This window comes from Apodemus sylvaticus, chromosome 5 (assembly GCF_947179515.1).
Source record: "Apodemus sylvaticus chromosome 5, mApoSyl1.1, whole genome shotgun sequence".
NCBI classification, from domain to species: Eukaryota; Metazoa; Chordata; class Mammalia; order Rodentia; family Muridae; genus Apodemus; species Apodemus sylvaticus.
Window position 1 is genome coordinate 3251129 of NC_067476.1, and position 69920 is coordinate 3321048.

The 69920-nt window shown below is 43.0% G+C and overlaps 2 protein-coding genes across 4 annotated transcripts; both read left to right on the forward strand.

Annotated features, from left to right (window-relative positions):
* Positions 1–10394: 10394 nt before the first annotated feature.
* Positions 10395–12946, forward strand: Il1f10 (interleukin 1 family member 10). The gene is made up of 4 exons (XM_052181029.1): positions 10395–10426; positions 11934–12019; positions 12347–12474; positions 12734–12946. The coding sequence occupies exons 1-4, from the start codon at positions 10395–10397 to the stop codon at positions 12944–12946; spliced, it is 459 nt and encodes a 152-aa protein (XP_052036989.1).
* Positions 12947–43595: 30649 nt separating this feature from the next.
* Positions 43596–59693, forward strand: Il1rn (interleukin 1 receptor antagonist). Of its 3 annotated transcripts, none has more exons than XM_052181762.1 (5): positions 43596–43899; positions 54006–54057; positions 55707–55795; positions 56877–56989; positions 58179–59693. In XM_052181762.1, exons 1-5 carry the CDS (start codon positions 43890–43892, stop codon positions 58392–58394), a joined length of 480 nt encoding a protein of 159 aa, XP_052037722.1. In that variant the 5' UTR covers positions 43596–43889; the 3' UTR covers positions 58395–59693. The 3 variants fall into 3 exon arrangements, with proteins under 3 accessions (XP_052037722.1, XP_052037721.1, XP_052037720.1); XM_052181761.1 differs by lacking the exon at positions 43596–43899 and adding an exon at positions 53771–53852; XM_052181760.1 differs by lacking the exon at positions 43596–43899 and having other exon boundaries at positions 53791–54057.
* The last annotated feature ends 10227 nt before the right edge of the window (positions 59694–69920 follow it).

A 69920-nucleotide genomic window follows, 5' to 3' on the forward strand; every position in this document is an offset into this window, starting at 1 on the left:
CCCAGGTGGGGGCAAGAGAGGTGACCTTTCTTTTTATTTGTGTCTATAACCTTTTCTATTATAGAGATGGGTTTTTTGCATAATAAAAAGGAATCAATATGGAGGGAAGTGAAGCCGACACAGTTTCTGATCATCTTCACCATCTGCTGGAGTAAAATCCAAACTGAGCTCATCTGCTCTAAGTAGCAGGAGCAGGGAGCGAGAGGCAGACCCCAGAAAAGCCAGGAAGAGGTGAAGAGTTTATGTTAGAATCTCCTGGGTAAAGGATTTACAGAAGAAATATAGAAAAGAAGGAAGGAGTAGAGGGAGAGAAGGAAGAAAGTGATAGAGTAGAGGAGTAGAGTGATGAGGGAGCAAGAATGAAGGGAGGGAAGGGGAGGGGAAAGGCTATCCTTGCTTTAACCTGAGATGGTGACAACCCCTGGGATTCCAAGGAGTCACAGCCAACTTCTGAGGGGGCTACTGTGCTGGTTTGAAAGTCTCCTCCTCAAATTCATGTCCCTCCCAAATCTACTATGATCTTACCTAGGCAGAGTCTTTACAGGTAAAGTGCTGGACTAAAAATCTCACTTGACCGACATCCTTTGAAAATGAGGATATAGACCCAGAAAGAGGCACAGGGGACAGGCCCCCCACGTGAGACTGAGGCAAAGGTTGAAGTGACTCAGCTGCCACCAGCCACAGAAGGCCACAGACTATATGGACCACCAGAAGCAAGAAAGAGGGGAGGAAAGGTTCCTTCCTAGGGCTTCTGAGGGAGTTCTGCCTTGGTGGCATCTTGGTCTCAACCTTCTGGTCCTCTGCACTGTCACAGAATACATTTCCACTGTTTAAGTTACTAAGTGTGCAGTAATTGGTGCTAGCAGCTGAGGGGCTGAATGGAGCCGCTGGTGGTCTCTTCTTCCTCATGTCCAGTCCCCCTGATGCTCTACCAGGTTTACCTCTGGATGAGTGACGATGGCAGAGGCGATAGCAGGCTGCTACAGAGAGTGAATTATAAAAGACACTGTAGTGACTTTGAGAAACCTGCTCTTTGTCTTTACACTGGGGCAAGCCAGTTTCTATGCTGCAAGCAGCCTCTTAGAGAGATCATAGGAGGGAAGCCAGTCTCTCAGGGACAACAGCTGAATGTATGCACTCAGGAGCATGGCATGCCCCCAGAGCCACTGCAAGCCAGATGCTGTCTTGATTGCAGCCTCATAGGAAACTGACATAGAACTGCCCCACCAAGCCGCTCCACGTCCCTGCGCCACAGAAACCCTGTAAACTAACCATGCTGCTTTTAGACTCTGCAGTAAGTTGATAAGCTGCAGTCAATAATATTCAATGGAAGAGAAATGTGCAGTTACTTTATTATGATCAAAACTTTATTTCTTGACTCTTTCCATTTTCCATCTCAGAATTGATAATTAGTCTTTCACTAACCCACATAGCCAATTTAAATGCTGATCACACTTCACTTGTTAACTGTTACCTGTTCCCATAGGTCCGATTCCTTTTCGACCATAGCTGCATCTCCCACCTGCACACCAAGATGTTTCTCATATTCCTACCTAAAACATTGAGGACTAAGGGTAAAAGCAAAACATAGGGGCCCATATCAGAACCCCAGGTATAACTGTAAAACTCACTTGTCAGGCCAGCTTGACACAGTCACAGTTTGTACAAGGACCAGGACAGGACAGAAGAAGCAACCTCCACTTGTCCTAGAACGCATCAGTCCAGATGCGGCTAAGTTTCCTGAGCAACAGGCAGCACCGTTTCTACCACAGGTCTCTCAGAGATACTGACGATGCAGCCCCGGGGCACGGACCTCAGTTACCAGGCCCTTCACGCTGCCTGTCTGTGAGTTAGGCTCACAGTGCATTCCTACTTTAGGACACTGTACCCATCCCCTCCACCTACAGAAATCACTTCTCAATGTCACCTCCTATAAGAAGTATTTGAAAAGATGAGAGTCATGGTCATTTGCTATGGTAATATTTTGTGCTTATCTATCTGTAAAAAGTTGGCTTGGAGTCTTTGGTATTAACCTCACCTTAAGGATGGATCTGCACCAATATGTTTTTAAGTACCTAGCATAATGCTTTGCAAATTTTAGGAACATGATTTGTACGGAATGTGGACACTCACAATTCTGGGGCATCCATTCACTTTCCTCCACCCACACACACCCTTGTAAAAGAGTAAGTAGTTTGAATCTCAACTTATTCTTGAAGGTCATCTTTTGTAGGGTGACAGAATTTAAAAATACTTTAGCCCAGGTAAGCTCACGCTTCCAAATCCAGAGTGAAAGGAGAAATAGAAATACACTGGTGGTGGTGGAAGTGATGGTGGTGGTAGTGGTGGTGGTGGTGGTGGTGGTGGTGGTGGTGGAAGTGGTGGTGATGGTGGTGGTGGAAGTGGTGGTGGTGGTGGTGGAAGTGGTGGTTGGTGGTGGTGGTGATGGTGGTGGTGGTGGTGGTGATGGTGGTGGTGGAAGTGGTGGTGGTGGTGGTGGTGATGGTGGTGGTTGTGGTGGTGGTGGTGGTGGTGGTGGTGGTGGTGGTGATGGTGGTGGTGGAAGTGATGGTGGTGGTGGTGGTGATGATGGTGGTAATGGTGGTGGTGGTGGTGGTGGTGGTAGTGTCATTGTAATGATCACAGTAAAGGGATGCATCATGGCCTGAGAGAATCTGGCATCATGGATGTTCACGTGAAAACTACCTACTGCTGGTTTTAGATTTCTATAATTTTAGTAGCAGCCACAGGCCTGGGCCTATATTTTCAGAGAGGAAATGCCCACAGTAGGTGGGATCTTGTCAATCGCAGACACTGAAGATCAGAGATGTTTCACAATCAGATCACAAGAGAAGAGGTAAAGGATCCAATGGCCTTATCCTAAAAAAGCAAAATATAGCCCACTCCATGCTTAAAGCATCCAAAGGTCTACAGGCGGAAGAATACATTTTGCTTTTTATTATTATAAATTACCTGGAGAATACTTTTGCCTGAATTATCTCCCAAATCTTAACCATAAAAGTATGAATTCCATTTGTGCTTCTCCCAGGGGCTATAAAGCCCCTGATCTTGGAGTTGTTGGGGCAAACCTGACCTTTGAAGTAGTGACCTTTGAAGATGCCATACCATACATTTGGCCACTTGGAGAGAGAGGCTGATGTCACTTCTAAAAGTCACTCTAATGCTCTTGTGTCCCACATGCCCTTGACTTACAGCTAAGTATGGCCCCAGCTAAACTATAAAGTTCCTAGGCAACAGAAATGGCGCCCTATGTGTCTTCGACGCAGCGATATAAATGCTTAGTGAGCATTACTGATTGCCTGACTGGACACCTCATACTTTGGTACTTTCAACAGAGGGATACAAACTTGTGAAAACAATGAAGAATGAATATTGGCAATAAAGGCAAAAATTGGTCAACCCAGTTCTAGTTCTGAAATCATTTTCAGGGGGTGGAAAGTCTTTTTGTTTTATTTATTCATTCATTCCTATTGCTGTCCTCCCTCCCAGTTCTCCCATCACCACAGTCCTTCTCCCCTTCTCCTCTAAGAAAATGGAGGTCCTTCCTAGATATTCTCCCATCATGACACATCAAGTCTCTGCAGGGCTAGACACTTCTCCCACTGAGGCCAGTCAGGGCAGCCCAGCTAGTGAAAAATCATATTCCACAGACAGGCAACAGCTTTTGGAATAGCCCCGTTCCAATTGTTTAGGACCCACATGAAGGCCAAGCTGCACATCTGCTACATATGAATGAGCAGGCCTAGGTCCAGCCTGTGTATGTTCTTTGGTTGGTGGTTCAGACTCTGAGAGGCCCACGGGTACAGGTTAGTTGACTCTCTTGGTCTTCCTGTGGAGTCCCTGTCCCCTTTCAGCCTGCAATCCTTCCCCCAACTCTTCCATAAGAATGTGAGGAGTCTTTAAAAACATTCAGCATTTTATCTCCCCAGGACAACACATGGAAGTGAAAGATTGTGAAACATAATTCAAAGAAAAAGAAAAAAATTAACAAAGAATAAGAATTTTGTTTCTCTGAAAATGCTTAAGCGTGTGGAAAACATAAACGGGATTCTAATAGAATGCAATTGGATTGTAATGAAAACCTATCAACGTTCTGAAATAGCTTTCACTACCTTCCACGAAATAAATATCTCTTGACATATGTGTTGTTGGCCAATTTTGTTGTTAGTTTAAAACACAACAATAACAACAAAATAGCAAAAACTGGGTCTCAGTCCCATCTATCTTTTCTCATCTCTTGTTCTGTGGTCATCTAGGTCTTGAGCTGACACCTCAACTGATTCCTCATCAAGCCCTCTGTGGAAATTTGCAAATGTTCCAAAAAGGAGAATTACTATAAGACAGTTAATCTCCAGAGAACATTCTATCCAATTCTTTATCTCCAGTGATGAATGAGTAAAGGATGTATAACAGATGGATAAATGGATTGATGTACAGATAAGTGAAGAAATATGTAGATGGTTAGGTAGATAGATAACTTACTCAACAGATGAATGGAAGGATGAGGAAATAGATGAACAGATGGACAGAGGCTTGTAAAGCCAACTGGAGAACTGAGTCTCTTGACCCTGCACTGTCCATCTCCTGTACCATTCCCATGCAAATCTAAGGCTAATACATTCTATAGCTGAGTTTCCTTAGATGCTGTGTCTTACTAAGTTTGTATCAACTAATTAAATCTGAAAAGCAAAGAGTTCCTTCTGATCTTCCCAAACAGAACCACACTCATGATGAAGTGAACCCCTGCTTCATAGTGGTTCTCTAGATGCATCTGGTTCCCATCAGCAGTAATCTTTCTATTCTTGGTCCTTCTGAACTCTTTAGGTCTCAGATAGAACCTCATGGAGCATCAAAGGTGTTTGACCCCGGCATTGTTTACCTAGCTGCAAAACCACTAATAACACAGTCAATGACAGTAGCTAGAGAGACAGCAGGTCAGTGTCTGGCCTCTGTCAAGGCTTTATGGGTGACTCTCTCCCCTTCCCGCAAATACTCATTAATCTCCCCACCTCCTTATTATTTGGACTGTGTTGAAGATATTATGAAATCTCTGGGCTCTTCTTCCTTGATCTAGAGCCAATTACAGATTGCTATAGGCTTGACCCACCCTGACCAGACATTATAAACACAGTGCTGATGCCCTGAAGAAAACAGTTGGAGACTGCAGGCATCAGAATCCAGGCACCAGGATCTACAGGTCAGTGGTAACAGTCGGACTTTCTGTGTATCTCTTACAAACACACAAATACATACACACAACATATAACACATACAACATACACACACACACACACACACACCACTTTTCTGTCAATGTCTGTAAAATGCTCAGGGTCTAGGGAACAAGAAATGCCTTTTAGAGAATGTGGTATGATGTTCTATAAGTCTAGGAACACTTGGTAGAATTTTAATGAGAAGTTAGATTAAGTCGAAGCAAGTGTATTAAATATTTGGGACAAGAGAGTTTTGAAAGTCATCTCAAAAGAAATTACCTAGGTGAGAAATATTCAAACAATGCTTTGTTTGTGATATATGGAAGCTACATGGATTCACATCAATTGACATACACACATACACACACACAACATACAACACAACACACATACACACATACACACACACACCATTTTCTGTCAATGACTCCAAAATGCTCAGGCTCTAGGGAACAAGAAATGCCTCTGCATAACCCTAATCCTAACCCCTAAACCCTAACTCTAACCCTAAACCCTAACCCTAACCCTAACGCTAACCCCTAACCCCTAACCCTAATCCTAACCCTAACGCTAACCCCTAACCCCTAATTCTAACCCTAATCGTAACCCCTAACCCCTAACCCCTAACCCTAACCCTAACCCCTAACCCTAATCCCTAATTCTAACCCTACCCTGATCCTAACCTGAACCCTTGCCTCCTATCCCTAACCCTAACCCTAACCCTAACCCTAACCCTAACCCTAACCCTAACCCTAACCCTAACCCTAACCCTAACCCTAACCCTAAGCCTAGGGATGCCACCAAGGTGCTATCTTCACACCCATCATCTATCATACATGCAAATGATTTATTTGAAAACAATCTCCTTTTGAAACTTAAAATAGCCTTGAAAATATAATAATCTTGCCCAACCTCTCATTTCAATGGGAATAGATCAAAGGCCTAGAGACCAAAACACACACACACACACACACACACACACACACACACACACACACACACACACAATAAATGAGTAGCCAAGTTACTTCTAGAATCCAGCCTTTCAGTCAAAGCCTGATCCATGCATATCTGTGTTCTGATCTTAAGGTGCTGTGTCTGTCAATTGTGTACTTGGATAGAGGTTCAGATGAGCGGTATACATCATACTTCAAGACTTCAGAATCTTTTCACTTTCATAAAGCAAAAAAATTGTCTTGATGTACACTAATGAACAATATAGCAAAGCTTGAAAAGAACTCAGAGTACTGTTACAAAAGGGAAGGGAAGAACTTTGTTATGATAGTAAAGGGGAGAATCAAATTTTGAGTCATGGAATCACACATAGTTTGACCTAGGAAGAACCTTGGCAATTGATAATCTAATGCATGAACCCGAGAACTGGCCACAGGAGGACTTGACCCTGTGTTTCTGAGCTCCCATTTTCAGCTGTTATGTAACTGAACAGACAAGATACTGAGCCCAAGTATAGCAAAGCCATGTCCAATGATCTTATTAGGAGAAACATGAATGGTTGGTGATGAAGACAGGTGGATTTTGAGCAGGAATACCAAAAGCAATGCTGAGTGTACCCTTGGAGAAGATTAGAACGAGAAATGAGATTGCTATTGCACAAGCAAACTAGGGCCAGATGGTGTCAAAATAGGTGGCCGTTGTGGATTTTAGAACCGGGCAGGAATGTGGTCAAAGAGGTACTTAAACATCGAATTCTGAAAGCTTTATTTACGTAGATTGGGTTTGATGGAAGGTTCAGCAACCAGGAGAGCTAGCATGTTCACAATGGCGACTAAAAGCAAACTCAAGGTTGTACTCTAAAGAAATAATCTCTGAATAGAATGGAGGTATATTTTCAGTACCGACAAGAGAAATATGAAAGGGAGAGCCATAGACTTGAAAAAGAGAAGTGGATTTGGGAGGAGCAGATACTTAACTTACCCTTACACACACTTGCAATGTGTGAGGACATAACACCCAAAGATGAAGGTGTGCTGTGGATTGCTGAAGTTCAGCCTGTGGCTGTGAAGCACAAAGCCAATTTGCTCATTGCAGCTATAGAAGATATTCCATAGCATATAAAAATGAAAGTACTTAGGATGTTCTCTTGTAACTCCCAGCCTTACGAATGACCATAAGGAAAAGAACTCTACGATGTGCCTGTGACATATAGAAGGGAAATATGACAATAATCAACCAGTCTCAAAGATTCCAAGAAGAGAGTAAGAATCGAAGAATAATTTTTAAATGCCTTTGGTTTTGGCTTTGTGAAAGTCAATATTGTTCTTGGGGATAGCAAGCAAGAGAATAAGGAGATTGTTGAAGAGTCACAACATTATCTGTTCATGACACTTGATCTAGGACAGGAGAGTGAGAGAAGTCTGAGGCAGCCAGAGTCCATGGCCTGAGATAAATTAGAGAAATAAAAGAAGGACATAGGCCCCATCTGAGCAAATGCTTATTTGGGGAGTTAACAAGGAAGGGGAAACTTCTAGAATCAAGTGTATGGACCACTGGAAAGAGCATCAGGACCCCAGGCTTTCTGTGTAGCCACAAACTAACACGAACTCTAGAGCTTGTGTTCTCTTGCAGTCTAGCTAGAGCCTACAGAGGCCCTATATTGGAATCTATAGGAAACTGGAAGTTTGGGCTATGCCAAGATGAGAGAGTTTCAAACCCCCAAGGATCCAACTTGACTAGACCAACACTGAATGGCTGTTGCCTGTTTGAGCTGACAATGACCAGGGTTGAAGTCATCAGCCTGGATATGCAATTTCCTGGCTGCTCATACTTCCTCTGTTCCAACCAGAAGAGCCTCGGGTATTTGGCTCAGAGGAAACATCATCAAATAGGCTTGCTTTGAGGATGTGCTGTTACTTGTCTACCTGGGATAGAGGAATTCATTATTCTCTTATACTCCAAGTGTGGTCTGGGGACCAGCAACATTATTAAAACCTCATTGCAGGTTTGAAATGCAGTCTCAGGCTTCATCCCAGTCCTATAGAACAACACTCACTATTTTAATGAGGATACAGGATCAAGAAAAACGCATTAGAGAGCAATTGGCTAAATGGGCAAATGTCATGCAAGCATAAAGATCTGAGTTTGAATCCCCAGAATACACACAGTACCAATTCAGTAGAACACATCGATAATCACAGTAGGTCTATGGTGAAATGAGAGGTGAATCAAGAGAATCTCTAGCAGCTAGGGGCTGGCTAGCCTGCCATGCACAGCAGTAAATAAGACAGGGACCAATACCTGAAGTTGTCCCATGACCTTCACATGTACACCATGGCATGTGTGTACTTGTACTCACACACAAACACATACACACATGCACACATATAAAACTCAGAGATGAAGGATAATTGACCTGACATATCAGTCTCCAAGCCTGGCTCATGGCTTGCGTCACTTCTAGCAGCATTGAGTAAGGATGGGAAGAGAACATTTACCAAATGGTTCAGAAGTGGGAGCATGCTTTGGAGCCTATGACTTTAACCAAATGCGTCATATTTTTAAATAATAGCACTTAGATTACAAAATAAATTTACTACAGGAAAAAGTTAAGAACTATCAACAACCATTGACAATCCTGTTGGCTTCCAGCCGTCCTCGCCCCCATGTGTGTATCTCTGCACAGCTATGAAGCTAATTGGGATTATCATGTGCACATTCTTTATGGCCTGAGTTTTCACTTCATGTATTTGAATTGTTTGTTCCACAAATGTCATCTTTAAGGAGCATATCCTTATTTCCTGGATTTATCATTCCCCTTCAGCCTATTATTGGACATTGAAAGCATTTCTAACTTTCACCCTTGTAAAAAATAACTAATTGAACTATTTTATAGGTAAGGATTTGTGCAATAGATTACTTATCCCTGGACAGGGACAACAGCACACGCAAGCACGTGATAGCCAGGATGCTGCTGTGTGATCCCTAGCCCTGGCATTTGTGCAGATTCCTCACGTGCAAGCACAGGGAAGCCAGGTGCTGCTGTCTGACCCAGCCCTGGCATTCAAGCAGAACCTCACTCTCATCCGTGCCATTAGCCTTCACTCTCAAGCCTTTTTCCCAATGACTTTTCAAGGCAACAGAATCATGTAGCCAGTAATGAAAGCTACTTGGTGTACAGCCATGTTTCTTATAACACCAGCCCATGGATCTCAATTCCAGCCATCATCATTAACCTTATTTTCCTTATGAGCCTCCCTCAGTATCACTTCATCCATCTCTCAGTCCTATTTCTTTCTTCCTGCAGTCTTCTTTTCTATCTAATTTTCTGCTTTCTTACACAATCATTTCTCTCTCCCAACCCCTTCTTGCTTGGCAGGAATCAGATCTACTCCGGAAGCCTCAGCCATGATCATCCAACATTTACTTTTACAAGCTGTTCTCCTGTTTTGTTCTGTTCTGAGTTTCTCATGTGCTGTTCTGAGTGATCATTTCAGGGAGGAGCTCTGGGATAGGACTGTGTTCCAGGAAGGAACACAATCCTGTGAAGTAAGCTTTGTGGCTCGGGGTTATCTAGGTCAGTCTCTACACTTCAGAGCACTCATTTTCTAAAGCTCAAGTCTCTGTATCTCAATCCTGTTCTGATTGTCACATTTTAAGAAGAGGAATGGGGGTGTTTGGACAGACTTGTCACATTTCTCAGTAATCCCAGTTCCCAGGAGTGGTACTTCCTAAACTCCAAACCCTGCCTATTCTCCCTAGCTAAGGTACTCTTCCCTATGTGCTGAGTGTTAAATATCTTTCTCCCTGCTAGATAAGGAGGGCAGACCAAGCTGACCTTCTTGCAGGCCAGGTTGGAGAATGGGACTGGATCTGTTCTGAGTTTATCCCAGGGCACCCACCCTAAGTCTGGAAAGTGAGCTTGTAGGCTATTTGGGTGAATCTGTTTTCTAGAGTCTGGGAACCAGTTTCAGCACACAAGGCAAAACCCTATCTAAAGACCAGGAATAAGGAAAAGACTGGATGCCTGCAACTTGGAGGGCTGGGAAAGCCTTTGTGGATTCTGTAATACCTAGGGGCGGGGATAGCTTGTGGCTGGGTAATTCTGAGCCCAGTGTGTCTGCCCCCCCCACCCAAATACACTGTTTTTCTGAAAGCCTTTTTCTTCTTTGCCTCAGTGAAGACCAGACACTCCCAACTGCAAGAATGTGCTCTCTTCCCATGGCAAGATACTACATGTAAGTAATCTTGGCAATCTCTCAGTCAAGGGGCCTGGAGATCACATGAGAAGGGAAAAGGCAGAGTCAAAGGAACAAAGTTCCCTCTAGCCACAGAAATCTCAAGCATTGAATAATTGGTCTTCATCTTTGTCAATCACAACAGCCCTCTTTCCTGGTGGCAGACTGAAACAACTGTAAGAGTGGTATTGATTAGTTCATTTTATAGACCTGGGAACTGAAGCACCACAAGGTTATACAATTTTCCTCATGCCATGAAACTACCCAAAATCAGATAGTGGGATCAGACTCCCTGTTCTCTGAACTTAATTAGCTAGTTCTTAGAAAACTCAGACAATCTTGAGTCCCAGAAACAGCACCTTTATGGTAACCTTGATTGATACCTGATCAACAACAACAACAAACAAGTCTCACTATATAGCCCCGGAGCTCTCACTATGTACAGTTAGTGACCACGACCTCACAGAGATCTGCTTCCCAAGCGCTAGGGTTAAAGTGTGTACCACCAAACTTGCATCTTTGACAATAACTGAGTGGTATCTAAATGTTTCCAGTGGGTCAACTGTTAAGTCCCAGTTCCCAAAGTCTGAGAAAAATGCCAGGTGGTGAGATCTGTGCAGACCTTTGTTCTTAATGCACAAGTGAGCCTGCTTTAAAAATAATACATGAGCTATTTTTTGCTATTGCCAACTGTTGCAGAGAGAGAAAAGACTCCCAGAAGCGGTGGCTTTGGTCCCGGGGTTCTTCTCTCAAATGCATTGTGAGCTCCCAGGGCCCTGAGTGCAACTGATGGGTATCTCTGAAACCAGCCGGGCAACTAGGTTAATACCAGGCATAATTTTAATGTTTCAAGTGCATGACAGTTTCTCCCCAGCTTCCCTGGTGCATACTTACCCTCCCAGGCAGGTCATTAGATCAATGGGTATTACCAGTGACTAATCAGGCCCTGATCTAGTTCTGGGTTGGCCTCCTATATGAATTCCACCCAGAGTGTACCTCATCATAGCCAGAATGGGCCCAGAGTCTAGGGACATAGACTTTTTTTATTTTCCAATTTCTGATTTGTGAATTTTCTACAAAACGTTTTTTTTTTAATTTTACAAAGCAAGTCACAGTTATTACATCTTCAGTACTTTCATTAATCAGTGTTACTATTTATTTAAAAAATTAAATCAAGCCCAGAAACCTCATCGATAGGGCTCATTGTATCTCCAGGATACCTGAGCTTCATAGCAACTACTCAGACAGTCATGAAAACCCCCTCAATTCCCTCATGAGAAGACACAACCTATTGTCACTTCCAGAGCCTCTGACAATCCTGAGCCTAGGAAGATTGCTCTTGCTTTGGGATGAAACTGTTTCTACCCTTATTGGAGCAGTGTCCCTCTCCTCTCTGGAAACAATTCGCCAAAGGCTCCATGTGGCGGTCCTGTGAGGTAGTACAGAGACTGAAGGGGACAATGATCCCTGAGGGCAGTGGGTCATTAACCTTGCCCTCCTATTTCAGAATCAAAGACGCTCATCAAAAGACTTTGTACACACGGAATGGCCAGCTCCTGGTGGGAGACCCTGATTCAGACAACTGTAGTCCAGGTGAGCTTCCAACGGCAGGGAGTGGGGAGATGGGTGTTGGACGGTAGCTCTCTTCCAGGACTTGTTCGGTGTCCATCTGCCACAGGCCCTTGATTCTTACCTTCGATTATATCTCTAGAAACATGAGAATATTGCCCCAGTGATAAGGAGACGAGGTAGGGGCAGTGTCTCCCTGTCCAAGTGAATTCCATTTTCCCTGCAGTCTCCACACAGAAATGAGCCAAATGGGGTCAGACCCAGCAGCTCCTAGCTGAGTCTTATCTTGATAAAAAACCTGCCCCCTGTGGTCCCCGCAGTGACTGAATTGCACTCTGTCTTACCTCCCAGAGAAGGTCTGTATCCTTCCTAACCGAGGCCTGGACCGCTCCAAGGTCCCCATCTTCCTGGGGATCCAGGGAGGAAGCTGCTGCCTGGCCTGTGTGAAGACAAGAGAGGGGCCTCTCCTGCAGCTGGAGGTGAGACACCCACCTCACTGCAGAGTCAGCCCTGCCACTGGGACGTAATGACATCTTTGTACCCCCATGTCCCCTCTCTTGTTTCCCATCTATCTCTCTTTGCCTCCATCTGAGGGACTCTTGCCTTTGGGGATCTACAAAAAGAACATCTCTGTGGAAAAACTCTTCCCTTTTGAGTCCTTCTTTGGCCAAGTCTCCGAGGCAGACATCCCAACCAGAGTACTCGTCTCATCTCACAGCTGTCTCCCTCTCCCCACAGGATGTGAACATCGAGGACCTGTACAAGGGAGGTGAACAAACCACCCGCTTCACCTTTTTCCAGAGAAGCTTGGGCTCTGCCTTCAGGCTTGAGGCTGCTGCCTGTCCTGGCTGGTTTCTCTGTGGCCCAGCTGAACCCCAGCAGCCAGTGCAGCTCACCAAAGAGAGTGAGCCCTCTACCCATACCGAATTCTACTTTGAGCAGAGTCGGTAAGGAGGCATGAGGCTGGGGTATAGCCTAGTGCCCCCAAACTGAGGTCTTCTTGCTCAGCCTCTCTGGAAAGCAGAATAAGGATTCACCAAAGATGTCTAGGTCTTAATCCCCAGAATCTGTGACTGTGTTACATTAAATGGCTACGGGGCTTTTCCTTTGTGGTCCATTTGGGCCCACTGGCCTCACGAGAAGGAAGGAGTCAGAGAGAGACTGGGACAAACTTTGGCACTAAATGTAAGAATGGGGATAAGGACCATAAACTGGTAACAATGGTTTCTAGAAACTGGAAATTGTGAGAGCTCTTCTGACACAGGTTCTGGATTTTTCTGGACTGCAGAATTGTAAAATATACACTTCCACTGTTTTAAGCCACTGAGTTTGAGATCTTTCATTGAAGCTGCTATAATAGAACCTGTGCTTCATTCACATACAACTCAATACTGGTAGGTACCCTAGAGATTTCTTGGAAAGACATCCACGGATTCTTCTGGATGTTGAGCTCAAAGTCCAGTGGAGTTCCCGAGTTGAAGGGATTTCACACCCAGACTATCAGGCTCCGCTCTTCTGAAAGTTTGTAGCTGCACCCCTTGCCTGAAAGCATCAGCAATTTTTATTGCAAAGGAAATCTGTGTCCCTGCTCCTACTAAAGCAGGGAGCCTGTTCTGTCCTCATTTAGTGAGGGGTGATCTGCTGGCCTTATGATCATTGCTGGACCAGCCTAGTTGCTACAGAGCCTACCTTCAGCCCTGTGTCCTCACCCTCAGCCAGTACCTTCAGAGGTCAACTTCAGTGCTCTGGTTCCATGGATGGCCTGACCCTGCTTCATCTTCTTGTATGAACTTAGGCACAAAAGCTTAGGCATCAGGAGAGCTCACTTGAGTGACTTATGAATCAGGCAGCACCAAACTACAAGTTGTTCGGGCTTTTACTGATTGGAGAAAAGGAATGAGGGTGGTTAGAATGCAATCAGGAAACAAGGGGAGGAAAAATTTGATTGCTTAAAGTGGAAAGTCCCAACTTAAATGTTAGTCAGTAGTTTCTAATTACTTGAGTCTCTAATTAGAGGTTAGTTGGCAGTTTCTGCTTAGTTAATCTAAGTTTCATTTTCTTAGACCATGACAATTCTCTGAGTCGCATGTTAGCAATGCAGTAGGAACTCAAGACCCATAATAGCCTGTTAATTATTTTAGCAATGATCACTTATTTCTGTTGCCTCCTATTGAGATCTGTTTCCATGGGCCGCCCAGGCACATCAGGCCTCCTAGCACCAACTAGCACCTCCTAGCATAGTAATGATTGCTGCACAGGCAAAATGTTTGTTTTTCAATATCTGGTATTTGGTGCATCTCCATTAGTGCTGGAGGGAAGCTACAAAGACCGTGAAGGCAAGGCCCCTGCCCTCTGCCCTCTTAGGACATACAGTGTAATAGAAGGAGACCTGCAATTATAAAGTGGGTCACCTTGTTTCAAACTGAGAAGAACTGGGGCTGAAGGGTCAGCTTAGTGGTACGTCACTTGCCAGACAAGTCCATTGCTAGGAAAAACACATTCTGGGTCTGGTTAGATGACTTAGAGGAAAAGGACATTCATTTGCTAAAAAGTCCAATGATCAAACTTTCAATTTCTGGAACCCATGTGGTGGAAGAGAGAACCAACTTCTGGCCATTTGGGCATGCCCCCTACCACCACCACAACACACCAAAATAAGTAAGTAAATAAACTAGAAAAATCAAGAAAAACTCATATTCCATAGAGCTCTGGTAGAATTAGCAGCAGGCTGTTATGGCACTTGGGATTTGAAACTCAAAAATGGAAGAAGCTATTTGTGTCAGTTCAAGACTCCAGGGATGCTTCTCTGCCACATCCCAAGACTCAGGCTTAAATTCCTTCTCCTCCCTAGAAGATCACACCATCTTCTCAACTAGGCCACATATGCTATAATTATGTAAATGTGTGAGAAAGGCACACTTTAGATCTTCACCACTGTTCTACATATCAGAATGACAGGTACTAGGACAGGACAAGCAAGTGGTACACAGTATGAAGGCCTCTAATATGGCACTCAGGAACTTAGTAAGTGAGGTAGGAAATGCATGTAGCCATGTGTGTATGGTGTACTGTGTGTGTGTGTGTGTGTGTGTGTGTGTGTGTGTGTGTGTGTGTACATGTGTGTATGGTGTAGTGTGTGTGTGTGTGTGTGTGTGTGTGTACGTGTGTGTATGTGTGTGTGTATGGTGTACTGTGTGTGTGTGTTTGTGTGTGTGTGTGTGTGTGTGTGTGTGTCCCCTGTTAATGCTATAGGACTTAGCATATAGGACTTAATGTGTTCAGCAGTTCATTTAGTGGGCTTTGTTTCAAGAGGATCTAGAACAACTTTATCCGAGATGACAGTGTGTTCAAAGCCTCCTAAGATCTGCATATCCTAAATCATCCAAACCAAGATTAAATTTTACATTGGCTGGCATTCTTCTTTGGACCATATTTTCCAGATACCAGCTTGAACATCACCATAGAGCCAATGAACGACTGCCCAAAGTATCACACACACACACACACACAGAGAGAGAGAGAGAGAGAGAGAGAGAGAGAGAGAGAGAGAGAGAGAGAGAGAGAGACATGACACCTGTTAGTTCAAGTGAAGGCAAGTCATGTCTAGGGAAGGAAAACTGTGTAAAGGAGAATGGATAAAACATTAATGGACATCATTTCTTCCTATTATCTGTCAGCAAAAATCAAAAAGCTAGTGAACTGGCACTTAGATTATTCAACCATATTTTAGGCTGAATTTCAATTTACATAACTAGTTTCTGTTATTCTCTCTGAACAAATAGTCTACCCCCTAGAAAAATTCCAGTCTCATTTATACCTAGCAAGGGGTAGATTCCAAACAAGTTTCTGGTGGGACCCTGGAAGCTTATTTCTGATAGGAAACTTGCAATGTACCATTTGGACTAAAGGTGGCGACAGAGTTCAACTTTTTGAGATTGTGAGCTCTGGAGCAAATTCATCAGATTTCATTTGAATGTGGCATATCACCTGTCCACCAGCCTTTGCACTGCATCTCTGCCTTACTTTCAAACAGAACGTGTAGCTCTGCATCGCTGAAGAGGCTCTACCTGTTTCTGCCATTAAGAAGTTTTACCTATGACAAAAAGACCATGGGCCCTGCTCTCTCAAAGCCTGGAGAGATTGTCCACATAGAAGCTGGGAGCTCAAATATGTCCTAGCTATGTATTTTCCAAGCTGGCTTTCGAGAATCTTGTGCTGAAGGCTCGTGCGTGCGTGGGGGGAAGTGGGTGATCTCTCGGCTTTTCTGCCTGCTCCTTTTTCTGTTCCACCCTGCTTCAATAACAATGGCTGTCTCACCGTTCTCCAAAGGCAAGTACGCTCAACACTATGCTATTACAGGTGCATATCTCAGTCTACAGGGCACTTGATGAGACTTCCAAGCTTTTATGCCATAGAATGAAGAGATGGAGTAGGGACCACACAGATACTGCTAGAAAAAGAAGCAGTTCATTAAGAAAACACACTCCTGAAAATGGAAGTGGGCAGGAGACCTGGAACAGAACCAAGACCTGAGAAGCCACAGCGCCCTAACCCTTTATGTGTCCTTGAACAGCATCCATTTTTCCCACACTCAGAATTCAAAGGGCTTTTTAAAAACACTCATTCAGGTTTGTTCCATTTGTCCCTTTAGGAGAGATTCCCAAGCTTCTGCTGCCAACTGGCTTCTTTGACAAATTAATCTTGATGCCTCTCTATAGCCTGATCTCCTGACACAACTCCACTCCAAGAGCTGTTATCCCAAGAATCCTTTTGAATTATGAGAACTGGCCTTCTATGTCTTCAATGCTGATGAGAGACATAGTTCCGACCTAAGAGCAGCTATAACTCTCTCTTAGTCTCTTGACTAGAAAGGAGGTTTGCACCACCTGTAACAGAAGTTGGCAGGATGTTTTACATCACAGAGAATTAGTGTGAAACTATCATACCCTGGAAGACATATATTCTAAAAGATTGATGGTATAAGGCCTATGTAAAGGTAACATAGTTATGCCAGCCACTGTCCCCAGAAAGGACAAGATCCAGAAAAGCCACAGCCATGCTTGTTCCAGAAAAGCTGTCTTGATTAAGTTATTCCTCAGGGCATGGTCCCTTCAACTGTTGATAAAATTCTAAGCAGTCTGAGCAGGTATCGATCGCTTCTTGTCTTCTCCTTACTGCTTCCCTTCCGTTTATTTACTTGATATGTGCATATGTGTGTGTGCATGTAATTGTGCCACAGACTTTCTCTCCACCTTGTGTCTGTGTGTCTCTTTGTGTCTCTGAGTGTAGGTCAGAGGACAACTGTGAGATTTGGTTCACTCATTCCACAATGTAGATCATAGAAATCAATCTCAGCTCATGCCTTTATCTTGCTGAGCCATCTCACTAGCCCCCATCTCAACTTAGTTTTAAAATGACCAGGCTGTTTTAGTTTTAAATTGGACATGAACTTCGCAACCCTGTTCTTTTGGTTTTGTTGTTGTTAGAAGAGGAAAACATGAGTAGACAGGCAATAGTTTGTATACCTCAATGTCACAACTACAAATTAGGCCTTATCTTAAAATATAAGATATTAGTTATTACTGTTTTCTTAAAGATGTAATAACTTTAATATTTATTGAATATAGAATAAGCTTACATAGATTCTAAATTTTATTGCTTATTGTGATTATATCACCTCAATTTTGATTGTGAAATGAAATTTAACATAAAAATCTCTTACAAATGTGTACATATAACTGTCATCTTACACATATTATAGTCTTCATAAAATATTGCATTTATCATTTGTATATTAAGAATATTCATGAAAAAGAAATCCATAGGAACTAGTCTACTAGGAGGATTTTAATGTACATTATTTGAAGGAATTTTGATTAACATAAAGTTTACGTATTTTATTTTCTCTTACTCTTGACTATTTACCCTAAACATTTTTCCAGAACCTCATTTGAAAGGAAATCCTTATTAAAAATCTCTGTCCAATGTTAAATTTCATAGCTTAATAACTCCATTGGATGTTATTTTTATAAACAAGTAGCATTTTATAAAGCATATAATAAATAAAAAAATTACCATTTTAGTAGACTAGAAAAGTGCTGAAGTTTCTAAGAAAGCCTTTTAAGATATTTTATAAGGCCTTTAAAATAGCCCAAACACACACACACACACACACACACACACACAACTTTTTTAAAATTAGACATGCCAAAATATCCTTAAGTCTACAATAAATACCAATTTTTAAAAATGAAATGACCGTGTGTTTTGTTACTCTATTAATCCTGGGAATTCTAGGAGCAGATTGATCTTTGTCCCATGTTGTTTTAACACAAATTTGACCTATAAAATTACATCAATACACAGGACACAATTTCACTAACAAAGTTAATGGTTTTTATCTTTGGAGAAAAGGAGATTGGGCTGGAGCGTCTGTAAGGATGTCTTCGGCTCTCCTGTCTGCAGGACTGTGTTTCCCTGAGTGCCTTTACCTCTGTGAGATGTTCCTGCCAGGAACTGGTCCTTTCCTTCTCTGGGAGCAGGATCGGTCCTCCAGACCCTTCATGGCCATGGCTATGGAGTGGGGGCACATTGAATACATTCATGTGCCTGGTGGCCTGGGCCTTCATGTTTGAAGAAGACCTGGCTTTTGTCCTCTGAGGCTCATCAAAGAATCATTTGATAGATGGGCCTGGCAAGTGGCACCTATAAGGACCAGCACAATCATTTAGACTCCTTCCTGTGTCCTTTTTGCCTTCCATTAATCTCAGTTATTGAAGATAGAGAAGTCAGTGTTTATATAGTATTTGAGTCTCTGTAGTCAGAGGTCATTTCTTTGGCTTCTGAAGCTTTCTATAACTGACAAAGGTTGACTGGCTAAAACATGGTAGCCCGGAAGAACTTTTCTTTTGGGGTATAAAGAGCCCAGGTTGGTGGACTTCCTAAAAACTTCAGTTAGCCTGTTGACAATGGGGCAAGTTTTACTGCCTTGAATAATCTCTCTGATCTTATCACAGTTAATATATTTGTCAATATAGCTTTTCATTCCTGCACTAACAGTTTCTGGGAGGTTATAACCCAAGCAATGAGTTTCTGGTGAAGGACATGCACACTGGACAGTCAGTCATTAGAACGTTGAGCTCATCTGCATGCTGGTTTTAAGAACCTTTCTCTCAGATCCTCTGTTTCCTGCCCACCCCCAACTCCAGGGATATAGCAGGTAATTAGAACTAAGCATAGGCAATGGACTCAGGATCCCTATCCCTGGGACTGGAGAGCATCTCTGGAAAATTATTGTGGGTGGAAGATAGAAGAAGGAGCTACGTAAGTATCTGAACCAAAACCCTGAGGAGTCTGTGTTTCCTGTCATCCCAGTGAGCCCTTGGAGAGGTGAGAGGAAGAAAGAAATGGGCAAAGAAGACAGGAAATGAGTCAGTGCAGTGACACAGAAAGGCTCAGGTTCAGCGGCACTCGTGAGTTTCTGGGGTGGTACAGATCTCAAGCTGCTGTGTGAACGTGGTCTTTTTATTAGCAGCATCAAGGCCATCCCCACATGTGGCCACCATCTTAGTTGCCCTTGTGATTGCTACCCTGATTGGCCATGTAACTGTTGTTCTATTTGATTGACAACATGGCTACCAATGAGCAGTGGTCAGTTCTGTGGATACCTGAGCTAATTATTAGTAGAACATGGGACCCCAAGAACTCTGTTCTCCTCCAGGCTTGGTCAGAGTTAGTGTGACTTTGCATAGCGGCCTCCCACTGTAAGTGTTGATCTTCCTGGGCAGCTGCTTCCTAGTCTTTAAGTGTGAAATTGGCAGCTGCTGGCCAGTCCACTTCTTTACTTAGGCATACCAAAAGGTCTGTTGGAAAGAGCATCCCCTTGGTTCCCAGATTTGCTGTTCCTTTTGACAAAGAAAGAAAAGGCAGGGAGAGGGAAGGTTTGAACCTAGTCACCCCAGGAGCAGCACAGAGATTCAAAAGCCCAGGCCAATAAAACTCTTTTATAGGCTATTTCTATAGCTTCTTCTTCCTATTCAGAGATCATAGGGGTTTTCTTGGCTTGGCCTCTGTCTTATAACATAAGGGAGAGTTTCCAGTCTAGTCTTCCTGTGCCAAATACATTGTCGCCGTTGATTCTTCTTTCCTCGCTGGCCCTACCCACCTGCTTTGGTGATGCCCCAGGGACTAACACCAGGCGTCAGTTGGGAAGAATTCATTATTCTCTGTTTATCTTCATGCCTCAGCTCCTTGGTGAAGAGCATTCCAGTTATTTCACTTAATACTGTTCCCAGAACTGAAATCTCAACACTTCCAAACCACCTACTTTACAGTAGCAAAGCCCCTTCTGTTACATCCCAACACGGCCTGATTTCCTCTTCATCCTTTCCCATAATGCAAGACCCACCAGATGAAGGTTCAAGCCTACTCTTTTTATATATCACTAGCATGTACAAGTGTTCATGACATGTGTCAGGAACATTTTTGAACAAATAAAGACACAGGCAGTTTGGGAGAACACTTGGCTAGTTAGAACATCAGTCCCAGGAGAACCAAAAGAGTCCAATGTGGGCATTTGGCTCTATAGCGACCTGAACTGTGATGTCTGTTCAGAATCATCAGAAAGGACTGTGTCAGCAGATGGGAGTAGTGTAGAGAGTCTAGTCTCCAGAAAGATAGATACAGAGAGGGTGGTCTGGCTATCCAGCAGTGTCGAAAAACTTGGTGTATGCATCACAACTCACTTACCTATTGCTGGATAACAAAACAACCTAGCATTTATCAAGTTAAAACAACAGTTCATCACGTGTTCGTACCCATGTGCTACATTGCACACTCACATTCAGCTGGAGGCACAACTGGATTAGATGGTCCAAGGTGGTTTCGACCACATGATTAACCATTGGCATGACTGTTATTTGTGTGCCTTGGGTCCTCCTTGGGTGTCCTTAGATCCTCCAATAGGCTAAGGTGTGACCTTCTGACTCATGTGACCACCTGAGTGATACTTTTCTAAGGGAGAAGGTGGTTGTTATGGCTCCCGTTGAGGTCTGAGCTCCAGAGCTTACATTGTCATGTCCTGTTACTCAAGCAAGTCACAGGACCTGCCTCAAGAGGAGTGGGTAAGGAAATAACTTCTACCTCCTGTAGGGAAGAATTGCAAGGAATTTGTTTTCAAAGTCACTATGAACAAACAGGACAGGAAAGGACTAGGCCCAGACTGGCCATCCCTGAAACTACACCTTGTTATATAACGCCTTTACAAGGAGCTCAGCCATGGGTCATGCAGCAGGAAATCCTTTGTCTTTTTCATGAGTGAAGACATGAGTCAGCTCCCCAGAAGTCAATCCCAATCAGCATCTATGACACAGTGTGTGTGTGTTTCCATGACAAAAGGGGATAATTAAATAGGAAATTGACAATCAAAACATAACTGCCCTCTGTAGAACCATGTGCCTCAACCACTGTGACCCAGCACGACTTGCTCTGCTCAGCTTGTTAGTCAGAGAAGATCATGGAAAATCATCTTCATTTTGAGAAGCTCCACATTGGTCACGACTTCCTCACACACTTCCTCAAGAGAGACAAACGGATGACCTGATAAAGAAATTCAAGAAAATGTGACTCTGACTATTCCTTTTCCTCCCCAACATGACAGGCAGGGAAACTGGGGAAAGAGGCCTTATTTCAGGCGGCCTGCTATGAGAACAAGGGTATGGATTTGGGGGGATGGTTCTAGGCTCTGCTGCCGGTTCCTTCCCTATTTTGGAGGCTGGGCCTTCTCCTCACTGTACTTTCCTTGTCACAGTTTGTAGTGCCTTGCAGATAGCTCTCCCCAGTCCTGGCCAATCAGATCCCCAAGAGTCCAGACGTTCTTTCTCCTGACAACCAAACGTGGATGTGCCAGTGCTTCTCTACAGGCAGTGCAGATTCAGGTTCCTCTTTTATCAAGGTTGTGTTATATGTCACTGGAAGGTGAGTTCCAGAGGCAGGAGATTTGACCCTTTTTATTTATATATTCTTATAGAAGCCCTTGGATCCTTTCTAGACTCACAGACTTTACTGTGTAACTCTTAGGATTGCCACACCCATTCTGTCTCCAAAGCTGTCTCTCTTTGCGATTTCCTACACAAAATCCCTTTGCGATTTCCTACTACAAAAGTAGTAGTTGTTTCTACCTCTGTTTTTAGATCCTGGATGGTTTTGCTCAGTTCCTGCACTTGCTTGTTTGTGTTTTCCTGTAATTCTTTAAGAGATTTTTGTGTTTCCTCTTTCATGACTTCTGCCTGTTCACCCAAGTTCTCTTGTATTTCTTTAAGTGATTTTTGCATTTCCTCCTTGTTGGCTTCTATCTTTTGACCCATATTCTCCTGCATTGCTTTCGATGATTTTTGTATTTCCCTTGTAAGGGCTTCTAACTTTTGATCTGTTTTCTCCTGAATTTCCTTAAGAGATTTATTTATGTCCTTCATGTGCTCCTCTAACAGCATTATGACCAGTGATTTTACATCCAAATCTTGTTTTTCCAGTGTGTTAGGGTATCCCAGACTTGCTGATGTTGGAGAGTTGGGTTCAGATGGTGCCATATTGATTTCTGTTGGTAAGATTCCTACGTTTGCCTTTTTGCCATCTGGTTATCTCTGGTGTTAGTATGTCTTGTTGTCACTGGCTGGTGCTTGAACCTCCTGTTAAGGCTATTTCCACACAGCTGGATGACTGGGTTTCCCCTGGCACAGATTGCTGTTTTGCTGCCCTCCTCTTGGATGCTGTTGGAGCCCTGGTACATTCTGCCCCAAGCAATGTTATACTTGGGTTGTCTCTATGGACCGAACCTGGTGCTGCCTCTCTGTTCTGTCAGGGAGCGAAGATTGTGGAGGGGATCCTGCAGGGCACAGGACCCATGCCTGGCTGGCTCGCAGACGATCTGCTTCTCAGCACAGGACCTGAGTGCAGGTGGCAGTCCGCAGCTCGGTGCACTTAGTCCCCGCCACACCCATTCTGAAATGGTAGATTTGGATGCTTATTATGATAACTGGCTATAAATTAATGTGTGCTAAAGTGCCAATAATTTTTAGCAATTTTCAAGTTGATGAGAATAAAGGTAGAAAAAGAAGGGCTTTGCCCATTTACTCCAGAGAGCCACAAATGGCTGGAGCACAATGTTACCAGATGATAACATTCACGAAGGTTCACCAAAAGCCTGGTCTTGGTCAAGAAATGTGGCGGCCCCACAAATAACTGTAAATAGGGAACTGATACAGTAAGAATTACATCCTAAAATAATCATTCTACCACTGCCTACAGAAGAGCCTGCCAGCAGTTCCCCAAGAAGCCTCACACAATGGCTTCCTGCCTCAGAGTTCATCACCTCCAGTCAGACTGGGAGACGGTTAGTGTCTGACAGTCAGTAAGAGAAGGGATTTGATTTAATGCATATTTAGAATAAAGACTTGATCAGTTTTGGTGCATTATTGAATGTGGTTAGAGTTTCTATATTTACTGTCTATTATAATATTTCTGCTAATGGCTGCTGGACTTATTACAGTCTGGCATAAGGTATAATGGAGGAGGAAGAGGATATACTGATCTTCTGATAAACTTGCGTTTTAAGACGTATCTCAACCTGCAGGTGGAGGTATTCAGTAGGCATGGACATATACATATTTGGAGAGAAATTTGGATGAAGGTAAAGATTTTGGACTTTCCAGGTGATAGCTAAGCTCATAAAGTAAACGAAGGCTGGAGAGGGATTGGCTTAAGAAAGACAAAAGACAGAAGATGGAAAACAGTAGACTCTAAGGCTGAAAGAAGAGTCAGAAGATATTCTCAGTTCGGTGGGAGCAAAGTCAGGAGAATGCCTTATGGGAATCCTACGGAGTAGGTTTCTCAGAGCAAGACCCTTCCGTGCAAAACACTAGCATAGGCCAATTCTGGTCAAGTCCAAAGTGTTCATTGGACCTTGGAGGTAAGTATGGAATAATTCCAGGAGTAAAAATGGAGGAGAACCATCTTCAGAGTGTGTGAGAGTGGGACGTGGTCATGTGACACTGAGTCGCCTTAGAGATTTGGCTGTAAAGGGGGGAAAGAGAAAAGATGAAGTTAGAGGCAGCTATGGAGCTAAAGAAGGCAGGGTGTTTTCAAGTTGCAACAGTTTAAAATGCTTTTGAAGGGGAAATCAGAGAAAAGAAGTGGCTCTTCACTTTGGGTCAATAGCGTGAGCTCAAATGGTCATCTGAGCTCACAGTCCTACATTTCTCCACTGAATATAAATTATATGAAGTAGATATATTAAGATAAGATTGAAAAACGATCAATATTGCAGAAGCATGTGCTTTTATTGCTCCCCGATGCATCTGAGAAAAAAATCAGTGGCCTTCTTCAAAATTAGTAAGAAATCTTTGCAGTATTTATAGCCCTTAAAGACTTAAAAGTATCTTATCAGTACTATTTCCAAGACAACTGCTATGGAACAAGCAACCCAAATCCTAGAGGCCCAAAACAAAAAGAATACAGCATTAATTTTGTTTATGAATCTGAAAGCAGCCAGAACTCATGGAGACCTCTTGCCTTTCCTCTATGGAGCATGTGCTGAGTGGGCTCAAAGGGTGGGCCTTTGTCTGCGAAGTTCCTCCTCACGGGATGCTGATAGTGGCTGTCCATAGGAACCCCGGTGAGAGAGCCAAAATGCCTTCAGGTGGCCTTCTCATGCCACTTAAGCTTCCCTGCATTGTGGTGACTGGCTTTTGGGAGCAAGCAAGTGTCAGAAAAAAGCAACAGACAACACTGTGCAGCACCTGATGCCCTCCCTTCAGGACTCACTGAGTATAACTTCCCCTTCATTTCTGTTTGTTAAATGCCAGCTGACATGGAGGAAGGGGTTAGATCTACCTCTTACTGAGAAAAGTTTCAAATTTGTTGATAATGTTTTAAAACCTCAAGAATATATTTTCAACTAACATAACATCAAAATGATAAGATTTCTTTTTCAGAGAGAGTGCTAATTTCTGTGAGATATAACATCAATTTCTTTAGCCCTTAGTTATAATAAGACCGCTTTGTCCTTCTACTTACACGTCTTATTTCTTTTGGTCAAGATCAGAATTGGTGATGGTACTGTGCATTCTTTACACTCTTTATAATATGCAGAGAGAAAGTGCTAGCGGGTGGCTGGTCTCAGTTCAGTGACTCTCAAATGCAGGCTTTGAACAAGTTTATGTTGCAGAACCTCCTCTCTCCAACTAAAGCCGTGATGGAGAAAGATACTCCTCAAGCTGCTGAGACTTTTTTCTTCTTGTTCATTTCCAGTGCTACCACTAAAAGCAACGTCATTTGTATGGCAAGCAAACAAGCAGGCCTTTGGACTTTGAAATAAGGATGGAATAGAATCTTACTCAGTAATAGTGAGATAAATAGCAGTACAGCTTTCTTTTACCTTGCATTATTTGAGCAAGTAGAAGCAAAAACATTACAGGCTTTAGGAAGAGGCTGAGTAAACTCCCACATGCTGAGCTAAGATGGATGCTGATGCTGAGTGAGGTAGGGGGGGTCACATAGGACCAAAGGGTAAAAGACCAAAGGGTAGAGGACTTACCTCGGGGAGGAGTTGCTTCCTAGTCCATTGGATGAGACAAAGGAAAGGGAAAGGGGAGAAATCCATCATATTTAATAGAGACATATGGAGGAATGTCTTAAGTCCTTTGCTTATGTCATTTTTCTCTAAAGGGAGATGGGATAGAATAGGACATTGATAAGAAGGTGACTTTAAGTGTTTTCTGTAAAGATGAGGGAGCCAACCAGTTATGGAACCATAGCATTGCTAAAGCAACCACAATGTTTGAATATTACCAGTGTACATGAGGCTGATCTGCCACATTCTCCTATGGTACTCAGAGGCTTCATTACAGTCCAAGAGGGTAGATATCAGGCATCAGACCTCTGCCTGCTATACGGCGTAAGGGAAGAGGAACCAAGCCATAGGGAATATGACAGAAGAATGGTGCAGGTAAACAGCTGGAAGAAAACCCTGAAGGAGGAGGCGAGTAGGTCACAGGGCAACAGATCTCTAGACTGTTTAAATGATTGAGTGGTGGTGCTGTGAGGGATGAAGGAAGAGCGGGAAACATGCCTTAGAGATCCTTGGAATAGAGCTCGTTGTAGTCGGAGGGCAAACGCTTGCATTTCCCCACTATGGGGGTGACAGAGTCCAGAATGATTAGCCACAAGCACGATGAGCAACTCACAATGCCCTGGAAGTGAATGTGGGAAGAGGAGTGACCGTGCGAGTCCCTGAGGGTGAGCAAGTCAAGGCGCCTAGCGTCCTCTCACTGGTCATTCAGATAAACATCAAAGACCTGTGGGCTTTAGGAAGAAAACAAATAATTGGTTCAAGGTGCCAAATGTCGGAAGACTAAGGGAAAGTCCAGGAAATTGGTGGCCAAATGAGACAGTGAGTGCAGGGAGTGTCAGCTTCATGGAACTGGAGCTTTGTTTTTGCTTGAGTTGGCTTTGCATTTTATAAACATCAGAGAAGTCGTACTCTGCTGATGCTAGCAGACAGAAGACTACATGCTTGCCCATCGTCCACGGTCTGAAATATCTGGAGGATAGGCCACCAGCTCTTTCTTCTCTTTCCTGAGAAAATTATGGGGGACAAACAGTCCTGGAGAGAAGGCACATTTCAGCTAAGACAAGAGCTAGAGAGACATCCAGAAAAGAAAATGGAAAGTGTGATTCACTCATTTAAAATTACTGTGGTGTGATAGGCTCCGGGCACTAAAACACATCTGTGAATATAATGCACTAAAGGGACCTACATTCCATTGCTCAGAACAGGCAACAAATTCCTGAGCAAATACATACCCGTGTTATTTCAGAAAGTGATACAACTGGTAAAGAAACAATAAGGTCATTAAATAGAGGCTGAAGAACGTCTTCAGGAACTGAAACTTTTTTGTCACAAATTATGTTCTCCAAAGGGAATGGATGGTGTCCTGGGAATTGTGTAAATAGAAAGCCCAGAGAGATCATATTGGCTTAATGCTGGCTAGAGTAAACAGCTTGGCTGAGTAGCAGATGGAGAAAAACACATTAAAGTTTACTAATCATTGCTGTGGGACTGACGATTTTGCAGAGTCATTACCAGGATTCTCAGAACTCTTCCTCCATCATGGCCCACTAAGAGAAGCTGTGGTCAGCTCTGTCTGCCCTACTTGCTGAGCCCAAAGACAAAGGTCAGACAATTGCAATACCTGCCCACAGGCCACATAGGTCACAGAAACACTGGAGAACAGAGCAGACATTCACAGTGCGGGGGTGGGAGTCGGCATGCAAGGCAGTTTGCACGCAGCGCAGGAAGTAATGGTACTCTTGGGAGTTGAGCAAAGGGAAGTGGCTAGCTCCTCAGACATGACACCCAGTGAAGCTTGGAGGAGACCTTTTTAGGGCAAAAGAAAAGGAAGCTTTGCTTCACCAAGCACTAAGTGACATAAGAAACTTACTTTCTTAACAGATGAATAAACAAAAGCGAAGGCAGATCCAAAGCACTCCGAGAACTCTGAGGCAGGCCAGAGCAGTGGTGAGAGGTAGACACTCCTTGGCGCCATGGTTAGCCAGGCTTCGATCCTTGCTCCCTTGTTTCATTTGCCTTTAAAATAAAATCCAAAACCTGTCTTTCCTAATGGTCTCTAACTCCCTGCCTTCCATTAAAATCATAGAAAAGATAGAACTCTCTAGCGTAAGTCCCTCCCTTTAAATTAAATGGCCAAATGAATCCATTAGCAATTCACTCATTTCTACCTGCTGATCACTTACATTCAAGATACCATTTAAAAATATAAGGACTTAAATATATAAAATTGTAACTGTAAGCTGCCAGGGGGCACAGAAAGTCTGATTGACGTTGTAAAGTAATGTGAATGTTGGTGTACCCTTCATTCCACATTCTTTCTTCTGCTTCAAGGCTTCAGACATGACCCATCAGGAGGTCTTCATCCCCATGTGTCTGTCTTCTAGATTCTAGATCTGCGTGGGCAGCTGCTAACTAAGCATCTCCATTTGATGTCTCCACATCTCAAACACTGCTTAATTCAAAATGAGTTCACCTTCCTCCCATTTCCTTCAAGAAGATCCTGATCCTTTCCAATGTGTCTTCTTTCTCAGAAGTGCTTACCATGTAACATCTCATGTATCCAGGCTGCAAAATAAGAATACCCTTGGTCCCTTCAATAATACCTCTTACCTTAAACAGTTACTGGGTCCTATCAAATGTACACCACAATATTTCTACCAGCTTCTCTATCCTAGTAGCCAGCATCATTGTCTAGATTCTGTCTCCTAGTCTGTGGGTCACCGAAGCAAGTTCCCACCAAGCTCCTTACAACAAAGTCTGTCCTTGTTCTAAACGTTAGCTCACAATGCCTCCCACCTGGGTGGACTGATGTCTTTTCTTCAGTGGTCAGCATATACTTTTAGTACTGGAAAATCGTCAGATCATTTCTCAGTTGTCCTTGCATCTCCCTACACCCACACTTTATTTAAAAACAGCCATTACAAAACACTGGAAGGTCCCCCAAGGTCTCTGAATAGTTCCATCTGCTGCCCTTTGTTGCAGAAAATCATTTCTCTTCTATATGTAGGCTAGTCATACTCATATTTCTGAGCTAAATCAAGGAGTCAAGCCCACTAGAACACCCTGTACATCCAGCTTATATTGCCCATTTTTCTATACAACTGTAGGGCACTGGCTCACTCCCAGCACAGATCAACTTTTGAACCCCTTCCACTTAATGGTAAGAAAATGTGCCCTATGTGGTTTTGTAGCCACAGTGGGTTCTTTGCCAGTAGATATTCAATAAAAGTATGATAAAGGAACAAATAAAATAGAAGAAAGGGAGACAAGGAGAGAGAAAGGGAGGGAGAAAGGGAGAGAGAAAGGGAGGGAAGGAGGGAGGGAGAGGGAAAAAAGAAATGTCTAAGCATGTACTATGTGTGGGAATAAAGCAAAGCAGAAATAGGGAATAAAAGTGTCAAGGAAGAGGTGATAAAGTTTGAGTAAAATATTTTGGTAAAGGAGGGGTTCATTATCCAGGCAGTTAAAGCAAGGGAGTTTTTAGACAGAGGCAAGAAAACACACTGAACCGCAGAAATAAAAAATGGTGAAACATTGGTTTCTTCATCATGATTCAATGAGAGGGAATAGCAAGTACTACAGATGGTCTGAAAAGGAAATGTTCTTGTGTGAATATATCGGTCCCCAGAGAGTCGGATGGAGAACCACAGGAATGGCCATAAGAAATGGCTACCAGTGGAGTCCTCCAGAACTGGCTCACTGTCATCTGTCACGTCAGCATCAGGGAGATGCTACCATACCTCAGGCTCCAACTACCTTCTACTAGAGCCTGGTGCTTGACTCACACAGATGTTGACTCTAGAAAGATACATCAGACATCAAAAAGCCACCTCCAAAAGCACTCCATAGTAACTAAAATCTGTATGAGGAAAGTGAATGATCCTCCACAGACAGTGAATTCTAAAAACACGTTGAGATGTCTCATGAATGTTTCTTCTTGGTAGAGCTGAAATTACAGCTGCAACTGTAGTTGTAAAAGACTCTGAGAGAAACGTGCTTTTGTGGCCTAGATGTAGCTTATCTCTTAAAGTTCTGTATGTTGGAACTTTGGGCCCCAGTGAGAAGGTGTTGAGGGAACGGAAACTTAAAAGGCAGGTTTTAGGGCCTCGCCGCTCTGAGAGAGTTTTAAGTGATACCTGTCTGGAATAGGTTTCTCTCTTGAGACTGCATTCATTGGTGTGAGGCTGGGTTGTCCAGAAGGAAGCCTGACACCTCCCAGGACCCCCTTTTCTGCAGTGGCTTCTCCCCACACATGTTCAAATGGTGCTGATTCCATCTACTGTGAATCAACTTATGTTCTTTATAAAGTATTCAGACATAAATATGAAAGAATAACATAAATCTCATTATCTCCATTTAAGGACCAGACCTGATTTTGAGAAAAGACTGTAAAGCACCAGCTCCAGGAAGAGACCATAAGTCCCAGAAACTAGGCCATAAGACACCAGACCAGACCACAAAATCCAGAACAAGATCATAAAACCCACTACCAAAGAACAACCTGGGGATAACAGCAAGAATGCGGAAATATCTCATCTCAGAATGAGCCATCTGTGCTGGGCAGCCCTATTTCATCCCATGGTTAAATGATTCACAATATAGGGATGCAGACCACTGACCACCTGTGATCCCTTACCACCCACCAATGAAATTTTAGATTACATAATCCTTCTAGAGAGTTCTTCCAGTTCTTTGAGCCTTTGTCTGGGGTCGCCATTTTAGAGAATGGTTGATCCCTACATGCTGGATATTTCTGCAGGATAAACACTCTTTGTTTTTGCATACTCTCTGAGTCTGGGGTCTCCCTTCAGTGGTTTTAGGAACCTTACAGGATTTTTTTGTAACAACACAAATGATGCAAGAATAATGGTTGATTTTTTTTTGACACTACAGAGACAAACTAAAAAGTTGCTGAAAGACATGGTGAGGTAGCAAGCTGCTCTTCTAAGTATCTTTTCCCACATTTGATGTGGTGTAAGAAGAGATGACCCGGATGTGAAAGTAGAATTCTGCAGTGGTATTCCGGGTCAGTTCCCCCCTTGCATAACTGACTGTGCATGATTTGTTAGGCTCATAGTAGAAAGTCAAGCCAAGACGTTTAACATCCCTCTCTAAGGAAGCCTGTGTACTTTTTTCTTGGTTTCTACTTTGCAGCTGAACATCAGCTTAGCATCAGTGTATTTGGGTAGAGTTAGTACTCGTGTGACTCTCGACTCACAAAATCAGACTGATATTCACTATGTGGGGAAGCAGATTTGCCCTTCTATGAAGCATTCTCCTCCATGATTGTATAATTCTGGTTGTGGTGTTTGAATAAGAATGACCCCCATACGTTCATATTTGAATGCTTAGTAACCAGGAAGTATCACTATTTGAGAAGAATAACAAGGATTAGGATGTGCGGCCTTGTAGGATAAAGTATGTCCCGGGGGTGGGCTTTGACATCCTGTTCTTCCTTGACAGCCAGAAAATGAGACTGTATTAAAAGTAGTTATGTTCATATTCATACCACAAGGGTCCTCGCAACGAGACAGGAACTGATAACACACATAGACTATAGGAGGGGGTGAGTAACTCAGCCATAAACCAAAAATAAGGTGAGCTTACTAGAAGCTATACAGAGACAGAAAAGGAAGTGGTCCTTTTCTGCTCACAACACAGGGGCCAAGAGAAGAATTAACAAGGCAAAATATAATAAATCTATTTGGTCAAAATCGAAGATCAAAACCTCAACCTCAGAATAAACCACCCATTTTTAAATTAATTATACAATAGGTTTCCATAACACTTTTTCATATATCCTTAGTTTTGATTATTCCTCCAAATCCTACCTCCCCTTGGCTTTCCTACCTCCATTTAAACTTTCCACCTCCATATCCCCTCTCTGTGCTTTCTTATAGCATGTGTTCTGCGCCTCCCTCCCCACTTAGTGTGCCCCCTCCTGGCTTCCTTTATAACTTTCTTGGCACTATATATACACACCCAAACTCAAATACCCAAATCTAAAAATATAAAAGCTAAGATGTCCACAATGATAGACTTACCAGGGTTGTCAGCTTAACTACAGCTGAGCTCTACATGTCTGGACACACTCGTGAGGGGTTTTTCTTGATTGGATCATTTGAGGCGGGAAACCTACCCTAAAGATGAATGATTTGACGCCGGGAGCCCCAGCCTAAAACTGGGCCACACCCTTTTGTGATAGTCCACATAAAAAGACAGGAAAGAAGGAAGTCTTTGCTTGCTTGCCTCACACCCAGTCTTGTGAGTGGAATAACTATTGGATCCTTGGCCCTTCTATACGGAGAAAGTCACTGTTAAACTACTCAGCCTGTAAGCCATGCTAATAAATCTCCCGTATACAGTTATTCTATCAGTTCTAGTCCTCTAGAGGATCTTAATATGTTTGTCTTTCTGTGCCTGGGTAATCTTAGTCTGGTTTTTTTTTTTCTAATTCCATGCATTTTCCTTAAATTTTTCTTTACAGCTGGGGAAATTTTACTGTGTATATATGAACATTTTCACCATCTATTCACATCTAGGATTGATTCCATTTCCTGGCTATAGTGAACAGCCCAACGATAAACATGGATGAAAAAGTATCTCTACAATAGGAGATGGAGTCCTCTGCATGTGACATAGCTGTGTCATGGAAGTCCTGTTTTCCAGCTTTTTGAGATACCTTGACACTGATTTCCATAGTAGCTGTCCTAGTTTGCACTTCCATTAATAGGGATAAGGTGAACTGTCCATCTTTTCACTGATGTTGCAGGAAGTGTGACAAGTCATACAGAAAAGGTGACTGAATGAGAGGTGCATGATCTAATGATGCTTCACTAAGCAGGAAGGCCAGCTGCTCAAGAGTCTACACGGCCTCTGTGCAGAATTCCTCTTCCCAAGATAAAGCACTACCTATGACCTAGAGTTAGATGACAGGGAAGGGATCCTGTGAGCTAGAGTTAATTAAGGTAGGTCAGAGTTTTTCCCGTGGTCAAAGTTAAGTTGGAAAACTAGAAGGGAAGAAGATTATACTTTAAGCTTCATGGCTTATTTGGGAGGAAATGAGTTCTCATTTGTATGACTCTGTCTCATCTTAAAGGAATGTTTTAGTTGCTGGCCTTGAGAGGGAAGAAAGCAGATCAAGAGACGGGAGGACAGTAGAATCCCAGAGAGGAGCTGCTGGTTGAGTGAGGTATTGCTTTTTGAGCACGCCTTCACTGGAAAAGGCAAAGTAGTGAGTTTCTCTGAGACTCTAGAAGGAGCATATTCATTATGACACTTGATTTAGCTCACTATCACCTGTATCAGACCTCTAATCTACAGAACTGCAAATAGGCCAACTGTTAAAGACATTACTGTGTGTAAATACATTGATAGCAGCAATGGAAATAAACCCAAGAAGGGGTACTATGCATGACAATAGAGCAGTAGGCAGAAAAGGCTTTTGGGGGGGAAGATGGCTGGAAACTCTTCTGCATTCTGTGTGTCACCTGTCCAGCACTTGGAACTTTTGAGAACAGTGGGTAATAAACAACACTTTAGAAAAGGAGGTAAGTGACTTGTGGCAAGCACCTACAAGACCTATTCTCTATCAAGCTGTCTTGTTTGGTTCTTATGACATCCAAGAGGTGGCTTGTTTTATTTAGACTGCTAAGTCAGTGACCTGAGTAAGAAGACAGTAGTTAAGAAAATTGACAATAAAGCCACAGTCAGTAGTGTATATGCTCTGAACTCATCCGATCCTGTCTGATTCTAGACAGCAATTTTCATCATTATGTGGTTCAGTTGCATATATTGCACATCAAGGGAGGAAATGAAGAGAGTCTCGACACATGACCCAGATCTCCTTGAACACGTGGAATAGAGGAGAAGTATTACAATAGGTGTTAGAGAAAAGGTCAGAGGTGAAGTTCAAACAATGGCAGTTGGAAAGGAAATGAGTCTCCTTTAACTGGAGATGATTCTCAGAAGGAAGAGTGCTTCATGTTCTCAGGTAACCAGATTCTTCAAGAGCCATAGCATAATGTGAACAATGAGTCATCGCCAAGGTCAGGGAAGGGAGTGGCAGCTTGGGCTGATAGGGGATCTGACTGCTTCACTCCCACAGTGTCCATTCCTGAGTTTCCTCACGGTTGGGGCAGGTGGTGTGCAAAGGGATTGCTCTGATGTCTGGAGTCTCCAAGAAAACAGGAAAAGCAGTGGCTATTTTCCAGACTTAAGAGTCAAGATGGCTTATGGGGCTGAGGTTCTCTGGATTTCCTGCATGGTCTTTGTTGTGAGACTGAAAATCAAATCTATACTTGATTTAGTTTTATCATGTACTACTATCATGGTTCTGATTTATAAAAACTCTTTTTCTCTCTTTTCTACTCCAGTGGCTCTCAGAACTGGAAGCCTGCACAATTCTTAGATTCTTAACATTGGCAGTGGCCTTTTGAAACATGCTCTTTCTGATTTCCATTGTGCTGGTGAAGTCCAGAGAGACTCAGTAGCATGTTCGGGTCATGTTTAGTTAGGGTTTTACTGCTGTGAACACCATGACCAATGCAAGTCTTATAAAAGACAACATTTAATTGGGGCTGGCTTACAGGTTCCAAGGTTCAATCCAGTATCATCAAGGCAAGGCATGGCAGCATCCAGACAGGCATGGTGCAGGAGAAGCTAAGGGTTCATCTGAAAGTTGCTAGTGCCAGGCAGCTCTGGTGAGGGTCTTAAGCCCAGGCACACAATGACACACCTACTCCAACAAGGCCACACCTCCAAATAGTGCCACTCCCTGCGCCAAGCATATTCAAACTGTGGTGTGTGTGTGTGTGTGTGTGTGTGTGTGTGTGTGTGTGTATTTAAAGCAGCTAGAATTTGGAGTCAATATTACTTAACTCCAAAATCTATACTTGATTTAGTTTTATCATATACTAAACATGGTTTTGATTTATAGAAACTCTTTTTTCTCAACCAGATAGGTTAAAAGGAAAACACAGCATAACAGCTTAAAAACAAAAGGAGCATGGGAAGCCAGGGTGTGGGAACTCTGGCAGGTCAATAAGGGGAAATGTATAAGGAAGGCTTCTCTGAGAAGATGTCCTTAAAGCTGAGGTGTGTAACTAGCAGGATATTCCTGATAGAAAAACTTGGTGGATACATTTGGGAAGCACCAGCAATGAGTCACCAGCTTATGACATCAGAAGCCACTGTTGACACAGATGATGACTTCAGATTCCATGAAAAGAAAACATTTACATCGCATATGAGCCTTGGAGCCACACTGAAAAATACAGTTGTTCACAGACATTCAGACAAACTTCTCATCTGCTCAGGAATCATGCTGTCCATTAACGTCATGCCAGGGTAGTTTTGTCAGCGATGACCATTTCCTCAGAAATGTAAACTGTATGTTGGTAGTCAAGACCCTACAATGTATCCAAACCAATACTATCATCCTTTCATGAAGTATAACCATGTGCTCAGAACAGTTTTAAATAAGCAAATTGCTGAATGCCGTTTCCATAGCCTCTAAGAACTGTGCACCTCAGAAATCCGCCCTCTTTAAAACCTCTGTTGGATGCATTGTTGTATACTTAACATGCAGTTTTCAGAACTGAACATTTTAAATAGCTGTGTGTTCTACCACAGATGTAACCTGATAATTAGCCATTCTGATTTTGTACCCTGAGTTCTCCTCTAGTGTTTTGCTATATTCTGTGCTGAAGCAATCGTGCATGTTCTGCCTTTTGCATTATTTTCTATGGAGATATTCCTGAAAATGGGATTATGTTAAAAAAATAGTACATTCTTCAAATCCATATAAAGTGGAGGGTAGAAATAAAAGCAGTGAAGAATAATGAAGAAAGATACAAAAATATGTATCAATTATTTACATTTCAATTATGTTTATGAAGCTCCTAAAAAAACTGGCTTTTAATCCCTTTCGAGATGATACATATTTTTGTAATATGACTTCTTATCCTCAGAATGAGACAGAAATACAAGGTCCTGGGTTCCTAAAATAGTTCTACCTCTCAAATTAAGAGTCTTAACAAAGACCTTGTATTAGAAGGTTGCTGTTAATAACAATTTAATGTGACCTATCTTTTTTCCTTTTTTTTCTTTTTTGAAGTGCTCACAGTGAGCCAATGTGAAGCAGAGTTGGGAATCTTCCTAGAAACAAAAAGAAAGGCACTCAGGAAAAGAATGAGAGCACATCCACAGTCATGGGTGTGGCCTCACACAGAGTCACGCCTTATTGGAAGACAATTTTATCATAGAGTTTTAAACATGGGGGTTCAGAGAAAGCTACTCAGGAGAAGGAGCGAGAGACATCCGTGTGGGCGAGAGCTGCAGGAGCAAGGATCTTAGCAGTAAGCAGAACCATTGAGAGATTTTAACTTACGCCTCAAAGGGCTGCTAAAAGACGGACTTTTCTTGTCTCTCTCTTTTTGAGAAGTGAGACTATGAATGGCTTTGGAGGTGCCTTGGATAAGACCTTAATCCCATAAGGCAAAACCAGGAGTCACCAGGGTTATAGAGGAGGTGGGGGAGGGGGGCTAATCCATGCCCATCCCCAGCTAAAGGACTATCTGGTGAAAATACTAGAAAATTGCAAGTTTTTATCTATGAAAGGATAAAGGCCTTACGCCGTTGTTGACTGTGCTGGCACTCTTTCTTTAGGGTTTCCTTTTAATGAGCACATGTGTAGGGTAGGTTCTGCACATGTGGGTGGAAGTGCCTGTGGGGTCCATAGATCCCTAGGAGTTGGAGTTACAGGTAGTCGTGAACACCTCAGTACGGAGGCTGGGAACTGAACTTGGGTTCTGTGGAAGAACAGTAAGTACCCTTAAGCACTGAGCCATGTCTCCGGCCCCCAGTCCTGGATTCAGCTGTTTGGGACTTCAGCCAGACTCTGCAGTGAGAGACTCGCTTTGCTCTCCATGGCGTCACCGTTTTCCCTGTCTTCTCGCCTGCCTGACTCAGACCTTCAAAGTTAAGATGGAAGTGATCTCTCACAAACTCCATATTTATCAGATTCAAAATTAAGGTAACTACGTTTGAAATATTTAAGGTAAAAAAATTAAATGTAATTAAGAGAAAAGAATTAAATGTGTATAAATAAATAAATTGCTGAAATTGAAACTTAAATATAATGGCTGAAGCAGTAGTATAATTTTTTTAAAAAAATCTGCTACATTAGAATAATTTAAAAACTCACAGAATGCAAAATCAATTCAAAGATTCTAGAGTCATACAAAATTTATACAGAGAAGAATAAGCAAGGACAAATTTGCTCATAGATACCTTAGACTTAATCTGTAAAATATCAAAGTTAAAGAGATTGCCTGACTATGGTATGCTGACAGAGGATTAGCCCATAGTAATGGAAGCCAGGAGATCATTGACGACCATCTTCAAAATGCTTCAAGAAAATTAGTTGTGGTTAGCAGAACAATAATAGCAAAATGATCTTTTAAGAAGTTCAATAAATACATTTCTAGATAGACAACACAGGAACCTTCCTTCCAAAGAAATACATACAGGATATTTTTAGAAAATACATGATCCCCCAAGTGGAAGCTTGTTAGTTTTGTTAGCTGTGCCACAGACTTGATGACTTAAAATAACAAAATGGGTTGGCAGGGTACAGTGCGTCAAAGCTCTCATTTCCTGAGTTCAGTCCCTAGGACCCTTAGAAAAAGGAGAGAACCAACTCCTGAATGTTGTCCTCTGAGCTGTGTATACACACACACACACACCACCCATACCACACATACACACACACACACACACACACACACACACACCACCCATACCACACACACACACACACCACCCATACCCCAGTTTAGCAGAAGCCTCACTAAGTTCTATCAACTGAGCTCTTGGAGGCTATAAGAGACTGTCCACCTTTTCTACCCTCCAGAGGAAACCTTCATTCCTAAGTTTGTCTTTAATACCAATCATGGTTCTTTAATCATCTTCACAACTTCTCTATGGCCTCTTCTGCTATTGTTCCCCACTATAGACTATTAAATCAGAAACACACAGGTAATCTAAGACAACCTCCCTGTTTTAAAGTCATCTAAGTAAAATTTAATTCTTTCTTTGCCATGTGACCTAACATGGACATAAGCCCAGGAACAGTATGTGGACATACAGAAGATGGAAAATTGTTTGAATGACTTGACAGTGGTGCCTATAGGCTCATATATTTGAATGCTTGGTCCCCAGCTGGTGGAACTATTTAGGAAGGGTTATAGGGTGTGGCCTTGTTGGAGGAGGTGTCTCACTGGCGTTTGGCTTAGAGGGTATGAAGTCCCACACTATTTCCTAATTAATCTCTCTCTCTCTCTCTCTCTCTCTCTCTCTCTCTCTCTCTCTCTCTCTCTCTCAGCCTCTGCTCCATTGCCATGTGTGCCTGCCTGTGCCATGATCTCTACCATGATGGTCATACACTCTAGCTTTCTGGAACTGTGAGCTCCAAAATGTTTCTCTTATAAGGTGCTTTTATCATGGTGTCTTATCACAGCAATCAAAAAATAACGAAGACAGGGAAGAAGTATTTTTTGCTGCTTACCACAGACCTGGGTTATAAGTAGGGGAACAGGAAACAACATCAGTAAACATGTGGGAGAATGGCACAGATTGTCTTATGTTAAAAGAAAAAAGTATAAGTGTGAGGTTTGAGAAATTAAAGACCTAAAATGTCATTAACTAATATTATTAAGTGATAAATGCTTGAAATTTTTTAAAAATGTCTATTCTATAAAAAGCTAGCTGCAGATTCAATGTGAATCCCATCAAAACTACAATATAGTTCTTCACAAATTTGAAAAACTAAAGTTAAATAACATAAATGACTAGTATAGTTTTTAAAAATTCTGAATAATAAGAAATTTTCTTAGGTTGATTTTGAAATTGTCACCCCAGATTTCAAATTATACTACATAGCTATCATAATAAAAACAACATGGTACTGGCACACATTGGTCACTGGTATAGTACTGAGAATACACATATTTACAGTGTAAAAGCCACCTGTTTTTTGACAAAGAGGTCATAACTACACATTGGAGAAAAGATGGCTTTCAACAAATAGTGCTTGTAAGACCACTATTCATAGAAAAATGAGACTCATTTCTCATCTCTCAGTCTACACAAAACTCAACTCCCGATGGGTCCAGGATAACAACATAAGACCTGCTATCTTGACTCTGATTCATCAGGAATATATAAAAAATGCTTGAACTTATTGGCACAAGAAAGGACTTTCTAAACAGGATCCTGATAATGTGGGCATTAATATCAATAATGGAATTTCATAAAAAGTATCTTACAGCAAAGGGCACTTTCATTCTAGTGAAGAGGCAGTCTACAGAATAGGAAAATATATTTACCATCTACACTTCAGAAAGAGGGTTAGTGTCTAGAATACATCAGAATTCAAATGGCTAAATAGCTAGGAAGCAGATAATCAAATTTTAAAATGGGGCATGTAACTAAACATAGTTCTCAAAAAATAAAATACAAATGGCTGAGAAACCGTTGTTTGTTTTTATACTCAAAATCCATAGCCACAAACGAAATAAAAATCAAAGATATACTGAGATTTCATCTCACTGAAGTCAGACTAGCTGGGATCAAAGAAGTAAATGACAAAGTTGGTAAGGTTGTGGGAAAGAGGAGACATTCACTGCTGAGGGTAGTACAAACTGGTGCAGCTACTACAGAAATTCTTGTGGAGGTTCTTCAAAAAGCTAAAACTAGACATACCACATGATCCAGCCACACCACTCTTCGAATATCCCCCAAAGAACTCTATATCCAACTTGGAGATACTCATCCATGTTTTTTGCTAGTCTGTTTTTAATGTCCAGGAAATTTAGACAGCCTAGATACCCATCAACTGATGAATGAATACTGAAAATGTTCTTAGCCAGTGAGGTCCCCATAGACCCCAAATATTACAGGCTATTGCCAAAGTACTTGGTTCCTCTAGAATTTGATGAATCCTGTTGCTGAAAACACCACATACTTGAACCATGAAACATGGAGAAATCAAGGTAATATTGACCTCAATGCTTTGTCCCTACTGGTTAGCTTTCATGGTGCTTTGAGGTGCTACGCACTACGAGAGAAGAAAAGAAACCATCTATATTAGCAGCTATGAACCCATGAGGAGACACTTCATACCTGAACTACAATAATCTCAATTGATGTAGATATGTATATTTATCATGTGACCATTTATGAATGCTGTTTCCAAGATAGATGAACCTGTGTGTTAGCAGACAGGGGAGCAGAGATAGTTGGGGGATAAAAATGTCCTTGTACATCTGGGTACCTTTCCACATGTGCTGGACCCTCTGGTTTCATACTGTGACCTGGAGATACAATGGCAAACTAACCAGATGTGGCATTAACCACAGCTTGTCCAAGTAGGCAGGTATGATGCAAAGAATCACACACATGAGGCATCTGAGTTGAGGAATTGAGGATTAGGAAGGGAAGGACGTAACAGTCATATACTTATACTAAGTTGAGGGTCTGAGGCAGGAGAATGAGGCAACTGAGAAACTAGGGGAAGGCCCGTATGACTAGAGTTCAGAGAATGACTGACAGCTGCAGCAGGCTGTGCAGACTTACCTCCAGCCAAGGGAAAGCACTCAAGAGTGCAGTCATCAGAATTATGAAATGAATTCATCTCTTCCCAAAGCTATGCACACCATAGCAGGAAGCAAGGTGCTCTTGGGACTTCTTACCCTTGGCTGCAAAGATGGTTGTAAAGCAGTCTCCATGCCACATGGGGTCTCTGCTGCTGAGCCCAGCCCGTTTCCAGACTTCCTTTTGAGGAAATCTAGAAAACTTCTCTTTGGAAGCTTTAGGGCCTCTGGTATCAGAAGGGACCTCATCTGAAATTGTCTCAAACCAAGAGAGGGGTTATAACATCTAAACTTCAGTAGCTCTCTCCACTTTCCTGATGCTTTTCCCCTTGATACCTCTTGTCTCCACCTTCCCTTCTGTGATGGTTTGTATGTGCTTGGCCCAGGGAGTGGCACTATTAAGAGGTATGGCATTGTTGGATTAGGTGAGTCACTGTGGTCATGAGCTTACGACCTTCATCCTAGCTGCCTGGAAGTCAGTCTTCTCCTAGCAACCTTCAGACAAAGATGTAGAACACTCAGCTCCACCTGCACCATGCCTGCCTGGATTTTGCCGTGCTCCTGCCTTGATAATGGAGTGAACTTCTGAACCTGTAAGCCAGCGCTAATTAAATGTTGTCCTTATAAGAGTTGCCTTGGTAAGACACCTCCTATTGATCCCTCTTCTCCTTTCCTCACAGCAAGCTAGTATGAAAGATCACCCACCTACAGTCCTTGGTGTTCTTTAGAAATGTTTCCCCATAGCCACGGGTATCCAGATATCTAGAGTTCACAAAATTCTAAGCACCCCTGCCAGTCTTAGTACTGAGACCCTGGACTTCAGGATTCTTAGCTTTTCTTAACATCCTATGCCAGACCACTGGTCTCTTCAGATCTTTGGGTCATGAGCCTGGAAGAGAGTTCTAGGTGGGCAATGGGAGACTGAGGCTCCCATATGACATCTTTCCCCCAGGATTAGGTCACCAGAAAACTCTTCAGCCTTGGGTGCTGATCAAACTGTAATCCTCTGTATATGCTGAAAGCCTAGTTCATTCTCTTGACTGGACTGAGCGTGTACCAGGCTTCAGCTTTCTGCTGATATAGGTTCACTCTTCAGTTCAAACCTGTGATAGTTTTAGCTAAAACAGTCTAATCCTTCTGTATCTTCAGAGAACTGGTTCTAGAAATCTCTGTGGATATCAGAATCCATGGATACCAAGCCTCTTGTATAAAATTTACAAAGTTTCATAAAGCTTAGGTACATCTTCCTGTATACTTTAAATCCTCCCTAGATATATAATACTAAATTTAAATTCAATGTATTATGTGAATAGTTACATTGTATTAATTAGGGAATAATGACAAAAAAGTCAATATGAAGGTGTATGTGTGCATGCCTGTATGTGTGTGTGTGTGTGTGTGTGTGTTCATTTTATGTGAAGTGAGTTCACATGAAATGCAAGAGTATATCTTGAATTTGCCATGGTATAGGGCCAGCTAGCCAGCAAGATTTTGAGTGACTCTCCTATTTCTGATTCCCATCTATAATAGAAGTATGCTGGGATTACAGATGTGTACTACTGTATCTAGTTTTATTAGAGTTCTGGGTATCCAAACTCAGGTTCACATGCTTTCACAGTAAGCATTTTACTGGTTGAGTCATCTCTCTAGCCCTAAGAGACAATTAAAAATATTTCTGATTCATAGTTGGTTAAATATACAAGTGCAGATCCTGTATCCACAGAAACTGGGGCCAGTTGTAGCTACATGTAAGATCTAAACATCTTACATATGTTACTTCAATCCCCAAAATAAGGTGACAACAGATGAATGAACAGATTCCAAAGTCACCAAGATACAGTTTACAAGGCTGAGATTTGAACCTCTGAATGCCAGACCCTGCAGTCCCACGTGACTTCCTCTTGTCATATCAGATATGTACACTAGATAGGTTCCACCAGCAACTTCCAGACTTCCCTCCCAGAGCAGCTTCACAGGTTTGCAAAGCTGGCGTTTGTAGTTTCCAGATTTGCAAAGCTAGTTCCTGATTCTTCACAAATACTTCTCTACAAAAGCTCCTTTCTAATTCCTAGTTAAGGCTAAAAGATCTAGATAGTCTAGCTTGGTAAACCCAAGCTAACAAGAGCAGGAAGTTAGGGCCCCATGGGAAGTCCCTGCGGTTCAGAATGCCAGGCAGGGATCCTTTCTCACATGGGGGCCCCAGTGCCTCCCACACCCATGTCAGGCCCATTAGAGAGACCTTGGGAATGAGTCCAGACGAGCAGAACAGCTAGAGGGAAAAGCAAGGGGCTTTGGCCAGGTCACTTGAGTGAGGGTGGGTTGTCCTGTCCCATCAGTAGAGACAGACTTGCAGGTGGCAAGATTGCAAGCAGTATTGTGTTTGCCTGCCTTCTCCTTCATCTTCATATTAAGGCATTTCCTGGAACAAGGCCTAGTTTTAAGTGTGCACAATTTATAAACCATTTTATGGTCTACATATCAATCTAAGGCTGGGAAGGGAGCGTCAGGCTTTTTTGCTTCCATCAAAGTCAGTCCTAGAAGGGAAAATGACATGTCCTGACTCTCCCAACGAGTGCCTGCCACCCTGAAGCTCAACCCGAGGAATCACAGGCTGCTGTTTTACCTACCTGTCAGCCTGACGGTTATTCATCACACAAGCATTATCCATCGTTGGTGGGAGAGCACAGAGGCAGGAAGTCAGAGCAGGTTGGTGCGGAAGTTCAGAGGAAGAGAAGAGGAGTCAGAGAATTGAGAACTTCCAGAGAAAGTTGAGAGAATGCATCTGGCCTTCTGGAGTCAGTCCTGGCAATGGTACAACAGTGAAATGCAAGCATACTTGGAAAATGGGGTAAACCTCTGAGTGATGCTGTGACCTCATATGGTGGTGAGCATAATGCTCAGATCATTAAATATCACGTCCCAGTCCTCTTCCTTGCTGTTTCCTGTGGTTGGAATATTCTTTCCCTTCCCCAACTAAAATGCCTCCATTCTCATAGAGGCTTCCCAGGTCACCTTCTAAGATATCTGCCTGGGTGCCTCATAGACATGTCATGCATTTGATTTCTGCCCCCATAAGAAATTAGCTTATTTTACTCTTTCCTTCTCCATTTTCTTTCATTAGAATACAAGTGGCCTTGTTTGGCTGGCAGCCAGTGCTTGTGAGAGCACTTGTAAGTACCATAGGCAGGACTAAGTCAGGATGTGTTTTGAATAAATTTATGCATGCATGATGGTCTTATAACAGCTGGGTTTGAGGTGATACAAAGGTCCCACCTCATAAATCCAGCTCCTTTCCTATAAGTGATCTCCAGTTTTATGTAGATAAGAACCAGTTTGGCTTCTGCTAGCCTGAGTCACCCCTGTGGAAGCTGGGCTTGGCTTGGCTTCAGTCATCAGCAACCCACCTCCTAGGGCTGACTGGCCTGTGTAGGAGTATGGGAGTGGCCAGCTCCCCCCTCTTATTCTGCTTAGGTAGCTGGGAAGGAGGGGCAGTTTCACCCTAGGAAGGTCTGTGCCGTAGACGCTGTCTGGGTGCTACTTTATACACAGCAAGTCTTTCTGGAGTGAGACGTCGGAAGGTAGTGGAAGACCTCGTGTTCTGTTTAGCTCCCCCATGGCTTCAGGTAAGCTCTTTGAAGTCATATGAAAAGTGAGGGAGGAACTATCTTCCACTAGTGTTGACCCAATGCTCAATGCCAGATGCATGGAGCACTAGGCTATCAGGAAAATCTGGCCAATGGGAAGCCACAGCATCCCAGGAAACTAACTACCTAGATATGCTGGGGCAGAAGGCATGTGCCCGATATGAAAAGAGTCACCAGAAGTGTTGGCCATTCTCCACTGTTTATGGAAACAAGAAATAGAAGAAATGTTTCTGTAAGATGGCAGAAAGAACTATGTGTGTAATGAGAAGTGCTGATAGAAAGTCCAAGGTTGAAACATAATAAAGAAAGGTAGAGTCTGTAGATTAACAGATTGACAATGACAACATGTTTACTGTAGAGAACATAGGCTCAGGTGGACATTCTTAAAGGAAAAGCCAAATATTATCTGTGGTACTATCTGGTACTTCCAGAATCAGACAGTATCTTATTTTAAAATAGCTTATTCCAAAATATATAGAACTGGCAGAAACCTAAGTGTTATATGCTGGTGAGCATGAATTGGGTTGAATTCAGAAACCAATCCAAGCAAGCACAATATAGACACCACAGTCTCTGAAAGAAGGAATCAGAAACATCATCAAAAGCCAAAGAGATGGGAGCTTCCAACTATGGCCAAGCAGTAACCATGGCTCCACGAGAAGTTAAGCATGTGGTTTGATGGGGGGCTTGCAGAATGAGGACAGGAGCAGGAGTGTACCACATGCCTCCCTTGGTCTTTACTTTCTCAGTCTGTGAAGTCCGGCTTCTTACCTCACAGGTGATGCTTGTAGAGGAGAAAGCAGTGGTGATGGGAGGATAAACCCTGTTTAGGATCCACTCTGAAGACAGTTGAAGAATGCTAGCTGCTAACACCGTCTTAAGATAAATGGTTTAACTTGAAATGAATCAATGGTGGATGTGACCATTCTTTTATTTACTATGGTCTCTTCCTGGGTGATAAGTTCATTTTTGGCCTTTGTATATATTTCAGTTATCTATTTGTCTGTCTGTCTTACTTATTCTCTATGAATTCATCTGTCTAAACTGCATCCCATCTATCCAAATGGATCTTTGCCAATAAGAACAAGCTAAATTAGCAAGGGACAGCCATCAAGTCAATGTGTTGGCAATTTGTGACACCATCCACCAGGATTCACAATTTAGAGTGACCAAGGCTTTCAAAGACTGAGGGACTCACTGAGACACAGAATGTTCAGTAATGAAGCTAAAATAATCTTTGACAAACCAAGGCAGCTTGCCATCCCAGTCCATAACCAAGTGAAATGGATTCATCATAGCCTGTGCAGAGCTTTAAAATATTTCTCCTCACATTCCCATATGCTTTTCCATATTTCCAAGCAGTTATCAACTAAATAGTTACTCCATAGGATAATGAGCCAGAGCCAAAAAATAAAATCATAAGAATAAGTAAAGGTCTTGCTCTCATTGACCTTGCAATGAAGCAAAGAAGGGAAACACCTGTGGCAGGACTGTATGTCATATTGAGAAGAACAAAAACCAGAATTTAAGCCTTGCCTCAAGACAGTGTCCAGAGGACATGTTGTCTTCCCGGGCCTTGAGGTTTTCTCCTACAAGCTACCCAGGTGCATTCCCATCATGAAAGTGTGTTCTATGATGTTACCTTACACATAGTAGATTGGTATGAAGAGTGTAGTACAAGATGGGGTATCACTCAGTGGCAGACTATACTATCTGTGGTAGTTTGAAGGAGAAATATTTTCTATAAATGTTATGGCATTTGACCATTTGGTGCCTGGTTGGAGGGCTGTCTGGGGAGTTTAGGAGGTGAGCCTTGCTTGAGGAGAACATTACAGTGGGGGAGGGGTGTTTAAAGCCTCAGTTCACTTCCAGCTCATTTCTGCTTTGTGTCTGTGGTTGAAGATGTGAGCTCCCAACTGCCTGCTCCAGCCGCCATGCCTTCCATGTGTGGTAGACTCATCCCTTCTTGAGTCATATAAGCTCTTTTTTCTATAAGTTGCTTTGGATAATGGTGTTTTATCAGTGCAACATAAAAGTTGTGAATTCGGGAACAGAGGTGGGCACAGCAAATCTGTGCCCTCTCTCAGAATTCCTGTCCATCTCCATCTTCTCTTGCCTTATGAAGTTAACCATCAGAGAAAAGAGTCAGCATGTACCTCTGAAGACGTGATAACTATAAAAATGATGATGTTCAAAGCCAATCCATATCACACCCACACACCATGGAACTAAAAGCCATCTAGGAAAAGTTAACCTCAGAAAGGATTCAGGGAAGGCTTCCTATCTGAATCAAGAAATTGAGCCTCTTGAAAAGCACTGATCTACAATTTATACCCTGTCTGCTGGATGACCTTTAATAGCCATGAGAGTGCACATGATCACCTTGACATCAGAAAGCTAGAGGGTAGAGAGTACCAGGAGCACAGCTGTCTCCAAGCCAGACCTGTTTCCCTAAGGAGCTTCCTACAAGGTGTATTATTAAGATGAGCTCAAATACCTGACATGGGTAGCTAGGAGCAGATGGAAAAAAAATGGCTATACCATCAGGTGTTTCTTCCCCCCACCCCCACTTCCTCTCATACTAGTATATTAATACATGACTTGGAAGGAATAACTTTGGCCCACTGTTTTAGTAAGAATTAGCAAAGTTAGGATAATATTGCCACAACTGTGTGGTTCATACCACACAGCTCAGCTATTCGAGTGTTGACTATGAGATAATTTTGTTACAACTCAGGGTGCATACTTATTCATCCAAGGTCAAGTGCATACATCTCACAAATGGTGCCTAGTGGCACAAGCTCAGCTCCAATAGGCAGAGGCAACGCTCACATCAGGATTCATTAAAGTTTTCTGGTAATGTGTATTTGTCAGGAATAATGCAAGGGGTGAGAGACCTGCCTGTGGACCATTTGAGGCTTAGAGGAGTTTGGTACTGGAACAAAGATGGTTTCTCTCCAGAAAGAAGGAAAATCAGCCAAATGTTTCTGCCTTTGTGGAGCACTGGAGCTAGCAACACCCAGTTGCCAAGGTCCCACAATGTTGATTGCTTTAACTCTTTGTTGGTGGGAGTATTTAAGCTGCAGCAACTGGGAAATGCTGTAAATAAAATTTACAGAGTGGTTAAACACAGCATACGTCTGGTTCGGTCACCACACTTCTGTCTTCTAGTAATAATCTGAATGTAGTCTATCTTCTGACCCCATGACTATCGGAATAAAGCAAGGCTGATAACAGCCTCCAGGGTGATTTTCCTTAAGATGACCCTACATCCTTGGGGTAGCATTAGTGGGCTCTCTTCTTCTGACTCTCATGCATTACCCCTTCTGACTCTACCCTCAAACATGGTGAGTTTGAGTGTTAATATTGTCACTTTGATAAGATCTAGAATCACCTAGAAGACAACCCTCTGGGTGTGTCTATATGGTAATTTGTAGACTGAGTTAGCTGGATGGGAAAATGTACTGATTTGTGGCCTTCACCAGCCTATGCTCGGCCCAGGAAATAACAAAGGAAAATGACCAGCTGAGCATTAGCAGTCCCTGCTCTCTGCTTCCTAGCTGCAGACACTGTGACCAGCTGAGCACTAGCAGTCACTGATACTGTGAACAGATGCTTTCTCCATTGTGAGCAATATTCAAACAGTGAACCAAAACAAACCCTTTCTTCCTTTTGCTTTAGTAGGTGTTTAATGACAGAAATGAGAAGAGAAGTAATGGGATGTTTTAAAAAATAGGGGTAATACCCATCTCCATCTGGGTTCAATCCCTGAGAAATCTCTCCCTAAGCTAAGATTTTTGAGGATCCATGACCTTGGTTTGGAAAGCTCAAAACAAACTGGCTAAAATGTATACATTATATTCCATTCAGGAAAATGGGTCTGTGTAATCTGAGAAAGACTCCTAATGAGTTATAACAGCCCTCTCAAGTATCCAAGCCTGCTACAAATGAGCTCAAGTCTTATTTGCATAAATGTTACCTGCGATCTCATGGCTCTGGGCCAGTTGCCCAACGAGAGCAAAATGACCCATCTAAGGATGAAGATAGCATCATACACATCCTTTTAAAAAATCTCTACATGTTAAACGTGCAGTGTCCCTGAGCAAATATATAACAACCAGACGTGCTGTTAGTTAGCTTTGTGTACACACAATAAAATAGCTAACCTAATTAACAAACCAAGAGAAGGGACTTAGTTGGGTCACAGCTTCGGAGCCTCTGGTTCAAGATTAGATGGGCTCATTGCTTAGGGTTTTTATGGGTATACCAGCTATCAATACTGCAGAGTACGTAACCTCATCACCCAGGAAGTAAAGAACAAGAAAAAGGCAGAGAAATTCCCTTCAAAAGTGTGTCTCCAGTGACCTAAGGCTCTCTCTCTCCTGTGCAGGATCTACCATAACCTCCCTAAGGCCATTTCAGGAACCATAATATATATGCAAAGCAGTTTGTGCATTAAAGGAAAACAGACAATAGGAGGAGACCCAGAAGGAATTCCAATAATGGAGTTATTAGGGATGGCCTTTTAAAAGCACATGAACGAATGAGAAGATGGCTCTGTTGACAAAATGTTGGCTGCACGAGCATGAGGAACTAATTTCAGATTCCCTCTATCCATGGGCACTGCCATGTGAGCCTGTAATTATAGCACTGAGTAGGTGGCAGACAGAGGGTCTCTGGGGCTCACTAATGTAGCTGAAACCATTCAGTGAGAGGCTCTGCCTCAAAAAAATTAAGGTGAAGAGTAGTGAAGGAAGACACCCAACATTACACATGCACCAGGAAGTGTTCATGACCCCAAAAGACCTCCAAAGAGCCAGTTCCGATGTAGGTATGTATAATCACATTAGGGTCTTTTTATTACAAACTTGAGTTCGGACTTATTCACCATCAACCCACGGAATGGTTTGGTAAAGTGCCCCCAAATCCTCATTGGGACAGGGTTTTATAGGAGAATGGGAGCAAATGAGGGGTATCTAGCCTGGCAAGCATCTAATAGAATGACTTTTCTAAAGCAAGACTACGAACAATCACAAATGGTCTGAAAGCACATCTGAAACAATCAGACTAATCTTTGATTAACTGTTGCAAGGAAGTAGCTAGGGAGGAACTCTGGGCTATAAACTAAGGACAAGCCACAGGCTCCTTCCTGTTCGTAAATGAAACTTGGGTTCTGTTGCAGGTCAAGTTCTCGTTTTTTTTTCTTTTAAGATGGAGTCCAGTCCCAAGATGAGGTAGGTTTGGTTCTCTCTCTCTCTCTCTCTCTCTCTCTCTCACACACACACACACACACAAATAAACATATGAACACACACACATACTTGTGCATGCACTCATACACACACACACAAGTACATAGGGCCCAGATATATATAGATATAGATATGGGTATAGAGATATAGATAGATAGATAGATAGATAGATAGATAGATAGATAGATAGATAGATAGATAGATAGATAGAACTATATTTTAAAAAGGAATCAAATGGAAATTCTAGAACTGAAAGACCTAATCAACTGAAATTAAGAACCAGCAGAGAGCTACCAGGAAATTTCTACGTGGTCAATGCTGTGTTTAATATATGAACGGCTTATACATAAGACAATTGCAAAGGTGGTCCCTCCTTGCAACCTGATACAATGGAATCTTAACGCCCCTGATCCATGTGTGAAAACACTTTTGTTCATACCCTGCTGTGTCTTTAAAGCTACTGTTATTGCCTATTGCCTCTCCTAATGTGTGGATAGCTCAGGTTTTCTATCCCCCTGCCTCAAAAGAACCCAGAAGGAAGTCACAGGGTCCCATTTGTATTAAGATCCTTAAGCTGGTTTCAGAAAGTAGAGTTTGGGTTGAGCCCCTAGAATTGGCAAGCAGTATTGCCAAGATCACCAACAGTAACACCACAAGAAAAAGATTAAGAGTGGAACTGAGGCCAGAAGATGAGTAAGGAAAGAGGACTTTTTCCTTCCTTTTCTTCCCCCTCTAGTAGGGAGATGTGCTTAGGCTCATCACAGAAAATCCAGGAAGGAGCGTGGGTCAGTAGCAGGGAGAGGAGGAGTTGTACAATCTGCACATGGCCAGGATTGTAGGGGTAGTGGGCATTGTGACTCATCCCTCCCATTTTGCCTGAAGTAAGGAACTATGCACAATCACTACTGTTTGAGCAATTCCCACGTGTCAGCACATCATCTCAGAGTCTTACTGAATTCTCATAGCAGCCCACGCTGTGGTTTCCAGTATTAAACCTGATTAATGGGTAATGAAACTGAGATCCAGAGAGTCTGGGCACCTTGTCTGAGGCAGTGCATCTTAGAATGACGTAATCAGCCCAGAACCTCCCTTCCTGCACACTCAAAAAGAACATGCTGCTGGCTTTTGTGGAGGTGGGAGCGGTCACAGGGAAAAGGCACAGACCAAGGGGGTCTGGGAGCATAATGTTTCCAACCTCTAGGAATAATCCCTTCCCATCTGATTTTGTGCTGTGGTCAGAGAAACATTACTCAGCAGCTATCATGTGGGGGAGGTGGGGTGGGGGGAGGATTTTGCTTGGACAGCTGTCTGAGAGCAGCTGTGGAGCCCCACTATTCACCTGGCTAGTCACGTCTCTTCCTCAGTCTTCAGGGATGTTTGAGATGATGATACTGATCTGATGTTCTAGCAGAGTCTCACCAGTTTGCTCAAGCTTGGCTTCTTTAGACATTTATCCTCATTAAGAACTCTCTAGTTCTTCATTCATCGCTATGTCAGTAGCTACCAAAACTTCAGTTTTCAAAAATCAACATTCTATTAAAATCTGAAAATGAAATGAAAAGAATAATAATATAGAAAATTGCATAGGAAGAAACTGACAAAACATGTATAACTTAATGACATTCTTGTATACTACATATAGAAATCACATCACTTGTAAATATCATATTTACAGTATTTACAGGACAATGTGATACAAATATTTGTGCTTCATTTCAGCTACTGTTAAATTGTCTTGTATTTCTTGTGTTAATTTTCGTCTTCCTATGAATGCATAATTAATAAGAAGTTGAATACACTGAAGGCATAAACTTAGCATCTTGATATAAATTGTAGAATTTTCCCCCTAATCAGGCTAATTAACACATCTCCCTCCTCACATAGATCACATTTTCCTTCTCCTTCCTTGTTCCTCTCTCCCTTTCTCCTTCTGTTCCTCTCATTTCCCTTCTCCTTTCCTTTTAGAGGGGAGAGATAGGGAGGCTACTCAGCAACCACTCTCAGAAGTTTTCAGTGTGTAGTAAACAGTGTTATTACTGTCATATGAGCCCCGGATATCCAGAACTTGCTCATCTTAGCAACGTGGCATCAATTATATCTGTGAAGCAGCGTAGACGCAGAAGTGAGACAGGCGTCTGACCTTCAGCTGATGGGGAAGCCTCTCTCCCTCAGAGACTTGAAGGGTCTCCCAGGATGCAAAGACACTGCGACCCTTTATAACGGTGGGGTGAGGAACTTGGGAATGAGGAAATTGTTCCTGCTGAAGTGGCCTACACAGCTCAGCTTCCTGAAATTGTTGGCACAAAGCCAGACAGACTGTCCTTTCTGGGGCCACTGGTAAGAGCTGGGCAAAGTCATCTACACTCTCCTAGGAATCCTGCTATACACAACTGAGGCACTTATCCTCGTGTTTAACTCTATGCAGTCCTTGCTGTCTCCTACCTCTGGCAACCACCAATCTATTGCCTATTTCTAAGTTTTAATATGAATTTTATTGATATGTAAGATGTAGTGATAAATAAGTAATAATAAAGTCCAAGGTGGCTTTAGAAGCACATGAAACCAGCATGAGAGAGCTGATGGGAGCTGGGTAGCAGTTCCCCCTCCTCCCAGCAGATGTGATAACAACAGTTTGTACCTGGTGACTAATAAACCTTTCAGAAACTTTAAAGCTTAATTAATTCAACAGTTTCTGGATGTGTTAAATAACTAGGCAAGTTCATGCACATCCCCTCCTTCAGCCAGCTTCACAAAAGATTTTCAAAACAAAGAAATGAGCGAACAGAACTTTCCCTTGGCTGTCACAGATAGATACAACATTTTCTACAATAACTCAAGAAAGATATGGACTTTCCATTTGACTCTCAAAATTATCATCCAGCATCATAGCAACTGGCATGTCCCATTTGTTGGGGGAGGGAAGAAGTCTTTAAAGACTTGATAGTTATTTAGCTTCTCCATGAAAGGATCTAATTCTCCTTTAAACATACTCTGGTTTCTTGCGTTGAAATAAGGTCAGATGCATCCATTGAGCACTGGTGGGCACACCTTTAATCCTAGCACGAGAGAGGCAGAGACAGGAGAATCTGAGTCCAAAGTCAGCCTGGTCTATAAAGCAAGTTCCAGGACACTCAGGGCTACACAGAGAAACCCTGTCTCAAAAACCAAGAGTAAAAAGAAAATGAGGTCATCAAGATGGATGAGTGTAGCAGGATAATCTGGCTGTAAGAGCTGGGGTTTGGTTTTCCACCATTAACAATCTCTACAACCTTTCTTAATGTCTCTTTCTGAGTCTCTTTAAAGTAGTGAGAGGTTGAGATCAGGCAACCACTATGCTCCAATCCAGTTCTGAAAATGCTACGCCTGTGTTCCTGACAGCACTCTCCCTTGAGGACACACACAACGGCTCTCATCACCTTTTGATAACATAAAATAGGAAAATACTTACCTTTCCCCAACTGTCCAGAAAATTGCATGAAAGGAACTTAATGTTTTTTAATACTCACTTGAGATCAAAACTTAACTCCCTTCTTTCCTACCACCTTCAAGAAAGACATGATCCTCCTCATTCTGAGAATGAAGAAGCAGAAACACAAATAAAAGAAGTCACTTTTTCAAGGTCACACAGTGACAAGTGGCAGAGACAGATTCTGGATCTGTTGCTGCCCACACACTTTCCACTTTTCCATTATTTGGGAATGAAGTTACCTCTACAAGATTCTAACTTCACAGAGGACCACCTGCCTGCAAGCATAACAGAGTATCATTAATGATGTCAGAGACTGATGGTTGCCCATGGGATGGTCTCAAGTTGGGCCAATTATTGGTTAGATATTCCTTCAGTCTCTGCTCCATCTTTGTCCTGAATTTTTAGGGGAGACAAACTTAGAACCAAAAGCTTTGTGGGTGGGGTGGGGTGCATTTGGGATCTAAATAAATAAATAAATAAATAAATAAATAAATAAATAATTTTTAAAAACGACTTCAACTTTCCAGATGCAGAATTGGGAAAGATGGTGGATTTTAACACACCTCTTGGGCAGACTCATTTCTCTAGAGCGGAGGTCAACAAACTTCTGCACTATGTGTGGCCTGTCCTATGTTTTGTAAACAAGGCCTGTTAGAGCAGAGTTAAGTTTTCTGGCTTACAAATTGCTTGTGGGTGCTTTTGCACCTTGACAGCTAAACTGAGTATTATGTTAGATTGGATAGTTCACAAAATACCTAATATTTACCATCCAGTTCTGGACAGAATGTTTATCCAGAGTCTAGCCAACTGTCCCTTCCCCAAAGAACACAGTAACAGTGACACGACATTGTCCTTTGTTCACCAGGCCCTATCACTTGCCCTCAGATGAAAAGGGAACATTTCTACTCTGATCTGTTCTTTGAGGGGAGCAGGGCTGGGGATCAACAAATAGACTTCGAGTACCTGTTATGCAAATGAGGGAGTCTGTTTTCCATTGTGTTCTTCTTCCCAGGAACACCATGAAGGGGAAACAGAGAGCTCAATTTTGGGGAAATTACACAGGGTAAGGGGGAGGAGATCAGTTACAACACACCATTGCGACACTCTCGGGGTTGACAGTGACAACAGTAAAGGTTTCTCTTTTTGGAAATATGAGGGTTTTTCCGCTTCTGGCTTCTGACAGTGGAACGAAATGACAGCAGCGCAGGCTGGTGAATGACTACTTTCTTTATAAGCAAGCACCTTGAGCCTGAAATGGCAGTCACTGGTCTCTGTTGCCTTGCTGCGCTGCGGCCTCGGGATGGAAATCCGCTGGGGACCCTACAGTCACCTAATCTCTCTCCTCATCCTTCTGTTTCACTCAGAGGCAGCCTGCCGCCCTTCTGGGAAAAGACCCTGCAAGATGCAAGCCTTCAGGTAAGTCTTCCAAAGACTTACTCTGGTCCTTGGTTGCATAGACCAAGAACCAGAGACACATGCTGCATGTCCAGGGATTCAGGAACAACGTGCTAAAAGCAGTCTTTAAGGCTTATGTTTTAAAATATTCCATGCATGGACAACAGGACAGTTAACTGTGCTCACTTTCTCAGACACCTAGATATAAAGTGATGGACAGGCATCCAGGAATAATGCTAGCTTTGGGATCTATCAAAAAGGACACAGTCAAAGGCTCAGTCTACACTCTGTATCTGTGCTGACTTGGAAGATATCTCTCTTTGATATCTCAGTTTCCTTATCTGTAACTTGATACTGGTTTGATGATAACCCCTTGTGTGCCTTACAGGATTGAGAACACTAAATACGTGAGTGATACTGTAACCGTGTTCTGAGACCTGTACTCTGAGAACTGTAAAGTGCCTGAAAAATGACCTGAGTTTTAAAATGGGATCAAGAGCCTTGGGAGATGCCATCAACCTTATAGTAAAAATGGCAGGCCTCGATTTTTATTTTAAAATGAATAAAGAGATTATTGGTGCATGCGATCTGTCCTTGATCCTTCCTGAGAGTGAAGTCTGTGTTGAGTCACTTCCCCTTTGACTCTGTCTTCTTTTGATCCACAGCTGGAGTCTGGAATTCTAACTGTGAATCTATGCATCTATCCCAAGGCAACTCTGTCCCACAGATCCAGTAACTGCTTCATGAGATTTACCACCACATCCTCTTAGTAGCTCCAAGAGAGGTCCTGTTAGCAAGGCTCTGGAATCCCTTCAGTTTGAAGCTCACCAGATATATAGAGACCAGTCACAAAGGCACAAATACTCCTCACATGCAGAGAACTTGGTTTGTGCTCTACCCATCCCTGAGCTCCTAGGTTGCCCCAAGCTACTCAAGGAGTCCTTTCAGCTATCCAGACTGGGTAAAGAGATAAGGGACAGCTCCAAGGTCGTATCACCAGAGCTCTATTAACACACCTCACAGGTGCCTGCCTTTCTGGAAGCCAGAGGGCCTTTCACCAAGAAGTCAGAGAGTAACAATAGACCCTGGGTGAGCTAGACAGGAAGCTGACTTATTTCCAAGGACATCTGTCCCTGCCAGCAGGCGATCAATCCCACAAGAGAAGTAAAGGTTTCAGTTAGAGACTTACGAGTCTAAGTTGAGCAGCTTGAGGTAAGAGTTAAGCCAGAATGGCTTGGTTACAGTATATCCAAACCCTTGAGCCTGTGATACGATGTAGTAGCCATTAGCTGCAGATGTCCATCTAAATGCACACATAAATGCATGAAAACAAAAGAAAGCCCTATACCCCGCAGCTCTGTTTAGTGGGGCAAACATAGGATGTGTTTGCATCACCTAAGGTTCTATCAGATGCTGATGCTCTATAGAAAATTCTGCCAAACCCATGGATGTTCATGCTGGGATTCTGGGGTGAAGAACAAGAAAAAGAGGTTTTCTGTTCACCAGCTATGAGAGATGTGCCCATCTCTTACATAGTATTGGCTTAAATTCTCGTTTGTGTTATGAACTTGCCACACTTCCAGCAGATCTAGAATGTAAATTAGGTGACTCTGAGGAAGTTGGAAAGGGCTCTGTACTGCCTACTCCAGCTAGGCCATTTTGCTTTTCAGAATCTGGGATACTAACCAGAAGACCTTCTACCTGAGAAACAAACAGCTCATTGCTGGGTACTTACAAGGACCAAATACCAAACTCGAAGGTGAGTGGACAACATGGAAGGTAATATAATATGGGCATGGAGTCCGTTGCCCTGCTCCTCGGGCTGTAGGTGGGATGTCCTCATTTCTGTTGAGTTGGAAATGAGAGACTTGACCACAAGGGGACACATGGGAGTAGCCTCAAGAAAGCAGAAAAGATAGAGCCTGGGTCTCAGTGCCCCAGGGACACAGCTAAGTGGAACAGGGGCCAGAAGGCACCACTGCACCTCCTTAGTCCTTCTGTTCTGGTAGACCACTATACCCCAGTGTAATTCAAACGCTAGCCTTGTCCTAGGCTAATATAATATGTACATGGGCTTGGTAGCATTTTTACTGTGGATGTAGCCCTCATCATGTACCCATCTAAACCAAGACAAAGAAAGCTACATGAACTTGGAGCATTACACACAGATTCTTCTGTTGTTGGTTTCTGGTTTTCCTTGTTTGTTTGTTGTTTGTTGGTTTTTGTTTGTTTTTGTTTTGTTTTTGCTTTTTTTAGAAAAATGAAGGCACTTAGTTGACAGAATTTGAATTGCCTTGACAGAATTGAACTCCTTGGTCCTGGAGTTTAAAGTTCCCACATCTCTGTTTGTGATAGAACAAAGCATTACCTGTATCTCCTCAGTATTCCCCAAGCCCTCTACTTTCCTGTATCACTCAGCAGTTATGCAACTGGCTTTTCCTCTCTTTCTAGTAATCCTCCCATGAACACACTCAAGCATAGAAGGCTAGGTTTTCCATTGCTACCCAGTAGCAGGGTGGAAAGGTGAACTGTATGAAACCTATACATGGTCCTTGTGAGCGTTGTGCTTCTGTCTACCAACAGCAGATCTTAACCTGGAGGACTGGTTCACTGGAGAAAGTAAAGGAAAGTTGGGAACAGCATAGAATCTAGGTAGCTGGTTCTTAGGGAGTGTGCTCATTTGGATCTTTCGCTTGGAGACAAACTAGAAAGATAAAGCGTTCCTGACCTTCTGAACTTGTAGTTTTAGTTTAAAAAGAAAGACAGAAAATACACACAGACTCTCCCCTACCCTTGTCTCCTCTTCTCTATTTCTGACCCCACCCTCTACTCTTCTCCAGAAAAGATAGACATGGTGCCTATTGACCTTCACAGTGTGTTCTTGGGCATCCACGGAGGCAAGCTGTGCCTGTCTTGTGTCAAGTCTGGAGATGATATCAAGCTCCAGCTAGAGGTAAGAATCTGGTTTAGCTAGCAAATTATTCTAAACCCAATACCTATGACAACTACAGGTGTTTCTCATGACCCTGAGTGTGCAAAGATGAGGGAGGCTCTTCTTTCCTCACAGCATACTATTTTGAGGTCACTCCTGAGCAGTTTCCACAATGTTCTTGGTCGGTATTGGGTGTCCAAGGTGGTTTCTCATCCTCTAAACCACCCTTTACGTGACTTCTTGGCATTCAGTTGACATTCTGAGCTTCCTTTTAGCATGGTGGTCAACTTTTATAAGAGATTGTTCCAGAAAGATGGGGCTCAGTGTGAAAGTGCTTATCCAACTTGGGCTTACATAAGTTTATTGGCAGAAGCCTGTGACATGGTTGATATGGACTCATTGTAGAAAGGTACTGCAGAAGGATCTAAACTCTAGGAGGAGACATTTTCATGAAGGAGCACCTGTATGACACTGTCACAGGACATCACAGGACATCACGGGTCTTATGCATCCTCAACCACTTGAACCTACTTCTTCTAGCAAGGTCAATTCTCCAGACTATACACTTCCAATCATTATCTATGCTACTATTTACCTATTATCTAGGCTACTAATTTGCATCCCACACAGACCTGTGTCACTCCTTTACCTAGTCAGTAGTGATGGGCTGTTCAGACATCACCTTGAGGGCTGGCTAGACAAACTTTTAACCCAACTGCAAATAGCCACAATCATGAGTTTGTTGCTAACTCTTACCAATGGACAGGAGGTGAGTGGAGAGGAGTAACTGTTTATTCTAAATGTAATAAGCATGACCATGGTATTTCATATAACACACCCTATGGGCTTTGAGATAGCCTAACCCTTCTTTACACCCTTCTTTCCTTAAAAGAATCAGATCCTGACAGATCACTGCTGCTATGGCCTTAGTCTATGCTTATTGGAACATGTATTTGTTAGACTTACTGTGCCATTGCCCCAATGGCATGGGTGTGCAAGAGATGACAATGAGACAACCCCTTCCACCTGTGCTATCTTAAGATATCTGGAGCCTGTGCTCTTTAGACAGGTCTTCAGAGCTCATTTCTTGACCATCAGAGGGTAACAGCCTTACAGGAGGTATGGAGACAAACAGCCAGGATTTTCTCGGCCCTCAGGAACTACCTGACCATTTCTTTCAGCAATTACCTGACCATTTCTTGACTTCCAGGAAGTTAACATCACTGATCTGAACAAGAACAGAGAAGAAGACAAGCGCTTTACTTTCATCCGCTCTGAGAAAGGCCCCACCACCAGCTTTGAGTCAGCTGCCTGTCCCGGATGGTTCCTCTGCACAACACTAGAGGCTGACCATCCTGTGAGCCTCACCAATACACCAGAGGAGCCCCTTACGGTCACAAAGTTCTACTTCCAGGAAGACCAATAGTACTGCCTAGGCCCGTCCTCCCCACTCCCAGACCAACAATGACCAACTGCCTGATCACTCTGGCCATCATTGGGGTCTAAGGAACAATGTTTGCAGTGTGTACAGCAGGAGACAAAAGAGTCCTGGTGACAGATCTCTACCTTCAGTCTGTTGGCTCTCCTAATCCCCATGATGACTCCAGAACAATCTTTCAAACTTGATCATGGCAGGCCCTTGTTCAAAGCCCTTTATTGTTGTCTCTGCCATCTGGGTGAAGTCTAGACTACTTGCTTGACCTAGATGTCTTCTGCTCCACCACCCATTCCGCCCCCACCACACAATGTTTTATCCATTGTCCTGCATATCCACAGTCCAGATCTATCAAGTCACTTGATAATATCTCCCAAGTGGCTCCCTTACCCTGATTTACAAGCCTGTGCTGGTCTATGGAGAAGGATTTTAATTCTCCATGTTATTCATTTTGGTTTTTTAGATGCTTGGGATAAAAATCACCAGGGCATCACATATACTAAATATGTTCTATACCACTATGCTTTCAGCACAGGAGGACATTGTTAAGGCTCTAGAAAACAGAAATTAAGGATCTCACAGTTATTTTATTAGGCCAGCTTTATTCCATGTGTGCAAGAAGCTTCTTGTGGAAATTATGTCCTTTCTGAGAGGAGCTAAGGATTAGATGTTCCTACATTTGTGAAATGGTTGTAAGCATAGGAAAATAGATGGTAGGCTTTCCTCCTTTCCTTTTTCTGTGTGATGCCCTGAATTGAAAAGTTAAAATTTGATGGACTGTAGTATTCCCATAATCTCCCCCCTCCTTTTTTTATTTTTTGGAAATTTCCAATGGCTTGTATTCCTCTGTCCAGCCCAAACACTATCTTTACTCCAAACCTACCACAGCTGCCTGAAGAAGTTCCCCCACTATCTCTGTGCAAATGTGGCTCTCAGGCTCTTCCTGTGGTGAATGAATGAATCTACTGATCATTTCTTAACCATTCATTTTATCATTTATAACCTTGAAACTTATGTGGAAGTATCTACGTTCCTGTCTGTTTTCTCTGCCAGACTATGAGCTCTGGAGAGTAAGGAGCTTTGTGTGTGTATGTGTTGTGTTGTGTTGTGTGTGTGTGTGTGTGTGTGTGTGTGTGTGTGTGTGTGTGTGTGGTGGGTTCCTACAAGCATGAGCACCCTCGCTGGCTCTTAGAAGGATCTCAGAGAATAAGTGTTATATATATTCATGGAAATTTTCTTATTCCTCCCTGTGACTTTGGCTTAATTTTACAATAAAACACTGAAAATGTCCACTTTGTTGGCTGTTACCATGAGCTCAGGCCTAAGGCATAAAGGTGCTGGGAAAATGGGAAGGGCAAAAGACATTTTTTAATTCTATGGCCAGAGAATAATTATCTCTTCTCTGAAAGTCTTCTTCCTCATTTCTCACAAGATACCAAGCACCCCTTGCCTATAAGTTATAAAGTATTATTGTCCACCATGAACCCACCAAGTAAAAACAACCCAAATACCTATCATGGATGAATAAACATGCAAGTATCAGATCTGTACTCAACTCAACTCAACACCCACAATGGCAAAGATAACAAATGAACCACAGACAGCTCCACCCAACCCAGTAGATGAATCTTAACAAACACTTGATTCAAAAATCACTAAAACTCAAATACTCTCAGGACAAATACCACCAGGCAACAAGCTAATAGTCAACAAAGAGGGAAAACAAATGTTCCACTGAATCCTGCAATCTTGCAGACATGGTTCATTCCTGTGTTGTTTGCTATGTGTGCTCAGAATGAGCTAGTTAAAACTCTTATCAGGGGTTCAGTTTTCCCATCTCTGTTTGTAAATAACAACTTATGTAGAAAACTGATCTACCACTGCCTTTAATGTTTGCAATACCCTTCTCTAATGAGTAGTAATATAGTTACTATTATTTGTCCTGGAGGAGGTGGTACACAAGGACTCTATTTCAAAGCTTCCTTGCTTCAAGTACCACCCACAATTTGCAACCCCATCATTTGGTAATAAAATTTCATGCCAGTTCCTTGGGCTTCACACCAGACTTCCTGGCTTAGAAGTTCACCTTAACAAGACATCCAGGCTAAGCATACAGGTTAAAATTTGAAAAGCACTGCTTTTGACAGGTATAGTGGTGTACACCCTTAGACCCAGAATTCACAATCAGAGGCAGGTGGTTCTCTGAGTTTGAGGCCAGCCTGCCCTGGTCTACAGAGAGAGTTCCAGGACAACCCGGGCTACACAAAAAATCTTTGTTTCAAAAGGGGGAGGAGGAGGAAAAGGAGGAGGAGGAGGAGGAAGGGAGAGGAGGAGAGTGGAGGAAGAAAGGAAAGAAGGAAGGAGGGAGGGAGGGAGAGAGGGAGAAAGAGGGGGAGAGGGAGGGAGGGAAGGATGGAGAGAGGAGGAAGGAAGCGAATGAGGGAGAGAGGGGAGGAGGGAGGGAGGGAAAGAAAGAAAACTGCTTTCCCAAACTGCTGCCATGCAGTGTGTAAGCTCTAGCACATTTACCAAAAGCATAAATATAAATTCTGTCTTCTCCTGTCTCCCCAACCTCCATCTCATTACCATACCAAAACCTCCCCCTCTTATTGCTATAGTTGGACTTCAGGTGTTCCTTAAAATACTCTGAAAGGAAAGCTTTAGGCCACAACCATCTGCAAAAATGTCAGTCCAACATATCCAAGGGTCTCTGTCTTATGTATGTATGTACATACATATACATATACATATACATATACATATACATATACATTACACATAATACATATACATATACATAATACATAATACATAATACATAATACATATACATATACATATACATATACATATACATATACATATACATATACATATACATATACATATATATATATCTTGTGAATAGTAGCTGCTTGGAGTTAGCCACTGCACACATCAATAGGAATTCATGGATTAGGTCATCCAACAAACCTGTGTGGACTGAACTGAGACAAGGCAAGTCTTGAAGGAGCTCATAAACCAGAAAAAAGTGGGGAGCGACTCAGAGAAAATGACCACCAGATGGCAGTAGCACTCACAAGCTTGAGTGAGCAATGCTCTTTCACCAGTTCACGGTGGCTCCTCACCACCAGGATCTGCCCAAGCCCGACGGAGGTCCCACACAGAAGGGGAAGAGAGCGAAAGGGTCTCATGGTAGATGGGAGTTGAAGAGGGGGTTTCCATGCTAAGGAATGTGTCTTAGGGACACATCAGGGAATCTCTGATTTAGACTCCAAAGGGAAACGATTTTGCCTAGGGTTGAAATCCTTGGCATAAAGTTATTGTGTTTAGTGTGTGGCTGTATCTTGGTAGCAAATAGGACCTTAGTGGACAAACACCTGCTCATTTGGGCTATATTTAAAAGAAATGTACAGACATTTGAGTTTGGCATGGCTGGGGTTTGGAGAGCTTGGCTTTCACTAAAGAAACCACCCACATAGGTTTCTTGGTTTGCACTGAAGAAAACAGTGAATTCACAAAATCCATCTTTGGATTTGAAGTGTACAAGGAATGGAACTCAGCTGTGGAAGCCAGGCTTATGTAGAACATTCAAGGGAAATCTCCTTTCAGTTCGGAGGCAGTAAAATGATGAGACTGGTGTAAGTCTGAGGACATGAAAGATTAGGTTGTGAGGGTCTAAGGTGCTTTAAAGTATGTAAATGCAACTTGTAAAGGTATAAGGAAGTGACTTAAACTGTATAAAAAGTGAACAACTCTTCAGATTTCTTTCCCTCACTATGCTATTGTTATACTAAGACTTCAAAAGTTCATAACTTTAGCAACCAAGAGCTATTTGTTGTAAATCAGGTGCTCACCAGCTGTCTTTCCGTGACTCAGCAACAGCAGCTTATATCATCACCGCCACCACGGAAAGGGTCACATTGACACTGTCGCTGTGAGTTCATATTTCCCTATGCAATCCTTCAAAAGGGCCCAGCCACCCCAGATTACTCCTGGTCTCTCTATCTGTCTGTCTCTCTCCCCCATGTCTCCACTCCAAGACAGTCTTCTGCCCTCTCCCTTCTCCCCAATAACCCTCTCTGCCTTAGATCTGTTGCTATGATTTCCAGTGGCGCCCTTGTCCTCAATCTGGCAACATGCTTTTCAACACCTTTTCCTTAATGTGCTAGCTGGTAAGCACTGAATCCTGCTGTCATGGTGACAAGCTTAAGATTTTAAATTTCCTTTGATTGTCTTCTAAGTATTGACTTTAAAATTGTTTCACATTGTGTTAAAAGCATCTTTTCAATACCCATATACCCAGTCTTCTGGATAGATGAAAGGGTGTTCATGCTTTTAACCAACATCATTTTGGGGTTTCCAAGCTTTTACTATGATGCAAAGGCAAGAGTTTACTGTTCCTCCTACAATGTGGGCTTCAGTACAGATTACAAACAGTGAAAATTTGAGACTGTTATCTCTTTTATAAAATAAAATAAAATCTTGTAAGCTTAAGGGAATTGATTTTAATACACCTCTTACAGGTCAAACAGATTCCAGATAGGTAGTCCTGTTCAGCAACAGACTACGATTCCCCACCTACTGCCTATTCCTGGAGGTGAGATCATTCCCCTGCCTTCCCTGGTCTTGAAACTACCCTCCCCGACTACCAGGACCATGGGCCTAAAAATTTCCCCTAAGCTCCTTAACTTTACCTTTACCTTCTGTCACATGTGTATGTACACACACACACACACACACACACATATGCCAGCAAGTTATGAGGCACCTGAACAGAAAGCGAAACAGCCTGCTATTCCCAGTCTTGGCCAACATTCCAGCTTTTTAGGTCCCCAATAACAATGCTTTATATCAGCAGGAAGTAGTCATAGCCCCCCCCCCCTTACATTCATTTATCAACGAAAATCCTGGGATGTTGTTTCAACCCCCATTCCTAGCCCTCCTATCCCCCCTAAGACAAATCGCTAAGGTGCCTATTCAACATATCAAAACAGATCTGGCCACCATATTTTCCCAACATTCCTTAGTCCCTAGCTGTTAAAAAAGAGTTCTCCAGGCTTGCATAACCCACCCCTTACCCTGAACTCTCCAACCCAGGGGGCTGTAATTAGATAAATGTGACAAGGGTGGTGGGAGTACTGTTGATGGGTCTGTGGCAAGGTGCACGGCTGATAAATAATGCCATGCAACAGATATAGTGCAAGAGGTTTATTGGGGGAGAGGTGAGAGCAAAAGGCCATCTCAGAGTAGAGACATGAGACTGACAGGCAAACAGACAGGGAAACAGGGAGGAAGGTCTGGGAGAAAGGGAGGGAGAAAGGGAGAGAAAGAGGGAGAAGAAGTAGGACAAAAAGGCAGAGACAGAAAAGGGATGAGGAGAGACAGACAGACAGACAGACAGACAGAGATCTGGGGTGGCCAGGACCATTTTACACACAGCACCTAGTGCACCTGGTGGTGTAAGATGATGACATAAGCTGCTGCTAGGTCCCTAAAGGCAGGCCAGCTGGGACACCTAGTTGCTAACAGGCTAGGATGCTCTTCTGTATATAATTCATACATTTTGGTTACCCAACCTTTTTTATACCTTTGGCCTCCAGGTTGCTGCACCTGGTTTCTCTCTCTTCCTTCTCCCTTCCCCTCCCTGACTCCCAACATGGCCCAGTTCAGCCTGGTCATATCTTCTCTGAACAGCCCCAGAAATCCCCCTTTCTGCCTCTGCCTGTGCTCGCCCACACAGCTATAACAAACATTCTCCTCCACAAAACCTAGGAGCAGTCATGTCCTTTCCTTTCCTTTTTCTTTTTTTCATTCAACTAAGGGTCAGAAGGGTCTCAGAGGAGACAGAAAAGAACAGAGAGGGAACCCAGACAAGTGCCTCCAAGAGAATGGTCTTTTCTTTTGTCTCTAGACCTGATCAGCTGCAACATCATAGAACCACAGAAACCTGGCTCAGAAATCTAAAATGAGGCTAGGCAGAGTGGTGCAGCCCTGTAACCTGTAACCGCAGCACTCTGGAGGAGAGCTATGAGTTCAAGACCAGATTTTAAATAGACAGACTTCAGAAGCAATCACGAGGCTTTCTCGATTTCACAGTCACTACTTACTGCAGTGGTGGCCTTGGTCAAGAGACCCTGGATCCCGGGCTTCTATCTCCTCACTTGAGAAGAGGGTACCGGACTCTCTCTGTGTTAGGACACTGACCTGTACAGTTCCTTGTCAAAAGGTCCAATGTCTGAGCTCTGGTTCCACACAGAGATTCTGATTCACTTGGTCTAGGGGTGGCTTGGAATGGAACAAAGTCAGGCTCCCCCAGTTGTTCCTGCCCAGCAGCATCTGTTGACACAGAAGCTGAGGGGTGCCCTTTCACTGCAGAAAAGGGGTCCTTGCTAAATCAACCATACCCTCCCACGGTGCTCACTTAGACTACTGTCAAAGACAGCACTTGGCAGAGATGTGTGATGGCCTGGGTTCTGCCCCCAGCTCTGATGGGTAGGTAGAAATGAGAAAAATTCTGATTCTTCAGAAGTGTATAATATCATAACTTGGGTAGCTGAGGCAGGAGGATTGTGAGTTGGACTCTACATGGATTGCAAACTGAGACCGTTTTAAAGAAAGAGAGATTTGATAATTTCCTGCTGTCTCAGTCAGAAGGTTGGCTAAATGCTGGGTGTTAGAGGCAGGGCTAGCATAAGCATTGGAGAGGGCTGAAGAGACGGCTCAGTGGTTAAGAGCACTGATTGCTCTTTCAGAGGTCCTGAGTTCAATTCCCAGCAACCACATGGTGACTCAACCATCTGCAATGGGACTCAATGCCCCCCTCTTCTGGTGTGTCTGAAGAGAGTGACAGTGTACTCACATATATAAAAATAAATAAATCTTTTTAAAAAGGAGAAGAAAATGTCTTTTTGTTAAAAAAAAAAAAGAAGTTTCACAAGCATAAGCATTGGAGAAATCAGGATTGTCAATCACAGGCAATGGAAGGGGGTGCTATTTTCTTCAACAGAAGGAAATAAATGTTTCTTGAACACCTATAATGCTGGAGTAAGTGGTCAAAAAAATCTGGTGATCTTTTGGTATTCTTTTACAAGCCAACCTCTACCTGAATCCACCCCCCAATATCTTGAGAAATGTTTAGGTCTTAATCCTGGGCCTTATCAACAGTGACTAGAACTCATTCCTATGAAAGAGGCCTGTCTTAGCTATGGTTTTACTGCTGTGAACAGACACCATGACCAAGACAACTCTTATAAGGACATTTAATTGGAGCTACCTAACAGGTTCAGAGGTTCAGTCCATTATCATCAAGGAAGGAACAAGGCAATGTCCAGGCAGGCATGGTGCAGGAGGAGCTGAGAGTTATACATCTTCATCTGAAGGCTGCTAGCAGAATACTGGCTTCCAGGCAGATAGAATAAAGGTCTTAAAGCCCACACCCACAGTGACAAACCTACTCCAACAGGGCCACACCACTCCAAGAGTGCCACTCACTAGGCAGAGCATATACAAGCTATCACAGGGTCCCATGTGCTTTGCATCCTCCACCAATAGAATCCATCTTTGTGCTTGTCACAGATCCTACACCCTAGCACCGAGCTCTATTTATCAGCCAATAGAATTCATTCTTACTGTAAAAGTCACAGGTGCTCTGCTGCCTTGCTAGGAAGTTTCCATGTAACTCTGCCTAACACTGTATTGTTATAAGCATCATGTGAAAATCTTTTCAAAAGTTTTACTATGCTTTAATATGTAAGAATAATAAACTGTAAGGGGTCAAGCCCTGGAGGTTTTTTGGTTTTCGTTATTTGGTTGGTTGATTAGTTGGTTGGTTGCTTGGTTGATTGGTCTGATTTGGTTTAATTTGATTTTTCAAGACAGGATTTTTCTGTGTAGCCACCCTGGTAGTCCTGAAACTCACTTTGTACACAAGGCTCTCCTCAGACTCACAGAGATCCACCTGTCTCTGCCTCAGTTTTGACCCAGTACTTACAGAGTTTCATTCTTTACATTGTGTCTCTATCTGCTTAAGTGTCATAAGGCTTGTGGGGTATGTGACAACTTGTAATTTCACTATTTTGGCATATAGTTTAAACAATGTGACTATGATATTAAATTGGTATAGATTTTTGTAGTTTTGTATATAAAATATATAATCCTCAGAAGCAAATCTCAAAATGTTTTATATTGAACCCAGTTATCTTAGAAAACTATGAAAAGACTGTGAAAAAGAATTGGGGTTCTTATTTATAAAGTTGAATAGAGGAACCATGGGCTTTGGGATCTTGATCACAAGGAGGCAAGAAAAGAAGTCCAGAAAATTTCCACCAGAGGGCAGCCATACAAAAAGGAATCTTGGGTTGACACCTCCAATTAGCTTAGTTCTCACCTCAGACTAGTCAAAGTTTTTTTTTTCCAGACTTGCCAGGGAAAATCTACCCCCACCCCTCTTCTAGGCATTCTTATTCACCAATCAAGCCAATTTAAGGTAGATACTTGATAAAGTGCATAACCCCAACACCTCATCACCCCCAGGACTGCCGATTTTGTGTGCCAACTTGACACAAGCTGGAGTTATCACAGAGAAAGGAACTTCAGGTGAGGAAATACCTCCATAAGATTCAGCTTTAAGGCATTTTCTCAATTAGTGATCAATGGGGGAGGGCCCATTGTGGGTGGTTCCACCTTTAGGCTGGTGCTCTTGGGTTCTATAGGAGAGCAGGCTGAGCAAGCCAGGGGAAGCAAGCCAGTAAGAAACATCCCTCCATGGCCTCTGCATCAGCTCCTGCTTCCTGACCTGCTTGAGTTCCAGTCCTGACTTCCTTTAGTGATGAACTGCAACATGGAAGTGTGAGCTCAATAAACCCTTTCCTCCCCAACTTGCTTCTTGGTCGTGATGTTTGTGCAGGAATAGACACCCTGACTAGGACAGTGTCCTTATCCTCTGGTTCTGTGCACTCACTATAGCTCTCTAGCTCTTAGCCCCTAATTCTCCTCTTTTTGATGCTATATTCTGCGAGGAAGCTGAGATGTCTCCCCGTCCCACTCAAAGGGACCCTAGGGCACCTTTGGCCCTACAAACACTGTTCTGTTCCAGAACAGAGCTTGAAAATTAGAATTCTAGCTGGGTGTTGCTTGCAGCCATAATCCCAGCATCCAAAAACTATTCGAAAGCCTCATTCACATCAGTGGCTTATATTCCTTGCTGGATTTCAGACCCCAGAACAAACAGCTAAGATGCATATTTTATATACCAAAGCGGACCTGGTCTCCAGCTTCTCCCAATACCTCTCAGTCCATACCTAGCATATGCCACCCTCTACCCTACCATCTCAGTCCAAAGGCTGGGCTGCCCTTCCCCCACAGGTTCTTCCCTATATAACCAGACATTTTAGTATCTCAAAGTACCACTGACCAAGGGTGTGGGGGTTTACATTCAAGGAGACCCCTGAGTGGCCACTGACTAGGCTGATCAGAGGGAAAAATACGAAGCCCATCAATGGCAACAGACACCTAAGTGTTTGTCTCTCTGTCTTCTGCTTTCACTTTTGGCTTCCAAACATGGTGTCTGCTGGAAAACCTCTGGTCTGGTGTGGTCAGTGCGGCAGGCAGCCTTGCCTTAATGCCGCTGTGACTGTGGGGAGTCTCGAGGACGCTTCAGGCACCCCCAGAGGGAGTCGAGAGGATCCTGCTCCATTTGGAAACTGCAAGACACCGTATCTGCGGGAACCAAGTCTTGCTATAACCTGGTTTCTGTGCCTGGGAAGGGGTGAACTGTCTGTGTGCTGATTGATTGTCTTTCTCTGTGTTTGTTGGTATTGATTATCTCATTCTGTGTTCTTGGACTTGGACTGACAACATTTTTGGACATTGGGCAGACTGAATCTACCCGATTAGACATCCTAGTTAACCACTGGAGAGAAGTTAGGAAAAGAGAAGAAAACTTGTCAGTAGTGGTAAAGAAGTTAGTTACTCTCTGCTTCTCCAAATGGCCCACCTTTGGGGTAAGGTGGCCACCCACAGGGACCTTCGACTTGCAGGTAATCAAAGCAGTAGAGGAGAGAATCTTTAGGCCAGGCTCCTTCTGGCACTCAGACCAAGTGCCCTACATAGTTACCTGGAAGAATCTAGTAGAAGACACCCCATATGGATAAAAGTCTTTCTTTCCCCAAGATCCAACTCACAGGTTCTGGCCATCAGGAAAACAGAAACTTGGGAGGAGGGATCTGGACCTGAGAAGTCAATCCTCCAAGACCCTTCAACAGTGCTCCTCCAAGACCTTCCTCTTCCATATCCCCCACCCTTGCCCCCATGGCTCTGCCAGCACAAGCACAGGCTCGGGGAGCCTCAGCCCATACAAAGGGCTGGGAGGAGGGGGAGGAGACCCCCAACTTCCCAGTCCCACCATGCAGACTCTAAGTCTGAGAGCCTCCTCCCCTGATACCACTGTGGTTCTTCTGTTGAGGGCATACAGGCCTCTAAATGATAAAGGAATCAGGTAATGCAACATTGGCCCTTCTCTCCAGGCGACTTTGTGCAACTGGAAAGCCCAATGCCCCCAACCCCTTTCATATAACCCTAAGTGGCTGACTAATCTCTGAGACTGTTTTATTTATTCATCAGCCCACCTGGGATGATAGCCAACAACTCATGAGAAGGGGACCATCACAACCAAAGAATGAGAGGGAATAATGCAGGAAACCAGAAAGAATGTCCCCTCAAAAATGGGAGAACAGATTGACCAGACTGTCATTGAAAGCGGAATTTCTCTGACTAGACCTGACTGAGACTTTAATATGGCAGGAGGTAAGGGGCACCCGAAGGTCTACCAGCAGACCCTCAAAGCAGGTCTCAAGGGGGCTGCACGACAACGACCCACAAATTTGACCAAGGTATGTGAGGTTAGATGGGGATCAGATAAGTCACCTGCTGCCTTTCTAGAGTGACTCATGGAGACATTCCATCAATATACACCCTATGACCTCAGCAGTGAGGAGCACAAAGCTACTGTGACTATGGCTTTTATAGACAAGGTTAGTAGAGATATCAGGAAAAAGCTTCAGAGATTAGAAGTACTACAGGATAAGTCATTGAGGCATTTAGTGAAGGTTGCTGAGAAAGTCTACCACAACAGGGAGGCATAGGGAAAAGAGCAGAGAAAGAAAGGAAGGAGGGAAGGAAGGAAGGAAGGAAGGAAGGAAGGAAGGAAGGAAGGAAGGAAGGAAGGAAGGAAGGAAAGAAAGAGGGAAGGAAGGAAGGAAGGAAGGAAGGAAGGAAGGAAGGAAGGAAGGAAGGAAGGAAGGAGAAGAAAGGTAGATGAAAAAAGAAAAGCAACTGGGAAAGAATTTACAGAGAGAATTTTGGCTACAGTAGTTAGGAAAAGCAAAGAGAGACTCTAACCAAAGAGAGAGAGAGAGAAAAGTCTTGAAAAGGGCCAGTGTACATATTGCAAGGGAGGGGTCACTGGGTCCGAGAGTATCCTAATAAATGGAAGCTGGGGCAGGAAATCCCAGACCT

What these genes read in the sequence shown, in the direction of transcription:
- Il1f10 (XM_052181029.1), top strand. Translation starts at nt 10,395, where the DNA reads ATGTGCTCTCTTCCCATGGCAAGATACTACAT. An exon ending in CCCATGGCAAGATACTACAT is followed by an intron (nt 10,427 to 11,933) that starts GTAAGTAATCTT and finishes CTCCTATTTCAG; the next exon opens with AATCAAAGACGCTCATCAAA. An exon ending in TTCAGACAACTGTAGTCCAG is followed by an intron (nt 12,020 to 12,346) that starts GTGAGCTTCCAA and finishes CTTACCTCCCAG; the next exon opens with AGAAGGTCTGTATCCTTCCT.
- Il1rn (XM_052181760.1), top strand. Translation starts at nt 53,942, where the DNA reads ATGGAAATCCGCTGGGGACCCTACAGTCACCTAATCTCTCTCCTCATC. An exon ending in ACCAAATACCAAACTCGAAG is followed by an intron (nt 55,796 to 56,876) that starts GTGAGTGGACAA and finishes ACTCTTCTCCAG; the next exon opens with AAAAGATAGACATGGTGCCT. An exon ending in ATATCAAGCTCCAGCTAGAG is followed by an intron (nt 56,990 to 58,178) that starts GTAAGAATCTGG and finishes CTTGACTTCCAG; the next exon opens with GAAGTTAACATCACTGATCT.